The sequence below is a fragment of the Ammodytes marinus genome (assembly GCF_949987685.1).
Source record: "Ammodytes marinus genome assembly, chromosome: 23".
Lineage (NCBI taxonomy): Eukaryota > Metazoa > Chordata > Actinopteri > Uranoscopiformes > Ammodytidae > Ammodytes > Ammodytes marinus.
This window is the reverse complement of record NC_137227.1, coordinates 11,309,644-11,381,732: the sequence shown is the minus strand read 5'-3', so window position 1 is coordinate 11,381,732 and position 72,089 is coordinate 11,309,644. Positions and strand designations below refer to the sequence as shown.

The following is a 72,089-nucleotide window of genomic DNA, read 5'->3' as shown; positions in this document are numbered from 1 at the left end:
AACCAAGGAAAAAGTTGTCTATTATTTTCATAGAAAGTTTTGATTGAAAAAATTATTCCACGCTTTTGCATTAGATTGAAGTATTGGAATATGTTTATATATGTGAACAGGCATTGAAAATATATATAATTTTATAGTTTTCAGATAATATATACATTTTTTGTTTTGTTAAATAAATAAGTGCAAAGTTGAGAAGTCAAAACGCATGGAGTCCACCCGAGTGGACATGTGTAAAACTCTGAAAAATGTGTTTTTAAAAAAAATTAAGTTATATTCTTTCTTTTCATGCCTAAAGAAGTATAAAATCACTTGAGAAAAAAATCCAGACTAAGGATATCATAATTCATGCATGAAAGGGTTAAAAAGAATGAAAAGTTTTGTTAAAATGTATCGTCTAAAAAAACAGTGTCAATGTACTGTATATCTTCTTCCACGTGCCAACAGAAATAAAACATTTCACATTAACCATAAAAATGATGTAAAACACTGGCGAACAATGTCTTTCGCATTTTCAATTTGTGTACAAAAAAAAAAGGTTTGAAAGGGCTCGAAGATCCTATCGAAAAAGGTTGAATGTTTTGAATACGTGACAATGCTTTGCTGAAGTAGTAATGTGTTTATTGAAAAAAAGCAAAATTTGACCAAGTGCAGTGGAACCAGCCTTATATACCACGACGTACATGAAGCATGTTACTTAACGCTTCCACTGGGGAGACAAAAGGCATCAGATCTGTGTTAATAATAACCCTAGATTAAAAAATTTTTTTTAAGGCATGTAGCCTTCAAAGGAAGACCTCTGCTGATCAGAATTGAATAAGAATCATGTGAAACACAGAGACAGAAAAGACATTACCCTGTACCCCTGCACCACCACAGTCACTGGGAGCAAAGAAGTGGGGAATTGCAAAGGAATGCATGAAAACCCAATGCCTGGATCCACTCTTAAACTTAATCTTATTCAAATTCACCCTCGGCCTGACACAGAACTGCACCCATTCCCTTCTTATTGTTTTAATATTTTGCTCATGGAAAAAAGTTTGTAGCGGTTGTCTTTTGCAAGACACAGCATGACTACAGTAACTGGCCATAAAAAAAAATACAATACAATTGTCAGCACTGCAAGTGAAATACATACACCTCTATATTTTGTTTCAGAGCAGTCAGTCCAATGTTTGTTTTCATTCTTTTCTTGAAAAATGCCTGAGGTGAGGTATGGCATACTGGCTGAGGGCCAGCGGAAGCATTGCTCAACTGTTACCACAGGAAACATAGTCTGAGTGAGATTGCGCGCACACGCACGCACGCACGCACGTGCACACACACACACGCACGCACGTGCACACACACACACACACACACGCACACACACACGTACGCGAGCAGGCAGGCATACACAGTCCACACATTGATAAAAAGCTTAAAAGGCAAGAAAGAGGAACCAACGTCATGTGGCCTTGTTTGGGGCGGGTTTGTTACTTCCCCAAACATCCTGATTGGTCACCTTTTTTTTTTTTTTTTTTTTTCAAGATATTTTTTGGGCATTTTTATGCTTTATTGCAGAGAGACAGAGGTGAAATGGGGCAGAGAGGGGAGTGACATGCAGAGAACGACCGCGGGCGGGAATCGAACCCGGGTCTGCTGATGGGCCCGGCCCGGGAGGGGGGCGCCTTACCGACTGAGCTAAAGGCGCCCCCCTAATTGGTCACTTTTAATGTCTCAAGCAGCGAGTGGTCTCGGGACGTATTTAAAATTCTGTTAACGGATTAGGCCTACTGTCAGTGAAAAGTGTAACAATTTAACAGGGGGCCACAATAATGGCATCGGGCCCTCCCATGCTGACAGTAGGTGACAGAATACTGGTGGTGATGAACAATCAGTTTCAGAAAAGAAATCAAAAGATCATCTGTATAAAATGTTTTGTTTAATGTCCTGGACTAACAAGTTAAGAATAGTTCATGGTTATGTGCCAAATCCTTCCTGGAATAGTCTAATTGTTAATCCGTAAAGGGGTTAGTGATGTGATTATGTGTGTAGTTGTGTAATAAAGAGGTCTGGAATCAGACCAGTTGCATATTATCTACATTTACACTTAGCCTATTTAACCTTGTGTTTTCTAAGTAGAGATTAATGGGTGGCACCACACAAACATAACCTCTTTATATAAAGCTAAGGCGATGTTACTAAGTAGGCCTATTGTAAATAACGGCTTTGTAGCTAACTGAGTTGACTGACCAAATTAAAGTTAACTCGCTAATATGGTTCTTTAAGGCTGAAGAGTAAAAGAGTTACCTGTAACAAAGTGTTGTGTAGCTAATTGAGCTAACGGACATAGCTAACGTTGGCTGCTAATATATCGCCTGGTTTGAAATATAGTCAATATAGGCCTATCTCACCTCATACCAGGTAAAATGCGATTTAATAAGCTAAACTGGCTAAAGTTTGAAATACACTCCACAAAAATAAAACAACATGCCTACTACTATATCATAATAAAATATTATGCTAATAATGTTCAATGACAAAATAATGCCTAGGATAGCATAATCTGATATGTCCCTCCCATTTAATCTGCTTGGGCATTCTTTTCTGAGTCAACATGCATTCATAATTAACACAAAACAATACCTACATTTACCAAGAATCAACAGTGAGGTTTAATTTTTTTTTTCTCACTTGAACTGCAATATTTAGAAGTTATGCTAGATATATCAGTAGCTATAAGCTAACATATTATTTAGGTTTTTATAATGGTGCAACCACATTTAGTAATCACTATATTTTTCTTATTATTCTCCCAAATATCAGTGCAGGTGTTATAAAATCCATCAATTATAAAGATTTTTTATTTTAAGAATTATTCCAATTAAATTGTAAAAAAAAAAAAAGGGAAATTCTGCAAAGATGTGAAACAAATATGCAAACGCTTCTGAGGTTGTGTAAGGACACGTACAGGCACAATGTATAGAGGTAGCAGAGTAAAGTGCACCACATGCAGTTAGTTTATCTAGCTTGTGAGCTGTGACTAATAAAAGATTTACCTCGTTGACCCATGCCCTTGGATGATAACCAGCTTCCCCTCAGGCAGCATTGTGAACTTGCCATTAGGGTGAATGGCAATGTACTTACATCTTTGTGTGAAAGATTTTGCATTCACAAACAGTGGAGTGGAAATCACTCCATAGAGGCCTCTTACCACCAGCCCATCCCCCACCTCCCTGACCCCCTTCCTGCAGGGAGGAGGGAGGATTATGGGGCATCTTTTAACTGGGCCATCTGCTCCAAATTGACTCGCAATTAACACTGGGTGGCGAAGGAGAAAGCTGTGAGAGCAAAGGGCAGTGCTGCAGATTGAGATGTTGCTCTGAGGAAAATGAGAAGTCGCTGCTGGTTCATGTGACCGTGCTCGGGGCCAATGGTTTGATTTGATTTTCATCAGCGACATAAAACACAGAAACAGTTTGCCAGACAGAACTAACACTAAGAAAAGACAAAACATCATTTGTACTGACAAACTCTAGTACAGAAATGTTCTGCTTATAATTTCAAAGCTCATTGTGTCAGCGACGGCAAAAAGAATGTTTTTCAGTATGTTTATAGTTGTTTAGAAGTTTATTGAGCAGGGACAAATGCATTGTACATTGTTTCATATGAAATATAAAATAGATGCCATGCATACAGGTTTCATAGTCGAGACTAATTTGCAACCCCTGTCCCTGATTAAGCCTTTCCTAAAAAGTACACATGAATAAAAATACAGAAGACATCATATACAGGAGACATAAAGAAAAAAACAAAAGACAAGGACAATGATTAATGTGTGTATGTGCGGCGCGCGCCCATGTGCGTGCGTGTCAATGTTCACAGGGTTTATTCAGTTTCAACCATTGTTTTACTTGTGTGTTAAAAACCTTGAGCTCTGTCAATGTTTTGATTTCTGAGTGTATTCCACAGTTTAGTGCCTATTACTACAAAGGATGATTGTCCGAATGTTTTGCGCGTCGCTGTTCTACAATTTCCGCTGGTTGCACCCCTAGTTCTAATTCTACTGTCCAGTTTGTTTATCAATTGGCAGAGTATTTCTGGAGCAAGGTTGTTCACACACTTGAACATTAGTTTTAAAAATGAAAAGTTTACAAAGCTGTCAAAACCCAGTAAATTGTGTTTCTTTAAAATTTGGCAATGATGCCATCTAGTAGGTTTCTGATCCATTATTTTAAGTGCCTGTTTGTATAATGATTTTATTGGTGTCATTGTTGTTTGGTTGGCTTGACCCCAAAACGGTTATACAATATGACAAATGGGAAAATATCATGGCATGCATAAATTGTTGTGCTGCCTTAAGAGGTATACAGTATGTTGTCTTATAAGGCAAAAGCAATTTAAGTTGGTCTTGACAGTCTTGCATAGCTTCTTAACATGTCTGTTAAATTTAAGCTGAGAATCTAGAATATAATGTAATTGTACAGTAGCCTATATCAATTGTGAAAAGAAAAAAAACACACACACAACTTCCTGGTCGATCCTGTCAGGCCTGTTGCATGGGGGTCAGTTTGTGTTTGGCCCTGGGCTGCAACATGCGCTCTGGCTTCAGATAAAGATCACAACTCAATATTAGTCCGATAACTGCCCCAGAGGGACCCTGGGCATTGTAGTACAATTACAGATATTGGATTTACAACTGTCAGCTGTTAAGTACACATGCACACGCGCACAGATACGCGCACACACACACACACTGTAGCGACTGCTCTCCAATAAAGGCCGCTAAGAGGCTTAATGGGCTCCAGGCAGTTACGCGTCCAAACAAATCTCCAACTCCGGTGATGGGTATAGTTTAAAGAGTTTAATAAATGAAAGGCAGAATTACAACGGATGAATGAGAACATGTAGATGGTGTTGAAAATAAACAAATAAAATATATACTGCTGTAATTGAAGGTTATTTGACGTTGTTGACGATAAGTTGACGGTAAACAGAAAATAAAACAGGTGCGCCACTAACCCCCTTCGTATCCTAACCCTCGCCCGCCACAAGTGCCCTGGTATATAAACCACACCCACACCCACATGTGTCAATCAAAACGGAAGTATATAACTTTTCAAAATAAACAATTTTGGCCCCTACAATTCCGGCCCCTAATTATTATGTTTCAAATTCAAATAATAATTACACATTTGACATGACAATCAACACAGTAAATATATTTCCTTGATCTTCTTTCTTCATTATTTGTAATCCAAAGAAAGAGTGATTAGTCAAAGTCATGTCTCCAGGAACAAAGTCAAGAGGTCAAAAGTTTGTTTGGGTCAGTCAATGATCCTCTGCCTCCAGTAGTAGGCAGACTTTGTTGATGGGCCTGGTCAGAAATCCGGTCTTGGACTTGATCCGAAGCTGACGTACAAGTCCCTTTTTGTCCATCATGGTCTCCACAATCCTTCCAGTCAACCAGGAGTTGCGAGGTGCTGAATCATCCACAATGACGACGATGTCTCCTGGGGTGAAGTTGCGTCTTATGTTGGACCATTTCTGTCGTTCTTGTAGTTGGGGAAGATATTCCTTAATCCACCTTTTCCAAAATAAATCAGCCATATATTGAACTTGCCTCCACCTGCGGCGAGCATATAGGTCTTCCTTCTGAAACTGTCCTGGGGACAGTGATGGCACAGTTTTGAGAAGCAGAAGGTGATTTGGTGTGAGTGCTTCAAGGTCGTTGGGATCTGTAGAAGCCTTCGTGATTGGACGACTGTTGAGGATAGCTTCGGCTTCACATAAGACTGTATGAAGTACCTCCTCATCCAGACTTTGCACATTTAGTGTTGAGTTGAGAACCTTCCGCACTGATCTGATTAGTCTTTCCCACACACCTCCATGGTGTGAGCCAGCAGGGGGATTGAGTATCCAGTTTATTCCCTTTTGAAGCAGTGTGTTATGGATCTGACCTTGATTCCATCCTTCAATAGCTTCCTTCAACTCGCGCTGTGCTCCCACAAAATTGGTTCCATTATCTGATCGTAGTTCTTTTACTTGGCCTCGTCTGGCTATGAAGCGCCGAAGGGCATGGATGAAAGAGTCTGTGTCCAGCGATGAGGCCATTTCAAGGTGAATTGCTCTTGTAGCCAAACAGGTGAAAATAACACCGTATCGCTTCACAACACTTCTGCCACGCTTCACTCCAAAGGGTCCAAAGTAATCGACTCCAACGTTTGTGAATGGTGGGTCATCTGGAGAGACTCTATCCAGGGGTAGATCAGCCATCTGCTGTTGTCCAGGAGTAGCATTTATACGCCGACAGACAACACATTTAGACAGGATTTTTCTGATTAATGCTGTGGCACCAGGAATCCAATATTTCTGACGCAGTCTGGATAGCATATGGTTGCGACCACCATGTCCCACCTCTCCATGAATATGTCGTAGAATGAGGTCAGCAATGTGAAAGTCTTTGGCCAGAATTACAGGATGTTTAATTTCTTCTGGCATTGCTGCTCTGCTTAGGCGACCACCAACTCTTAACACATCTTTGTCCAGAATGGGGTTGAGTTTATGAATGTGGCTTGTCTTTTTAACATTCATTCCTTTCTTGAGATTCAAGATTTCATCTCCAAATCTCTTCTTTTGGCAGAAGCGGATTACCTCAATCTCTGCATTCTCCAGTTCACTGATTGTGAGACGGATTACCTGAGTGTCAAGATTTCCTTGCAAAGAGAGAACCCCACTTGCCTTTTTCCTCTTCCTGATTCGGTGCAGAAGCAGTCCTTTCATTCTGAGCATCCATGCTACTGCCCTTTTCAACTGATTCCAGGATGAGAAGTAATGGATGAAGTTGGTTGTTGGATCCACTACTTCAAGTGTTATTTGAGCGGCATTTACGGTTATGCTCTTGACTTCAGAGTCCTTTGGTGAAATTGCATCCAATCCATCAGGGTTCTGAGGCCACTCTTCCTGAGGACCAAGAAGAAACGGAGGTCCGTACACCCACATTTCCTTCTTTAGGAAAGCTTTGACTTTCACACCTCTGGAAGCCATATCTGCGGGATTGTCATTTGTGTTGACATACCTCCACTGATGTTCATCTGAGGCTTTGGCAATTTCAGTCACTCTGTTAGCCACGAATGTTCGAAATCGTGTGGTCCTGTTCTTTATGTACTTGAGCACAGAGGTGCTATCAGTCCAAAATGTAGAGTCTGCTAGTTCCATCTGCAGCTCTTTCCTCAATATTGTGTCCATTCTGCCTGCCATGGTAGCAGCAGTCAACTCCATGCGAGGGATAGTGACTGGCTTCAAAGGAGCCACTCTGGCCTTTCCCATCACAAATGCACAATGTGTTTGGCCATGGTTGTCATGCAGTAACAAATAACTCACAGTTCCATAACCATCCTGACATGCATCAGCAAAATGGTGTAGCTGAGCAGATGTTACCGTTCCGAAGTTTGTAGGTTTGAAGCATCTATTGACTTTAAAGTCTTCCAAGTTATGGAGTTCCTGAATCCAGCTCATCCATTCCTGCACAAAAGAGTCTGGTATCACATCATCCCAACCAGTCTTTTCCCGACACAATTCCTGTAGGATCCTTTTTGCAGTCAGGACTACTGGTGCCAACATTCCAAGGGGATCATATACAGAGCTGACAGTCGACAAAATCCCTCGTCTTGTCAGTGGTCTGTTTTTGAGGATGATTTTGAACTTGAAGACGTCAGACTGAACACACCATTGTACACCTAACATCCTCTCCACAGGTAATTTGTCATGGTCCAAATCCAGATCCTTCATTTCTTTTGCTCTTTCCGTTTCAGGTATGGCAGCCAATACGTGACGACTATTGCTTATCCACTTGGTGAGTACAAAGCCTCCCTTGGAGCAAATGGCTCTTAACTCGTGATAAAGAGCTATTGCGTCCTCTTCTGAAGCTGCTGAAGCGAGGCAGTCATCCACATAAAAGTTGTTCAAGATGGTCTTGATAGTTTGTGGGCTGAACTGGCCAGTGTTGTCTTCAGCACATTTCCTCAGGGCAAAATTTGCACAACTTGGAGATGATGTTGCTCCAAATAAATGCACCGTCATTCTGTATTCCACCATGTTCTGACTGTAATCTCCATCAGGCCACCAGACGAACCGTAGCAGGTCCCGATCTTCCTTTGGTACTTGCACTTGGAGGAACATCGCTTCGATATCCGCAGCAATGACAACAGGTTCTTTACGGAATCTAGCTATGACTCCAATCAAGGTGCTGGTGAGGTCTGGCCCCTGTAAGAGCTGAGAGTTCAGTGAAACTCCCCGATATGTAGCTCCACAGTCGAAGACTACTCGAAGTTTTTTCTTTTGTGGATGCAAAACTCCATGGTGTGGTAGATACCATTTTCTGCCATCACTACGTTCCAAGATCCCTTCTGGTACTTTCTCTGCATAACCCTTGGATATCATGTCAGACATGAAGTTGGTGTACTCCAAGTGATAGCATGGATCTCTCTGGAAACGCCTTTTTAAGTTTAGTGTCCTCTGTTCAGCGCAGTTCTTATTGTCAGGCAAGCAGATTTTCCTGTCCTTCAATGGTAAGCCAAAGCAGTAATGTCCATTTACCAGCTTTGCAGATGCTGAAACCAACTCCAAGAACTGCTGATCTTCTTTTGAAGGTTCTTGGTCATCTTTGACACACTCAGGAAAGTCAATCTTGTACTGCTGCTCCCACTGCTCATCAAGTGTAACAACTGATATCCTGTTAACACTGATGTCTGACTGCTCCTGAGCATAATCATCTTTTCCTCCCAGAGGTCCATTAACTGTCCAGCCGAGCAATGTTTTCACGGCATACGGTCCATCTCCCACACTTCTAATGACTTGAAGTGGTTCAAGAGCCTTTGGTACATCAGAGCCAATCAGCAACTCAATCTCACAGTCCAGTTCAGGTAAGTGAATATTCTTCAAATGAGACCACTGTTTGATGTCATTTTGATGTGGGATGTTTCCTTTGTGCACAGGCATTGTCTTCTGTGTGTACACACATGGGAGATCACAGAACTCAGTGCCATTCAGTCCTGTTACCTCTAGGCCTGAAACAATGCTGGTTTCCACGACCTTCCTTTGACCCATTGTTCTCAGAAGAATATTTGATTTTCTTCCCTGGAGATTGAGTTTAGTCATTAGCCCCAATGTGCAAAATGACGCAGTGCTTCCCGGGTCAAGAAATGCATATGTATGCACTGTTGTGTTCCCCTTCTTTGCCTTTACTTTCACAGGCACTATTGAGAGTTTGCAGTTGTCTTCACCGGCCCCAGTAAGACCACTTGTCTGTACCGAGGCTATGGCTCCGATGTCGGCTTCTTCTTTTGTGGGAGATTGATGTTTGTCCATTTCGTTCCTTCTTTGGTGGATATGCAGCATCCGAGGATGCTTCAAATTGCATATGTTGCAGCTGAGTCGCTTCCTGCAGTCCTTACTCATGTGTCCCTTCTGCAGACAACCAAAGCAGGCTCCATTTTCTTTTAAGAAAGTGATTTTCTCATGATGTGCTTTCTTTTCCAATAGGAAACACACCTCCAAAGCATGTCCACCTCCACAGAACATACACCTTTTTACAGCCGGCCAACTCTCCATTTTCCTAGGTCCATTTCCATGTTTCTCATGTGCAACTGTCACAGTGGTTGCAAACGTACTCCCTTTGACTCTTGGATGCTGTGGTTTTGACATAAAACTCCTTCCATCCTTGCTTGGTGTTGGAGTGTCTCTGATGTCTCCAAACACTGGATCAGTTGCAATCCTCACTTGTTTTTCCAGGTAATTAACCAGATCCCTGAAGGTAGCTCTTTGTTTGTACCTTTCCTGAAAATCACATGCCACAGATCTCCATTTATCCCTCAGTCGATATGGCAGCTTCTTTATGATAATTAGCAGATTAGCAGACATGTTGAGCTCCTGCATGTTGTTGACATCTTCCATGGCATTGCAACATCCTCTTAGAAACAGAGTGTATGCTTGTAATGTTTTTGTGTCATCTGGTTTTATTGAAGACCATGAAAGAGCCTTCTCCATGTAGGCTGTAGCGATTTTATGCTCGTTGCCAAAGTGCTCCTGCAGTAAGGACTTTGCCTTCCTGAATCCTCTTTCTGCTGTCATATGAAGGCAGCTCCTCACCATTTCTCTAGGTTGTGCTTCTGTATACTGTTCGAGATAATAAAGACAATCTGTGGGGTTTGGGTTCTTGCTTTCAATGTTGTGTTCAAAGGATTTTATGAATGTTTGAAATTGAAGTGGGTCACCATCAAAACGACCAATCTCTTTCTTGGGCATTAAAGAGAGAGACTGTTGTTGGACCATTAATGCAGTGATGTCATTTTGCTTTTCCATGATATGAATCATATTACTCTGTTCACCATTGCTTGGAGCAGGCAATGTTGTAGGTACTGTAACATGTGCATCCATAGTCAATGTATTTGACTGTACTGTCACTGGCACTGTGGGGAGAGATTGGGTTTGCGTAATGTCTCCGTCAGCAGTGGCAATCATTTGTGTTCTATTTTCATGTTGTTTCTTCACCATATATGAGTTCATACCATCTGACGCTCTTGATCTGTGGCTACGCACACCAGATCTACTTGAGGCTCTGAGAATTTTCATTTTTGCCATTGTAGCAGCAAGGCTTCCATCCAGTTCCAGTTGCTCTTTTTTCCTCCTTAGCTGCTCTTCCTGTGCTTCTATGGCATGTTTATCTTTAAGCATTTGTTGTTGCACAATAAGAGCAGCCATTTCAGCCTCAGCCTTGATGCATGCAGATGAGGTGGTGGACAATCTTGAGCATGAAGAATGTGATTTGTGACTCCGGTTTGTAATATTTGACACACTGTCACTTGGATTTATTTCATCCTGCATGTCAGATATCGCTTTATTCTGTTGGGAAGGAATGGCAGGTTGAACATCAGAGTGTGGTATATTTCCCTTTAATTCAACAGGTGCCTCCTCTTCAGTTGGAATGGGAAAGATGACTGATTGTGCAGTTAACACATCTGTAGTCACATTTCTTGCTTGCTGACAGGGTCTTTCAATCTCAGAGAGCCATGTTTTTACATCATCAGTGAAGTCTGTGTTGTGTTTTATTATGCGTCCAAACCATTCATTTTGTGTTACCTTTTCCTCTTTGGGAAGTAAAACCATCACTGACTCATGTGTTGCATTTGCATTTTCATGCAGTTGTTTGAGTTCATCCAGTTTGAATTGCACTTTCTTTGCATTTTCATCACATTTCATGAGCCCTTTCATTTCAAGTGAGAGCTCTTTCATTTTTGTCACATTAGATTGACGTTGCTTTTGAAGAGTTTCCATTTTGCAAGCCAGCGCTTTGGCTGTAAGCTTGACCGTTCTCTTCTCCGTATTTTCCATTTCATTTGCGTCACTCATTATGCGAACTTTCAATTTTCACAATTCATCAAAGCACAGAGCAACAGACACAATGCAATCCGCAATGACATTGATTCAGCCAATATGCGATTTCCACACAACAGCACAGCACAGCACAGCGGCGGCCTCAGCTCACCACGCGGTCAAATCAGCCCAAACAATTGCCGATCGCGACAACCAAGCACGCGCAACACAAGCCAAAACAAACAGTCCCCAATGGACAAAACGGCAGCCTTCCAAACTGTGTTCAACTTCAAACAAATACACAGAAGGATCAACAAACATACCGTTTCTGATGGCTGTGATGCACTGCTGTCACTCGCGCGTTACACCGCTGCTGCAGCTGTCAATTGTGTCTCTGATCCAAGGCGTCCGTGGAAAAGAGTCCAATGTTGCTTAGTTCGTTCACTCCAAAACATCGAGATCCAAGCGGTAAGAGCAACGTTGAATCCCGTCCATGCCGTGGTGTTTTTGGATTGTGTTTCTGTTTACTAATTGTAGCGACTGCTCTCCAATAAAGGCCGCTAAGAGGCTTAATGGGCTCCAGGCAGTTACGCGTCCAAACAAATCTCCAACTCCGGTGATGGGTATAGTTTAAAGAGTTTAATAAATGAAAGGCAGAATTACAACGGATGAATGAGAACATGTAGATGGTGTTGAAAATAAACAAATAAAATATATACTGCTGTAATTGAAGGTTATTTGACGTTGTTGACGATAAGTTGACGGTAAACAGAAAATAAAACAGGTGCGCCACTAACCCCCTTCGTATCCTAACCCTCGCCCGCCACAAGTGCCCTGGTATATAAACCACACCCACACCCACATGTGTCAATCAAAACGGAAGTATATAACTTTTCAAAATAAACAATTTTGGCCCCTACACACACTGTCCCCTTTTTTGTTTCATTTCTCACATAACGCCACTTAAAGCTAATTACATCTCGTAACACAGAAAGGAGGTAATGAAGCATAGCGTGGGCTGTGCGTTTCTGTGTGTATTTGTGTCTGTGTTGTGGCAGTAGTGCAAACAGATGGTGAATTATACACCTCGAAGCATCTCGTCCCAGAGGTCATGACCGCAGGGGTCAGAGGGCAGATGAAGTGTGCCACACTATATGGACCCTTATACTGTATTATGAGCACCAACACACACACACACACACACACACACACACACACACACACACACACACACACACACACACACACACACACACACACACACACACACACACACACACACCACTGGGTACTAGTAACCCAGATGCCTTGAGAGGCAGGAGAGGGTTGCCAGTTCAAGTTACAAGATCTCACTGTACAATTTTGCTCTTGAGGAGTAGTGATACTATAAATAGTACTGGCAGTTATAGCCATAGGAGCAGTTAATAGAGGTACAGTAACAGGGGTATGACAGTGGTAAATGTATTGTGTCTAGTTAAGAGCTGTCTTAGCCTCTAACTAACTGACTACTTTTTGCAGAATAATTCCAAGTTGTGTGTGTGAAAACAATTTTTTCTAGCAACAGGCTAGATCATTCAGGAGCAAAGTGAATAATATTTCCATAGAAACAGGAATCAAACCTTAAATAAAATAATATGAATTTAAATTAAATTCAGATTTTCATTAATAGAATTTAAAAAAATGTGTAATGTTGCAAGGGGGAACTATAATGGTTCTGTCTGTGCAAGAGATCTAAAAAGTTTAATGAAATGAGAAATGTTGAATGTTGAAATGTGTTTTCATTTAGCCTAATAATTTGCCTAGGTCAATTAGGTGAGTAATAAAGCACAGCTAAGCTTATATTAGGCCAGTTTTAAAATATCACCATAAAATCATGACATGAGGAATATCGAAGTGGTTTTATAGGCAGTTGCGGTTTGGTAACTTTTATATGCTATTTCACACATTACTCTGAACTTAAACTCAGAAGAGAAGATTTAACTAGCCTATTCATATAAATGTTTGTGCTAAGTTTAATAGGCTCAGTGTCATTCATCGTCTAACTTTATTAGTCCAAATTATAAGTACTAGTTGTTGGGCTTCTGATGCAATACCCGAGCGGAGGAATCAAACCTATACGAACAGGACGGCAGAGGTTTGCCTTGTTGCCTAGATACGAACGCGGAGGGTGGCGCATTCAGTAGTCCTTCACTGAATGAAACTGGCTTTTGGTGGCGGACATTGTGGCTCTAGCTGTTGAGTGTCACCTAGGACCGACCCGACTCCCGTTTGGGCCGGAATGTCGCCAGTTTCCTTGCTGCTGTAGTAGCAGCGCTGGAAGTGAAAACAGCGCCATTTCTGTCGGCGTCCATGATACGCGATGCTACCGCAGCGGATTCCAGAGCTCGAGCTCGGAACGGCAGCGGGAGAGAAATAGCCGCTCCCCTTTCGCTGCTCCTCTTTACTTCAGCCCACGGCCGGTAAGTAAACCAACGGACCGGCGAGGACTTTCCTTCTCGCTCTGTTGTGTTTGTCTGTTAAGTGTTTCGTGTTTAGTCAGCTTTTCTATTTCGCTGTATGACGATATGGCGTACATGTTTGAAGGGAAAACGTCTGACAGTCCTGGAAGCCTACCGGGGCAGCCGCTCCTCCTCCCCATCGGTCACAACAACAAGCGTACGTGAAAGCTAACGTTAGTTTCAATTTGAATCAGACTGTTGAATCTTGCCATTGACTTTTGGCCATTTTGGCTGATACGTTTCCGACAGAAAGTTTAGTCATGGCCTAACCTTCGTGTGTTGCTGTTTGGTAGCTAACTTCTTAACGGGGAACCGTCAAGGCTCTAACGTTAATGTCACCGTGTTGAAGCAGCCTCCATTCACCTGCCCCACATACAACGTTCAAGCTAATGTTTGTGTTGATAGGGACGGGGAGACATCTCGATTAAATCAATTAAACTTAAATGTACCCCTTCTCACCTGAATAATGCACGCGAGGTAAACGTTATAATAAAAATAATCTGCCGAATGATATGGGACGAGCTGCTAACTTGGCTAACTTAGCTCATTAGCTAAAGGTCGGTGGTCCAGCTAACCTTGCCAATTGACTGCGTTGACGCTAGCTAACGTTAATACCGAAAGTCAGTGCAACGTTAACGTGAGATGGCAATTCAGCTGTTACGAAATCACCGACTTTATGTGGTCCAGTAACAATGACACTTGGATATCATTCGTAGCTGCGCTATAGTTGAATTGCCGCACTTGATAGCACAGCAATTTAACGTTAAATGTCAGTTAACTCTGCACAAAAGGCATTAGTGTATTCCTTTTCATGTCAGAATTATTGTCTAAAGTAGCCTAATGTGTTGTATGATAGTTAGTGTGTGAGCAATGGAGTCATGAGCTAGCTGCCGGTGGCTACTGAATGCATACAAGAAACAGCTGGGTTGTAGACGCTGGTCAGCCATATTTAGCTATTGACGATGAAGCTAGCTAACCTTTCAGCCGTTTTCCATCTCCTATTTAATAAACGGCCACGACGTTGTTCCACGAAAGCGTTATGACTGCCGAAACGGCATGGTTGCATTGGGCAAAGCTTCTTATCTTGCCCTTTTGACGGGTAACCTATAATATGCTGCTGTTCAGTGACGGCCTGGCCAGCCAATCAAATCGGTACAGCCTCCATTTGCTCTTCACGTCGGTTCCCTAATCTACTGCTGCCAAATGAAACACATGCACTTGACAGCAAGCGTTTCCCTGGCCGTCACCCACACAGTTGTCCTCAACTGCTGGGGGCTGGTAGGTTTGTCATGGTCACTAAAACAGGACATATTTGGTTGTTTTACTCACAATTAAAACTATTTAGCTGTTAATTATTTATTTTTGATAATAATGTTGGCTGAGTAAAGTGGTGCTTCCTTTTTTTTAGTATTACAAAGCGGTGCTTCAGGTGTTTCAAGATGTTGTGGTAATAACCACTTCTCCTGGCAAACTTAGTTTTTTTGTTTTGCATCTTGTTTATAATACTCAATGACACATACAGACTTGAATTACTTGTATGTTTGAGATATATTCACATTATAGGATAGGATAGGTCACTTTAATACCATGGTTTAAGTGTGGTCAGTAACTTTGTTAACCTGTTTATCACTTGATTGTGTCTCCTGTCTGCGTTATTTAAAGAGTGTGTGCGCTCTCTCAGGAGCCTATTATCTTGCTGGTAAGCAAGGGCTATGAATATGGGCAGTGATATGTGTCAGTAGAACTTGAATTCGAATTGATCGACTTGAATATGAATTGATCAACTTGCATTTGAATTATTGATACTTGAATTCGAATTTATACACTTGAATATGAATTAATCAATTTGAATTCATTATACTTGAATCTGAATCGGTTAATATTCGAAATGACACATTCAAATAAAAGTTCTAAAATTCATGTTTTCAAATTCAAGTAGAAAAAAATTCAGATTCAAGTAGAGAAAATTCAGATCAAGTAGAGATGTGCACATCCGGTTTCTTTGAGGAAGAGCAATCGAGTGCAGATCTCTGATAGTACAGCGTCCAGCGGGTGACCGTTACGTTCCGGAAATATAAAGTCAAAAATGAGTTTGTTTAATCATCATCTGTGTTTTGGACCTCTTGTTTTATAATCGAAGTATCTTTTAGAACACTATTCACGCTTCAGTAATGAAACTGAAAGTAGGCTAGTTATAATATTGCCAGGCTATATCAATGAAAACAGACAGTCAAAGCAGCGTCCAAATGAGCTAAAATCCTAAATACAATAAACAGTAACATGGCAAACTTATTTTTAGGTAAGCTCTAATTGATTATTCATTCATTATTTCACACTTTTTTGAGGCGGAGGATTCCTCCGACGCTCTCTGTCCGGCTCATCAGACAGCACTCAGCTGTCTATCATTTGAGCTGGACGAGCATGGTGTGTGGTTCACACTCAGTTCTGATCTATCTCCACTATCAGACTGGCATCACTCATTTCACTTTGTAACTCTAATGTTGTTAGGTATTTATCTTCATCTCTTATTTATTGTAGTGTTTATGAATGACTGCACGTACAGTTATCAGATCGCGGACCCCAAACAATGCCGTTGCCTAGCAACTTGCTCGAAAATATTTCTGTACCAGACTCTCAAAATCACTCCGCTGGCTCACTGACGAGCCGGAGCTTCACTTGTGTTAACTGTGTGTGTGTGACTCAGGTTGGCTGTGCGCGAGTCTCCCCCTTTGAGAGGGCAGCGGAGCCACACACAGAGACAGCGTGCGGTAGTCACTTACACACTCACGTTACTGAAGACAGCAATAGTGTGTGGAGATAAACTCAAGCTGCTGGATAATACGAGCGGACGCGATCCGGACGCAGCATAGCTTTAGCCTAGCCTAGCTTTCCCACTTCATTGCATAACTTCCCCTGGGCAGAAATACACTCAAACTCTGGAAAATGAAGCGCAGGGGGTTGGATTGAGCAGCGGACCCTATAACCAACTAGATTAAGACCCGCCGTTCCTTTTACTTTGGTGATTTTTACGGGACATCGGGCCGCCGTGGTTAATGTTAACACTGCAGGTCAGGACTAGTTCACTCCCGTCAAGTTGTTGACACGTTGCTTAGCAACGCGCTCCGCTCCGACTGCTGTTGTCGGACTATTTGTGTTGGCGGAAGCAAATACATCCATCTTAAATGATTAAAGATCTAATTTTAAAGTTAACTTGTGAATATAAGTTGTATAACTGCTGTATAAAAGCAATATCACACTCGAGGTCGCAATGTTGTCGCTCTATATCAGCGCTGCTGTGTTTGTCCCACTGGACGCTGTACTATCAGAGATCTGCACTCGATTGCTCTTCCTCAAAGAAACCGGATGTGCACATCTCTACTTGAATCTGAATTCTCTCTACTTGAATCTGAATTTTTTCTACTTGAATTTGAAAACTTGAATTTTAGAACTTTTATTTGAATGTGTCATTTCGAATATTAACTGATTCAGATTCAAGTATAATAAATTCAAATTGATTAATACATATTCAAGTGTATACATTCGAATTCAAGTAACAATAATTCAAATGCAAGTTGATCAATTCATATTCAAGTCGATCAATTCGAATTCAAGTTCTACTGACACATATCTCTGCCCATATATGAACTGTCACTAAAACATCCTTCAGGATACAGAACTAAACTGATATGCTGAGTCACAGCATTTATACCCCGGTTGCTTGCTTTGTCTTTAGAAATAAATATAATTCAGTTTCTTAAAAGCAGGGACCTCATAAAATATAAAGAAGTATTGTTTCTTGCTATTTGGCTCTCTTGGGCGGTGGTTAATGAATAGGGTCTTTGGCTATTTCTTTTTCAAATGCTTTCATTCGATATTGACAATTTGTATTATGGCTCTGTTTCAGGTTGTGCCGGTGAAGTAAGAAGAAGCCCTAAAATGGACCCTTCTGACTAGGACGCAAACACATCTTGTGTTTTGCTCAGCAGCTGAGATCCATCAGCAGCAGAAGCCATGCCTGACGAGTAAAATCCTCTTTTTTTGCTCAAAGCAATAAAAAAGAAAAGAAAAACCATCCTACATGCCTCTCCATGTAGAGCCCCTTCAGTGTGTCCTGCTGGAGTGACTGCCCCCTCTTCCCAAGGTTCTGCCTGGTCTTCTCTCCGTACCCTTCTCCTCCAACCACCGTACAGTAACTACCCCATCACAATGCTGCTTCACCTGAGAAGGGCCAAAACCTGAGGTCCCATGCGTCCAGTGAGCACCGATTCCGACGGTCCTCCTCCTCCTCCTGAAAACCTCTCTTGCCCCTTCCCCCTCGTGGGCCCCCTGCCTGCCTCAGAGATGTCCTTGCTCCAGTCGCTGGGTCCAGTTCAAAGCTGGCTCGGCCAGGAGCTTGAGAAGTGCGGGATTGATGCCATGATTTACACCCGCTACGTCCTCAGCCTTCTCCTGCACGACAGTTACGACTACGACCTGCAGGACCAGGTAAGCGCCCATATGGAAATATTTCTAGTCAACTCAGAAAGATTGAAGGTAATCTGTTATGCAAAATAGGGCTGGGCAATATGACCAACATCTCATATCCCGATATAGATCATTTCATGTTCTGATAACGATACATTTGACGATATAGCATATTTTCTGTTAATCCATATAATAAATATTTACTATAAGTGACACATCGAAATAAGGCTTTTTTCTTATTACATTTTCAATTATAAACTGGATAATTAAAAAGTATTTACACATATTTGATTATTTTCTCCTTTTTAATTCAAACGCAAATTTTCAAGCATACAACAAAATAGAAAGTGGTGCTTAAATAGACAGGCTCTAAAAACAGAGCGTTTCAGAAAGATGCGGAAAAGAGGAGTTTTAGCAATGGCAAATATAGAGGGTTTTTTGGACATCACACCATGAAAACGGTTTGCGGTAGAAATGACAATTTTGCAACTGAAAATGAGCCCGACATATGACCTTTATTAAAAAAAATATTGTTTGTGTTGCACATAGTAAAATGAGTGCATAACGCGCCTGATTCAGTAAGGGAAGTTGGTGTGTAAAATATAACAACTTTGTTACAGGAAGACAATCAATTTGCCTGTAGAGGTTAACAATGGAGCTTATCTTTCACATCAGCCCTTGTACCACTGAATAATTCCTCCTTTTGATTTCTGTAACTTCTCATTACATTTATTGATGTGCAGTTTGCTTATGTGTTCAAATAGTTATAGTATACAAATACTGTATAGAAATCGTTAATACAAATGTAGTAGTATCTTATTTGTGTATCATAATTCTACATGTGTTCTTTTTAACAAGTGTGTCCCTTGTGACTTCTCTGGGTTTGTGTCTGAAAGGAAAATGACATCTTCTTGGGCTGGGAGAAGGGAACCGGGAAGAAATGGGGCAAGAGTAAGAAGAGAGGAGGGACCGACCTGAGTCTTGAGGAAATGAAGAAGCAAGCTGCTGTGCAATGCCTCCGCTCTGCATCTGATGAAGTAAGCATCATTATCAACCAGCCTGACTGTTGTAATCCTGTGATTCTCAAGGTGTTATGACATCAGCACTCCATTTATGTCTTTGAAAAATAAATCATTACCTTGAGTCGCTTTCGCTTTGGAGGAATGCAACCCGTTCATTACTCATGGTAAGAAGAAGGAACTTCCTCGTCCTTTATCAAACTCTTGAATGAAAAGCATTCTGTAAAAGGGCGTAATTGGTCTAATTATGTCAGGAATTCCTAACTGTAGTATTCCTTGTTGCTTGTTAAGGTGAAGTCATGCAGATATTAATTGCATAAATCACGGTGAATAGACAGCGAATACAGCTATGTCATTGTGGAAGGCTAAAGCATTGGATAAGGGAAGATTTCATTTTACATGCATCATCATCCCGTTAGTTTTCATTGGAGAGGTTATATTATGGTCAGTTTAAAGTTGTTTCAGAACATCAAACCATGCTGTCCTCGCTTAAAATGTATGCCCTTCAAAGGAATGCCAGAAGTGTGTTCATTTTATTACATTTTTTAGTGAGTGAGAAGGCTAAGTGGAGATTTGCTGACATTTGTGTCTGTGGCCAGCAGTAGTAAGAGTATGTTTGAGTTAAGAATGACACAACATGAAGCTGGAGGGAGGGTAGGGGGAAGGGTCTGCAAGGCAAGAGGAGGAGTGTAGAGCTCTTCTCTGGGGACTGGACTCTGCGGTCTATTTTTTAACCAGCACACGCTGCACAGGATTGCAGCAGTGAGCAGCAGAGTTGTCGGCTGTCAGCTGACCGGTATTAGCACAATGATGCAAGAGGAAACCCAGGGCAGGAGAGAACTTTGCTTTGCTTTTCATGAGGTGGAATGGTAAGGAATTTAACTCTCTGGAAACATGAACATGAACATGAAATAAGTGAGCAAAAGACTGAATGGGCTGGAAATGATTTCTAAAGCTATTTACTTCGACAGTGTCTGCTTAGTCTAAGCCAGTGTTTGTACACAGTTGTCTTGTTTATTTCAAACCCATGTTGTTTTGTTACATATGATATTGCTCAATATGAGGAGGCAGTAGGATATGAATGAACATTTGTAGTAAATATACAGTGTGTCAGAACATTGTGAGGCAATCACTTGTACTTTCGCTCATCCCTTTTCCTTTTTTGTCTTTTTTTTTGCACTATAGCTAATTATAGTAGTCATGGCTGAGCATACCTAATCGCTCATAGGTCAGCTGGCTTGACTTGTGTCAACCCCAACCCCATGCCTTTCACATTGCGGTCAAAGTAGCTTTTGGGAACTACATTCTTGTCTAAGTTGACTCATCACTGATGGTTGTTTTTGGAGTTTGAAATGTGTGTGTGTGTGTGTGTGTTAAAGTCAAGGATTGTTTTTATATGTTTTGTTTTAAACAACAGTATACTACAATTTCTCACTATGTAGTACAAGAAAAACTATACCATGATATCGACACTGCCATACATCACTCCTGTTATAGTAAAAGGTGGTGTTGGATTGTATTGTTGACAATGTCTTCAGATGTGCTAAATGTTTTCATTCACATTGCTGGTCATTGTATCTTGGAATATGTTTTGTATGTTGGAAGGTGCTCAGATTCTAATGATTGTTCAAGCACAACGTTTTATTTGTAAAGTCACATGTGTGCATCGTGCAATGCAATTGATATTGGCCCCTAACATTATTCAGTTCTCAAATCTAGTCCTTGTCTTTTTTGTAGAACTCTGGAATTGAGAGCCTGGTTGAAGAGCTTTGCTCTAAACTAAAGGACATCCAAAACAAACAGAAAGGTGTGTTCATCAAATTGTTATTATCATATCTAGAACCCTTTTAATAATAATACAATTGTTTAATAACTTTTCCTATAATGTCTTAATGTTTGTTGTCATTCACAGAGGAAAAACAGATTCAAAGAAAATCTGATGGAAATGGCTCTCAGTCTCCAGAGCGAGCTGAGTCCCCCTCTTCAAAGGACCAGGTGGAAATGTAAGCTATGTCATGGATATTGTGTCTCTATAACCATATGTGTATGAATGGCTATACTATGGCTGCAGAACACACCCAAAGTCATTTGTTTATTCCATCTGTCTCCTGCTATGAATGCATTCAAATCAAATCTTTCTTTCTGTCTGTGTGTTGTTGCTGTAGGTATTATGAAGCCTTCCCTTCTTTGTCAGAAAAACCTGTTTGTCTCCAAGAGATCATGACAGTGTGGAACAAGGCTAAGGCCTGCGCATACTCAAGTTCATCATCCTCTGCAGCCCCACAGACCAGCACAGACACCTCTTCCCCAAAAGATTGCAACAGTGAAGGCGAAGCTGCAAAGGACCGAAACCCTGAAGCATGTGGTACCATCACCAATGTCACCAACGAGAGAAGCCAGCAGCGACGAAGCAAGAAGGAGAAAGAAAACCGCTACCATAGCGGTGCAGCAGCAGAGGAAAAGTCTACCGTCCACTCTAAGAGACAGACGAGACACAGATCTGAGGGCAAATACAGACCCAGATCCTGGTCTTCTGGCTCTAGTGAGGCGGGCTCAAGCTCAAGTGGGAACCAGGGTGACTCTAAGTCATCAAGGAGCAAGGCGGTTAGAACAAGGCACAAATCCAGGGAGGCAGCAAAGAATAAGAGAACACGCAACAGTGGGCAGATGAAGCTACAGGTGAAGGTAATCGACAAAGAGGAGCGAAGAAATGCAGGAGGGAGCAGTAGCAGCACCGCTGGAGGTGCTGCCAAACAACCACAGCTTTACAAAAAGGGGAAGAGGCCGCTGAAGGAGATTCGTAGAGATCCAGGCTGGAAGGAAGCAAAAGAGTTTGGAGTTGAGGTCCGTAGCAAAAAAGAATACATGGAGGAGCCACTTTGGTACACTGAGCCCATCACAGAGTATTTTGTACCTTTCGGCAGCAGACAAAGCAAGCTGGAAACAAAATATCGAAGCAAAGTAGACTCTCCTGACGGCTTTGCTTTGTCAGCCGACATGGAGAGGCTGCCAGAGAGATTCCAGGGGATCTGCATTGCCAATGAGAGCTACCAGAGAGCATACCTAGCAGCAGGCTCGTTTGTGGATGGGCACTTTGTGGAAGGGCCTGTCGAAGCAGAAGATGAAACTGCTGAGCTTACTGGGACCTCAAGCTGCCCTCAGCCAGAGGACAGTGGAGATTTAGATGACAAGCATCTGTCTGAATTCACTCACTTCTATGAAGTGGATATTTATCAATCCATATTGGATACTAGTGCCTCAGACTCGATACAAGAGAGTCGGATCTTAGGCATGATTCGACAAAAAAGCAAAGAGCAAAGAGACATTGAGGCCGACTGTTGTTTAGTGTTAGATGGCTTTGAGCAGCAAGGGAAAAGTGCAATACGGGCAGACTCACAGGAAGCTTCGGGATCTGTTGGATTCTTGATGGAGGATCTTGAAACCATGGCTCAAGTGTGGGGATGTTATTCACCATCTACTTCAGAAGATATAGATGGAGGAAGTTTGGTAGGAGACTCTCCCATTCGGCTCTCCCCCCTTCTTGATAGCGTTTCATTCACCCTGAGCAAACTATCAGGACATCTGGAGGAGACGCCTAATCCTGAAGCCACCAGTGACCCATCTTGTTTGAACTCATCCTGCTTCTCTCTTTTTGAGCTGCAGTATGACAGCCCCACTTTTCCTTTTCCCTGTGACTCACTCACCGTCGGTCACGATAACAACACAGATTCTAGTAGCTGTCTCGACCCACATTCTAATAAACAGTCTCGTTTGCTAATATGGACCAAAAATAGTGCCTTTGACGAAACTGAACACTGTTCTAACCTTTCAACACGAACTTGCAGTCCTTGGTCACATTCAGAGGAGACGCGTTCAGACAATGAGCAAGGAAACGTTCCAACAGAGGAAGCTGCTCATATTGGCAATGAAGAGATTGATTGTATAATCCCTCCACTCTCTGGTACATATCTGGAGGAAGAAATCTTGGTTTTCTTGCAAGACGACTCTGGCCGCAAGTGTGAGGAGGTCAGTGTTAGTAAAGCTCCCAATCAGACCTTCACCAAAAAATCTAAATTGGAGTCCATTTGTGGCATCGCCTTGGAAGAGGATGAGAGTACACAGTACAGCACTGGCGTGTTTTCGGACAACGCAAACCAACACAGTGATGACTTAAGCTCAGGGATAATAAAGGACATTTGGACTGCAATAGGAGATGACACATCTGTAACGTCAAGTCAAGGAGTAGAGAAACAAGGCGAAGGGATTTTCTCAGATGAGTCAAGCGGTTATTGCTGCAGCTGTCTGGAGGTGCAGGCAAAAGGAGTTCCAATTCAGGGACCCCAGAAAAAAGCAGTGCAGCGGTCAGAGTATCACCTTTGGGAAGGCAAGAAAGATGAACAGGACTTAGCCAAAAACAAACTCTCCAAGGTAGATGGTGCCGGGGATTACATGACTCCGTCCAAGCCCTGGGACTTGAACTCTGACAAGGAAAATACATCATTTATCCTGGGAGGGGTGTACGGAGAGTTGAAGACACTAAGTGGTGATAAAAATTGGGCTGTTGTACCACCAAGTGACACGCAAGATAGCCTGCTACAGTGTGCCGCTGCAGCGGCATCTGCATCTAGCTCCGACATGCTGACCATCACTGGCAAAGATGTGTTCATGAACACCGGCAGCTGCTTTGCCCCTGGGCACAGGCCCCTGTGGAGGCCCCTTGTGTCCTTTGGGCAGAGTGACCAGGCCATTAAAGGAGGCGGAGATGGATTGAATAAGGGATTTTCCTTCATCTTCCATGAAGATTTGCTTGGATCTTACGGAGGCTTGCATAGTGAGGAGCAAGGCTTAGAATACCCGTTTGCATCCTTCAACATAAACAATCCCTTCTCTCAAGTCCTCCATGTTGAGTGTTCATTTGAGCCTGAGGACATGGCTTCGTTCAGCCCGGGGTTCAAGCCCAAATCTATTCTTTGCTCGGACTCTGATAATGAAGCCTTCCACCAACGAATATATGGCATCAATCGGACGCAGTATAGGGCCATTCGCATTTCCCCCAGGACTCATTTCCGACCAATATCGGCTTCAGAGTTGTCTCCTGGTGGAGTGAGTGATTCAGAGGCTGATACTGATAAAGAGGAGACGAGTTTTCCCGTCCAGGCGCCGGTGGATGTCTTTGATGATCCTCAGGCAGACCTCAAACCTCTTGAGGAAGATGCAGAATGTGAGGGCCCTTATTACGGCAAGTCAGAACTGGAATCTGGTAAATTCTTACCCAGATTAAAAAAGTCTGGCATGGAGAAGAGTGCCCAGACTTCTCTGGATTCACAGGAGGGCTCCTGTACCCTCCTGCCAATCGCTGAGCAAGAGATTTGCTTAGACTGCAGAACAGCAGCGGTGGCTTCGACTGCAGGTGAGACAGACGTCTCGGCCAGCAAGATTCAAAAGGAAGAATCTTCTGGAGAAAAACAGTCCTGCTTATGTGCACCAGCAGGCCAGATCTCCAAGTATGGGATTGCTTATGACTTTGTTGGAGATGTGCCAGAGGTGAGGGTTTATTAACATCTTTATTCATATATTGTGATTTGTTTGCTTAAGAATTTGATACAAATATTGGCCTAATCATCAGCCGAAAAAATTGCTTACGTTTTAGATGTCTCAGACATTGACTGAAACACACGATAACCACTTTTTGCTTGTCTTTTTTAGTTCCCTCTGTTAAATGTAAGCGGACAGGGAGAAACTGGCAACCAGCAAGATGACTGCTGGTGGCAGAACAAGCTCTGTTCCCCCCTTTTCCCTGGATCTCAGTGTACAGGTAATGCTTCTTCAAAAACATAGCTAATTTTAACCATTTTGTTCAGAATACCTTATTGCAACACATAGTGGCAGTTTATGTTTTTGAACTCTTAAGAGTCCCAAACAAAACTAAAAACACAATTTACTGCACATCTCTTCCAACACAGGTCAGTGGCTGAAAACTGGTGTACAAGTATGAGACTATGTATTGATCAGTTTTTAAGCAGTAGCAGTGTAGGGGCTGATCAATACATTGTTTAAGCTGAATACACCAGCAAAGAACCTATTTTTCACCTAACATTTGTAGCATAACAACAATGGGTTAAATGTCAAGGCTAAAAACAGTAAGACCTCATAGAGTAAGGCTGGTTTTGGCCACAGAAACAAAGGAGGTCAGGAAAGAAATGAGGAAACGCTACATTTCCTCTGTTAGACCCAGAGCATGGCCAGCCCCGCTGCAATGTTTACATGGTGCTTTCTCATCTTGCCTGAGGTGGACTTGTCTTACCTGTTAACTAGAATAGAGCAGCACCTCCAAAGATCTGAATTGGGCCATTTAAATGGTTTAGGACGTCAATTTAGAGGACAGTTCTAATATGACTAATGTTCTAATATAGACCAACCTAAAAAAAATACAGTGTATTTTATTTATTATCAACCTTGTCAACTTGACCAAAGAATGATACGTCAGTCACCAACTATGTGAAATCCTGTGATCTTGTATTGCAGATGGGTAGGTATACAGTTTAGTGTCAGGATATCAGACTGACCTTCTCTACGAGGAGCGTCCTTATTTAAATGTTTTAGAATATTTACATGTTCTGCAAATGTATGTTCATGTTAGCTAGCAGTACCAGTGTTGTTTTGTTTTTATTTATTTATTTGCTCCTAAATTTATGCTCTACAAATGCTTCATAGGATGTAATAGGTATACTGGCATTAAACCAAAATATGTGACCTATCCTATGAGTTGCTCATTGTAAAAAAGTGATGGATATGTATTATGTGCCAAATATTGACGAGGTGTTCATAATCCAGAGACAGACCTATGCATTACTGGCTAATAGCTTATGTGTTTATGTGAGCTATCTACACTAAATAGTACTGGTGATTTTGATTTAAAAAAAATTGTGTTGGCAAGTACCGGTAAGCAAGATTCTTAATTAGGTCACTGCAAGACAGATAATAGTCACTGAGTATCTAAATATTATGGCAACGTCACACTTAAGGTTTAACTCTAGAGCCCTATAGACTACAGGAGTAAGCAAGTACAACAGATTTAGGGGATAAAAGTAGCAACAGAACAGTCAGATGCAGCATGAATGTGTACATGTTGAACAAGCTAACCCTTTTGCCTGACTTCTCTCTCCAGGGAGCAGCAACATTTGAATACTCCAGTTTTGCAGAGGACACCTGTCGTAGAGAGGAAACCTGCCTCTCCTTTTGTGACTGGACTTCTATCAGCAAAGATTCAGGGTCATCCCAGAGCTGGAAAAGCTAATGTAGGCTAATTTTCTGAGGCACCCCTCAAACCCACACATAACCCTGCTGGTTTTCATTTACTAACTTTGAAACCTTATTTAATCAATCAGATCAAAAAGTGAGTTACAAAAAAATAGTAAAACACAAAAAATATGTTCTATCTTTGAGTGATGCCATGTGCGGACATGCATTTTAGACATTTTAGAATTTCATTTGATTCTTCTGTACACTGGTCCTCATACGAGTCTCACCGTTTAGGTAGAAGGGACAATCTTTTGTTCTATCCTCGTCAGTTTTGTTCCCACCATTTTGCTTTTGAACTAAGATACTGGTAGTTGGTGGTGTCTGAATGGTTGTGCATGTGTGTTCGTCCAACCAGTCTCACTCCTCTTTTTCTAGTTGAACCTAATGTTGTGTGAAACGACTGCAGTCGCATCCTCTACTTTCCATCTTGTGTTCAGAAAGATACTACAAGGATGTTGAGATTTTTGAGTTGTGTAAGAATTTGAGAGTTTAATTTAAATAGTTTGTTTGGACGACTTTCTGAATGTGAAGTAGAGAATGTGTGCAGCTTTCTTCTAAATATCCCTAAATTCCCCATGTGTGAAAAGTTATCATAAATGAGTCTGATTTTTGAATGGTGATAGTCTTTAAAAAGCTAGTTGTAGGCATAGAATGGTTTGTGAGGCTAAAAAATAATAATAAATCCTTTAAAAAAAAAAAAAAAAAAAAAACAGGAAATTGAAAGGAGTTTTGTTGGGAAAAAATACTGATAATCTACTTGAAATGCAATGCTGTAATTTGGGTCAAAAAAGAAGAAAAAAAAGTTTGTTTTGGGGTAAAGACCCGTCATAAAAAGACATAACTACAGCCATTTCGGCAGACACCTGTGTTGCAACTGAATGAAACTTTGTTTTATTTTTTGTAATCTCTTTGGTACACACACACTATTGGTGCTATAAATATGTTCAAAATTCTTTTGAAATTGCAGTTCCATCATATGGCTGTGATATGTAGAATGCATAGCCTAGTTGTGTTAGTTGTCCAGAAAGTCAGACTCCATGAATATCTTTTTGCAAAAATTGTGAGAAGAAAAAGGTTTGCCTGAGAGCGGTTCTTGCTTAATGTGGCTTGGTTTTTATTTTAAGGTAACATAGTTGTCAGGCCTGTAATAGCTGAAACAGAAATATCTGCAGGTATTTAAATATCACGTTACTTTTCTACACGTCTTTTCAGTTCATTGTCCCCAAGACAAATTCAGCATTGACTGATGGTTAATTGTCCATTCTGCAACTAAACAATGTAAACCAGAACAAGTGACGGGGCAATTGTAAAACCAAAAACATGGCATAATTACACTAAGGTACAAATGCTTTTTTTCCTTATGAGGTGTGTTTTTATTTTTGGTTTAAAAATATATCTTGTTGAATTGTTAAGGTGTGTGTGTGTGTGTGTGTCAGTGTTTTGCAGCAACATAACTTGTGAAGACACTGGTTCAGAATGAGTGTACTAGAACTTTATTTCAGATAAATGTGAATGTGTGCAGAGACATACATTCACGAAATGCAAATGCATTAGCTTCCCCTAAATTTGAAACGCACCCTGAACAAATTAGCTATAAAGACCTTGCGGTGTGGTTGGACTGACCCATTTTTTGGACCCTTGCTTTGAAAATTTTATCGTTGAAGCATCTGCAGATATATGCATTGTGCATTGAACACCTGCGTTTTTTTTCTTTGTCGGTTTTTCTTTTCTTTACATTTTTCAAAGAGGTTTTGAGGACAGGAGCAGGGTGACTTTGTCACTGTATGCTATGAAACTGAAGCACAGTTAATTGAAATCCTACCACAGTTAAAGGGCAATTAGAAATATGCCAGCAGTGTGAGCAGATTTGTTGTAATGCACTGTCACAGGTGTCTCTATTGCGGACAAGGCTTATGTAAAGCCCCAAGGTTTGAAAAAGGTTGAAAATGGAACCTCTAAGTAACTGAATGAAAGGTACTCCCAACTTCAAAGTCTTGTCACCTTTCTTTGACAGTCATCAGACACTCAGGAATTTTTTAATATAAGCATACAGCTTCATCTACACTAAGACCTGTGACAGTGCATTGATGCATTATTGTAAAACCTTTCTGTGATTGTAGAACAGAAATTATTGACAGGAGGTCCTTCCAAACAAACTACCGTGTGACTGTCATTAATTTTGAGATATAGTTTCTATAGGGGGTGGGGGGAAAAAAGTAAGCCATCGTGGATTGCATATGCAATGCGGAGGGGAATTCAAGAGCCCCGAGTCCTATGCAATACCTTGGCGCATGTAAACATTCAACAATATATGGAGAGGAGTCATTCAGTTCATTTTGCATGTACTTTTGAGTGAGACACCTGAGAATAAAGATAAATCATGGAGTGTCTCTAAAAAAGCAGCATGCAAACATCACACTCCATCTTTTTATGTTTGACTTAACAAAATAAAAAAAATAAATAGAAAAAAATACAAGTGAGGTTAAATCAGTGATTGAACAAATGTTATGATTGTGTGAGCACGTGTGGTTCTGTGAGTGAATGTGTGCAAGAAGCTAAGACACAAAAACATAAGCACTTACATGGGAGCTGAAAGGAACGCATCACACCTCTACATTTAATTCTTCCATTTTGATAAGCTGATTTAAAAAAAAATATACTACAGGGAAATGCATTAATTGGGGGTACATGCATTTGGAACGACAATGAAAGGGTCGCTGTGTTTCGATGCACTGTGGTCTGAAGATCATTATCCAGCACTGGAAACTCGTATTTTCATTCCCACCTAAATGCTCCTTCACCCTCCACCTTTTTCCATGTTCCTTTAGTCCCATCTGTCCCGAGTAGCTCTGTTCTAATTTCATGTACACCCTGAGTAAATTATTTTGTTTCATTGTGGATTTTTCTTAACATCTAATAAAGGAATAAACCAAACCTCAGTCTTTGAACTCCAGTGTCTTTTGATTCTTGGCTGCGTTTGCCCAGGTGGTGACTATAAAGAGAAGCCAGGAGAGGCTTTACATTACAAATCTACAACCTCATGTCGACACTAGAGGGCAGGGTACGGATGCTGTAGGATGAACAGCCAGCTCCTTCATGGGCCATATATCGCATATCAGGATAGTCATTGTATTCTGTTAAATACTTCTGGTCATTGTATGCTAAGTGATACCATCTAAGTGTAAGCTTAAAACAAATGGTCCATTAAAAATGTGATGGTTTTTAAGAAATGTCTTTACAATATTAAAACATTACATTGTGATGAAATATTTATTGAGAATATAAATATGAAACATTTTAATATATTCTGCTGACTGACAGATTAGAAATTAAATAAGTATTATACTTTCATTCAATTAGTCATTTTCTAGCTTGGACACTAGTTTGCAAAACAAATAAAATACAAGTTTATTGGACAGGTCTTATTAGCCCAGATACTATTTGTTTTGATGTGAATCCACCTGAAACCCCTTTAACCTCTCAAATGACGCTGTAGGCCTACATAGAGGCCTATTTTGACGTAGCCTAATGAGTTTTAGTGAACAGGTGATCATGACTTGGAATATGGGCTTCGGTCAATATTGGCCTAGCTGTGCAACACATTTAGGAAGACAGAATAATGTGCCTCATATAGGCAGACATCTATTTTGGAGTCTGAAATTAACCCTCGATAGCCCTTATATTAATTTTTAAAAAATAGGCTGGATGACAACATATTAACTACTTTTAAATCACATTAACTTTTCAGAGCGGCTACACAATGTGAGTGCGTAGGTCCTCAGGTTGCCAAGTCGATTGTTTATGCCTTCAGGTCCAGACAGGTGAATCCATCGACGGCGGAAAACATTCTTGACTCGATTACAAAGCACTCACGGTGCAACTTTGTTTTTTAAAATGGCGGCGGAAACGACGAGACAGGTATGAAGCTGAAGTCCCATTAGCGACAGAGGGATAAACTTGTGAAATGTGCGCTTTCGCGTGATGTTCTAAACACCGAAGTGTCTCCTATTCTGTAGTGACGCTGCGAGAGCATGAAGTAAAACAATAAAATGTCTCTCGAGTTTGAACTTAATTCGGCTGCACACTTGAGGAAGCGGTGTTGAAAGCAGTGACTTGGCCACAGAAGCAAGTGCCCGAGCGAGTTCAGCGCGACGTGGCTTTTTGTCGTTTTTTTTTTTTTTACCTGCCGGCTTTTTGTGTGTGCAAGTTTACGTGAATTTACGTTGTTTGTCCTGTCAAATGACCCCGCACTGGGGCTGCTTGTGTCCACTCAGCTGCGTTGAGGAGGCGGGGAGGTGATGGTGATACAGTAGTAGTCGCAGCATCATCATGGACCGCCCCGGCCGGCGGCTACCTGCCACCCACCTGTAGCATCCACCGTCCGGATGGCGAACACGACCCTCGGCACCGAGGACCGCACAGACAGCCGCTGTGGTAGGTTGCTGTGATGCATGTTATCCTTTGTATTTATCACTGTAAAATCTTATTTAACATTTAGGCTACTCTCTGCCCCTCTGTAGCCCATGTCCTGTTCTCCCTTGTAACATTTCAGGTCAAGCTAAACTGCATTTAAAAAATATTAAAGTTTAAAAGAGACCTCCAATAGTGTAACTTTACGCGGCTATTAAACCATGACGTTACATTATGTGGATCATTTAAAAGTGGTCTTTAATTCGGCTTACAATTTAATGTACAAATTGGCTCTTGAATGGACAAAATGTTAACTTTTATCTACAAGGACTTGTTCATTGCCCCACCACCGTCCTGCTAGGGCTATTTGTAAGACTGTCTAGGAAGTGGTTCTGATGTCATGAAATTGTAATGGTTGATGTGTGGAAAATAAATTAAGTTGAACTGGAAATAGATTCAAGAACAAAATAGAGGCTCACAAAAGTTTAATGACCAGAGAACCACGGACTTCAAACACATTTAAGCTAATGTCATGTGCCCTGTATTATGCTACACACCATACATTCCAATGTATGGGATGATGAAGGTGCTCCTTACAATTGATATGGTAGCCCTATCTAAACATAAACAGACAACTACCTCAGTAAAAAATTGGCGCCCATTTCTGAAGTGGTTATGAAATTCTTTTACCTATTGTAATTTTGTATTTCTTCATGGTGCCTCTTGATATAGTAGAATACTCATAGAACCAGATTAGCATGTTAACTCTAATGGGTGGTGCAGTTGAGCAGACAAAAACAGTGTTCCTCCTGATTTAAGAAAACTAGAACATGCATGTGTCTCTGTATGTTGGTGTGGCTGTGAAGTTCACTGCTAACATGTGAATGCATGCCTATTCATCAAAACCTGATGAGTGACATTGCATTTTTATTTAAACACAATGCATTTGAAACAGGCAGGGCTGCTGCTAGTTTTTCCAGCAGTGCGTGGGCATACTATATATATATAACATTGAGTTTGTACAGATACTTCTGACATTTATTGATACCCGCTGCTTGTAGATTATTGCCACAATGGCACAGGAACAACCTGTTGCTGTGTTTTGGGACAAAGTCTACCAGGGCTCACATGACAGCCTGTAGGTCAGGGTTTAGAGCTTGGGTAAGAATCTGGCTTTGTGTGTCAGCCCTTTGGAAAACATTAGGCTCTGTGTTAGGGGTTGCCCTTGAGTATATTTATTTTACCTACCTATTATGTAACATTATTTACCCACCTCTATAAATGGCAAGTGTGTGTTTTTCGGCTCCCTTATGGTCCCTTCCACACAGCTACAACAACCTTATAGTCATATATGTATGCTGTCAAATGTAACCACAGCAACAAGGATTTATTAAATTCTGAACGTGTAACAGAAGGGGTGCGATGGCCTCTGTCCGTGAGAGTCAGGAGCATTAGCTAAAATGTCACCTGAAGGCTAGGACACACTAGCTTTAGCTTAGCTTCCCAGCTGGTGTCCAAGAGTGATGTGTGGGCCCTGTTCACATTACACTGTGGACTCCAGTTACAGACTGGTTACTGCTGGATTAGTTTTCTAAGATGCACTGGTCCATTGAAATAAAGCCTCAGTAAGGTTCTGTACATCTATCTATCTATCTATCTATCTATCTATCTATCTATCTATCTATCTATCTATCTATCTATCTATCTATCTATCTATCTATCTATCTATCTATCTATCTATCTATCTATCTATCTATCTATCTATCTATCTATCTATCTTTTTATGGGGTGGTTTTATTACATTTTCATATTTTTTAATTTCTTGGGTGAAATAATTAGATTGTTTCATTGTTTACATATGTATTGTCTTAATTTTCTTTACTTGTTATTATTTAATAATATTATCTTATTATATATTTGTCAAAATCAGTCAATTTCTCCTCACAATCCGCTACCTATTCATGCTGTGTATGGGCTGAAAAGAAAATTCCCAATTGTTTACATACCCTTTGTTTACATACCTGTTTACAGAGCCTAGGCTGTGTATTATCACCAGATTTTGTTTTCAGTGCGCACACAGTACGGACAGGGAGCGGATCGTGAGATATTCACTGATTTTGACAAAGGGATTTTGATCACAAGCGTCCTCCAGAATCGATGACTCAACATTTTAAAGAAATACTGGTTGGTAGAAAACAAATGTTGATATTTAATGTATAAAAAATTAAACTGAATATCTCACATTGTTTTCTAGATGTGTCTGGAGGAGGAGCCATAGTGGAGAACGGCTGCGTCATGAAGGACCCTACTTCCTCAGACCTCCATGTTAATACCACCAACAACCACCACCACGACCCCAGCATGACCCTGCACTGTGATCCCATAGTCCTGCCTGGCTACAGCCCGTCCTGCTCCTCCACGCCCATCTACTACAGCAGCCCCCAGAAGAGCTGCTCCGACCTGAACCAGGACTGCCACAGCTTGTCTTCCCAGGACTCCGGGATCCCGACCCTGGAGATCAACCCTCCGCAGCCCAGCCTCCACAACCAGCAGCCCTCCAGTAACGACTCTCCTGCCACTCTGCCCTTATACAACGATCCCTCCCAACACAACGCCATCCGCAAATCCTCCACTTTCCCCCGCAGTGGCTACGACTCCGTCCGCCTATTTAGCCCTGCCCCTAAAGCGCCCGCCACCATGGTAACCAGCGTCGGGGGCGCGGCTTTGAACCGCAGCGACGACATATCGGTGTGCAGCGTGTCCAGCATGAGCACGGAGCTCTCCGTCTCCAACGAGGACATCTTGAACTTCACCGTCACCTCCAGCTCCAGCGCCATCGTCACCTTGGAGACGGACAACAGCGGCAGCGCTCACTTCTCAGACGTGACCCTGTCGTCGTCGCCGGGAGACCCCGCGCCCCTATGGAGTCCAGACAGACAAGAGGACGGCAGGCAGAAGAGACTGGGACCTCTGGCCAGCTTTTTCAACAAGTAAGTTCTCCAAATGGTTCACGATATCCGTCTTAAAGGTGGAGTCAGTGATCGTCGAGATACTTGAATTCCTCCTCACGATTGGCTACCTGTCCGTAATGTGAGATGAAAAAATATCTGGTGTTGATACACATACTTTAAAATGCTGCTCTGTCCATTACACACATGTGACTGTATAATGAGGAAGGAACAACACACTCCCAATCAAACACACAGAATTAGGAAGTGACACTTGCAACAGTACAACCGAATCCTCTTTGCAAGTATGGACCAATCAGTAACGTCTTAGCAAAATCGGTGGTTTGTTTGAAAGCATAAATTACCTTGGTAGTATCGTGAAATGGGCTGGAAAGAGGTGTTGGTTTCGGTTATCAATCTTCCTGTCATTGCTTTTGAGGCAAGACTTATTTAAAGCGAGAGCCGGTTTACATAGGGTATGCTGAAGTGAGTCTAGAGCTTTGAAAGTAAAGTTTACTCATGTTGTGCCATGTTAGTCAGAGGACGGGGTCAAATTCTGGGTGAGCTGTAATATGCAAGAATGGTGGGTGGGGTGAGATGGATAGGTTGGCTAAGCAAGGTTTTTAAAGCAACTAGCTACTTCTGCTAAGAAGTAGAGAAAGGAGAATTATCTTACTGAAGTTGCATTAAATACTTTACATTTAATTTTATTTGTCTCAAAATCAAACCAAGTTAACGGTGTTACTTGTTTACATATTATAATGTATAACATATTATCCATGTTATATTAAATCACATGCAGTTAAATAAATTGCCAGGACATTTTCTACAGATATTCATGGTTCCCTGTGGGTGAAGACTTTTATGATCCCCCGGCCTCTCTTTAGCGCCACCAGCAGGTCAACGTTTTAACCTTGTCCAATGTTTTAGTTTATGACACTATACCTACCCTTAAGACCTATGACATTCACATCCTCCCCCCCTGTACTATTGTAATGCAAATTGGCAAATGTGAGCATGCTAAAATGCTAAACTAAGATTTAGACTATGGTAAATGTTTGAGCTGCTAGAAGTTAGCATGTTGATATTGTAATTGGGAGCAGGTTGCTTTTATTGTACAATCAACTAGTTGTCTCACTGTTTTTCAATAACTGTCACATGATCCGACACTCCGATCACTCTTGATTTCATCTGCTTTTAATTGTATTTGCATCACAGTAGTACACAGCAGATTTGTTTGACCATGAAATTGATGCATACCCTCTCTGCTCTGATTGGTTTTCCTCAGATTTGTCATCCTCTCTCACTAAACATGATTAAAAAAATGTCCAAATGCCAGGAAAGGTCTTTGACACGGACACACTGTTATTGCTTTTGTAGATTAGATGAATAAATTAGATTTAGTGTGACCATATCATGTGTTACATTGCAGTACAACCCCCCTTACTAATCTGTAAAGTTATCTCTGTGTTATCCCTCCTCCTTCACACAGGGAAGTTACTCATTCCCTCAGCAGTGTCCTTCAGACTCCTTCTGCTCTCAGCCATTCCTTCCATTGCTCCCCTCCCATTTGTGAAGCCAGGCCTCCTACTTGCCTTGTTCCTTCATTCTCACTGTACTTCAACATAGTGGCAGTGTGTCACTTTTTCCTTGCCTCTCTGCAACTTTTAACTATGGACACCGTTGGCCTGAATATCCTTGACTGAAGGAGAGTTTTGAGTTGTTTTTGCCATACTCAATTTACTCTCAACTTACTCCTTTTTCGCCTGTTTCTCTGTTTTCTTGGGAGCAGCATTTTAATTCAGTATTTTTTTGTGTGGTCAAAAAGCAGAATGGCAGCCCCATCACTTCTATTGTACATTGACAGGTAAGATAACGCAACCCAGCAAATGACGTAAAAAGTTTGTTTTATAGTTAACTTGTTCGGCCTGAAGTTGTTTTATTTCTGTGTTGTATGCTATCAACCAACAGCTTTGTTCATTCATATGGGTTCTTTCTGTGTTAGACACACATTGGACTAAATGCACATAGGTGTGTATGCATTTATCATGTGTTCTGTTTATCTTGGAGCCACTCAACGCCTTGTTACTATATGTCTTTTATGATGGGGGAAAAAAACTCAATGTACTCTCTGCTTGTCCTCTTCTTGTGCTAGCTTGTTTGGTATTTCCGTGCCAGGTGTCCTCGTAGCCTCCCAAGCATAGGAACCCACCGGTACACCTTAACACGTTATTTTGCTCACACACACAAAAGACCGAAACTCAAGCGTTGTTGTGAAATCCTTCTGTTTTTGAGACACTCTGCCACAAACCAGTGCATTGCCAAGCCCTCAAAGCTTCAACTCAACGTACAAACAAGCTCCTCTGCCAGCCCCCCCTTTTAGATTTTCCAACCGTTCCACTTGAGCACCAGACCATAGCCACAGCCATTCAGCTGTCACGTTGAGGCACATTCTGCCCCGGACCGAATGCAAATCACGCCCATGTTCCTGCTTTGTTTGTGAGGAATACAAGAAAGCTTTAAAAAAAAAAAGTCATGTTCTGATGAAGTGTACGGAAATAGTTGGCACTCAGCTGGCCTCTGCACCTTGACCTGTGCAGCATTGTTCACAGGGTTACTCTGGTTCACCACTACCCACAGTTCAAAGCAAGGTTACAGCTTATTTTTCCTTCCTCAGTTTAGCCTTGCTATGGCTATACAGCTATAGTGCGTAACTTCTGTCACCCCCATGAGGGATTCTGAGTAATTACAACAACACTGTCGGCGCATCTACATGAGGTAAGCCTTCGGTGATCGCGCATGGATTTTATACCTTCTGCTATACGTCCAGTTTAGCAGTAGAATAAACTGAAATATTTCTTGGGATTTCTCTGAGCTCCTATGCCAATGTCAGGGGGCGACACCAGTTTGTAAACGCTGCCATACTGAGAAATACAGAGAGAGTTTTGTGGCACTGATAGGCTTACCGGTAATCAACATTGAGTAAACTCATTTGGCGATGACTTGAATGTAACTTGCATTCAAAGGCAATGGACGCACTATACCTTTAACAAACGAGTACATTGTTACTATGAAGACCATGAATAATTCAACGGTTGAACTTGAAAGCTGGTTATTGACCTTTTGAAATAGTAGTTTGAGTTTATATGGTTTTTTCCAGAGTTTTTAACTGCCTCTAATGGCTGTCTCCAGCAGATACTGTAGTTTAAAGGGGGAGATGACTCAGCTATCATCACATGGCCTAAGCAAACTTCGATGGGTTGAGAATGTGTCTAAAACAGAGGAGGGCCGTGAGAAGTGGAGTCAAACATGCAGATAAAAGTGGACCTTGAGTTTGGAATTTGTTTTTTCAATACAATATGGTTGCTATCAAATGTTTTCTATTGTAACCTTCGCCTCTCCCACACTGCGTCTTTGTGACTGAAAGCTGATTGTTTCCTTTTTTGAATTTTCTCTCTGTGTGGAGTTGGGTTACGTTGTGTCAGCAGATATTCCCGTACTCAAATGACATCTCCCCTTAGCAGAGCCATGCACTAGTGTAAAATGTTGCTCTGCAAGTGTCGGGACGCATCATATCTAACAGAAGAGATACAAATGATATAGTAGTTACAAAGCTGCGGGTTGCTTTGTTTCCCCTTGTGCAGTTATGAAGGTATCTGAATAAGATAAGCCTAAATGTCACGGGTAGAACACTGCATGGTACACTGTGCTCACAATCAGTTAGAACATATCTTGCACTTGTTGGCCCTCTAATATCTGTTGTAATTCAACTTATTCGTTACCCAGAGAATACCTTGTTGTCTCTCTGTGTTCTACGGTGAAAGTAAGCAGAGTGGAAAATATGCAGGACTGATATGAAACGTCTTTAGGTACTTTTTTTTGTGTGCAAATAAGCACAAAAACGTGCCGCTGTGAGGCATGACAAATGGCCACAAAGGGTGGCTCTCTGCGAACATGCATACCTTTTTGGTGCTTTCCACCTATCACCTATCCGGGGTCTACCTGTTTAAAGACAGGATTATTCACGTTAAATATATTTAATATAACCTATTGATCAATAAGTAGGACTGGGTATCTAAGTTTGATACTTTTTTGGCACTGAGCGAAATGCTTCCTTTACCATCAAGTATCAAAAAATTTCTTGTCGTTCAATGCCAAATTTGAATACCTAATACCTAATCCAATCAACGTCAGTGAGCCAATAACCATGCATCATGTTTAATGTGCCAAGATCTAAAAGGGCTGGTGATTGGCTGTCAAGGCTTCCAGTAAAAACACATTAGTTAAAAATAAAAATTAAATTATTTAGTTACAACATGGGTTATGCAGTATGCATCAGTACGTCTTACATACTGACTTGCACCTTTTTTTATTTTGTATCAAAGTCTAATGATCTGTTATCAAATCAATAACCCAGCCAGCCCTATCAATGCGTTGGTCATTAAGATAAGGCAGTTGCCATGTGAACTGCCTCTGGATGAGATGTAGCCAAGGCAAACGGCAGGATGTGTTCTCTTTGATGTGTCACAGAAGAGGCTTTTTATCTGACTGGTTTATTCATGTCTATTCACAGCTAGCCTTTGTTCATAGCCCCTCGCTAACAGCTCTGTGACAGCCCAGCATTGATGGATTAATCAAAGGATAGCTGGTGAAATGGCACAGAGCATGTGGGACTCAAACACACTTTGCATGTGGTCATTTTTAAGTGAAAAGAACATATTCTTCAATGGAATCAGCACGGGTGCCTTTTCCCCTCAGTGAAGATGGTTTATTATTGCTGCCTGTTGCATGCTGCTGTGTACAGGGTTCTGTGACTGTGACTAGCATGCCTGCTCACATGGTTTAAATGCCCCAGTGTGTGGCCTGTAGGCTTTTGTACTTCAGTTAAAAGATTCTTGTTGAGAGCTTATCTCAGGAGTTAGGACACACACACACACACACACACCTGTACTCCTATCTTTGTGAGGCCACTCATTGACATAATGCATTCCCTAGCCCTTACCGTAACCCTAACCATCAGAACTAAATGCCTAATCCCAACCCTTACACTAAACCTAACATAAACCTAATTCATACCTGAACCTTAAAACCTACTGTAGTCTTAACCCTGAATAAGGCCTTTAAAGAAGTGAGGACCAGGCAAAATGTCCTCACTTCCCAAACATTTTCTCACTTTGATAGTAAAAGTTTAAACTGGTGGTCACAAAGATGCTTGCACAAGCGCGTGTGTACACACACACACACACACACACACACACACACACACACACACACACACACACACACACACACATATATTCTCTTACTTTCACAATCTCTCACTCACTATAAATGTAGCTCTGGAGACCCCAAGAGCAACCCAGTAAAGATTGCAATCATAGCTTGTGTTCCACTTCTGGCTCTGTGGCATAATGACCTCATTTATTTACAATCCAATCTAATCTCCCCATTCTCTCTCTCCTCTCCTCTCCCAGGAGCCTGTTTGCCAGGAGGGTGAAGGACAGTCAGCCAGTGGAGCAGAGGGATGCAGGCTGGAAGCTGTTTGGGAAAGTCCCACCGCGGGAAGTCCCCGCCAAGGACCCCAAGAGGATACAAAAGGTAGATGCTTCATTTTTGGTTATGGCAGCATCATAAGTTGATACATGAAGTACACATGCAATAACACACACACAAGCCACCAGTGTATTGCTCAGGTTTACAAACGCTTCAGTGATGGGATTCTTCTGACTTCATAGATGGTTAGTTATCACATTTTGCCCGAAGTCAAATGTACTGTTGTCTAAACACTGTTTAATTCATTTAAATGTAGAATGAATTCTTTTCAGGTGATATATTCAGCCTCTGACTGAGCTCTAAAGAAGAAGCTCCCTTTATTTCCCTCTTAATTATCTCCTCTTTCCTTTCGTCTCTTTTGTGCCTTTTCATGAAGCAAATTCAATAAGCTCCAGGATCAACACCAATCTTTCACTCATGGTTGAAGCAAATTTGCATCTAATTGGGTCTTTCCATTGATTTTGCTCGCAATCATGCCACTTTTAAATTCATTGTGTGTTCTGTCTTAACAGAGTAAAGCCGCGTTGATCTCATCCACAATTTGCATAACTTTCCTCGCATTTGCCACAGGAATAAGATGTTTTAATAAGGGCCATTGAGATTTAGAATGTAAGTCTGTTAATTGATGTAGTTAAGTTGTGGTTTGTGAAATGAGTTTGTCATTAAGGCGGTAAAATATTCACTGACACCTTTCTAATCAAACAGTCATTATACTGTGTCCAGTGGTTGACATAGCAGCATCACAGGCGTATTGTGTTCTATCCAGGATGATATATTAGTCACATGAACAAACATTACACTTCTTAATTTCACAGGCCATTTGTTTGGCTTCCTGTGTATTCAATTTGAGCCCATCGCACACACCATTGCCTGCCTGGCTTTAATTGGACAGGGGAGTTCCCACAGTATTTTATATCACTTTCATTAACTTCCACTTTGAGAAAAAGCACTTTAAAATTTCCGACCAATGATATTTTAATAAAGCCAGTTCTGATTTACCATTCCCAAACTGCACGCCAGCCATCCCCGCAAAACAAGCCCCTCCATGTGCATTATAGGAGTTTGGTTTATGTGGCCTCGGCATAGCCTTGTCAGCTGTGGTTTATGTCGCTGCACTGGGTACTAGGTCATGCAAAGCGTATAGCTGTCAGACGCACATTTATACCACATGCACTATGTCAAGAGTGATGGACAGAATCGTTGACATTAGGGCATGCGACGGATATAAAAGCAAGAGGCAAGATCAAGGCGCAATGTTATGATGAAATAAGAGAGTAAAGTATATCCCAATAGTATGCCTACTGCATCCTAACTAGATTATTTTTATCGTTGGATGTAGTATGTAGAATAGAAAAAAGAAAGAGTATGCGATTCGGAACGCAACCTAAGTATCTGGCTTTCCAAAACCTCCCCTTCTTAATGTATTGGATGAATATTGTGTTAATTGTATTGATTTCATATCTAGTTGACTTTAAAATGACTTTTAGAACTCCAGTGTTGTTCTAAGGTCTAACGGATGTGAAACCGTCCTGTGATGCAATAAAGCCTTTTATCAGAGCTTATCACTGCTCCATTGAACCATTAAGACCAATAAGTACAGCAACATCCTAAGTCTGACTCTATACAGATAACAGAACGACCAAAGACTAACACTCTGTTATGTGATGATGTAATGTCTATGGATCAGGACCTTTTTAAAGAGTACCAATAGAAGATACTGTAGCCGAGAACAACCTCAGCTGTGTTCTTTAATACCAGGAGCACAAAGCCCAGAGCACTCCCCATCTCTGACATTTACAATCTTTAGCTATTTTTAGAAGGGCACAGCAAACAGCTACTGCGCCTTTTTTTCCCCTTGCACTTATTAGTAAAATAATTGAAGGTTGACTATTGATAACATTTTGAATGAAAATATCCCTGTAGATGCATGGCACTAGCTAAAATAGATAACCAGCCTCTTTATGATTAATATTATCATTATTTATTTGTTCTCGTATTGCTCATCAAGCTGAATTTCAAAATGTCAAGGTCTTTGAGAGCACTTTGTTGGAAAGCCAGCCGTTGACTTAACGTGCTTCTAATTTTGCCTCTGTCAGGCTGTCAGGATAGTCTCTCAGGCCTAATTGAAGAGCACCACAGCTCTCAAATGGTAAAATAAAGCAAAGAGCAAGATGGCAGCTTGTAATTAGTGGCCTGTGGAAACCTGTCATTGTGCTTCCATGTATCCTGTGTCTGACACTCTCCTCTGTGCTCTTTGTGTATTTGAAGCCTGTCTGACAGACTTGTTAAAGGGCAGTTCCTACAGTTTACACGTCAGCTCCTTCAACAAGGCACACTTTGGCTTTGAATAGCTTTTTATGTCGACTATCTGGTTGTGTGGGTTAGAAACTGGACCCCTAACATAGTCTCTCACATAAGTGCAGGTGCACACACAAACAGTCATGTACACACACCCGCATGTCTTTATCTGAAGTCCACCTCATCCTTGGTTGTAACCTTATATTGGACCTCAGGAATCAGTTAATCAGTTCAGAAGGCTCGGGTTTCAAGCTTTTGTCTTGCCACTGATGCTGCTGTTCAGAGGCAGGGTTAGCAAACCGTGTGTGTGTGTGTGTGTGTGTGTGTGTGTGTGTGTGTGTGTGTGTGTGTGTGTGTGTGTGTGTGTGTGTGTGTGTGTGTGTGTGTGTGTGTGTGTGTGTGTGTGTGTGTGTGTGTGTGTGTGTGTGTGTGTGTGTGTGTGTGTGTGTGTGTGTGTGTGTGTGTGTGTGTGTGTGTGTGTGTGTGTGTGTGTGTGTGTGTCCGTGTGTGTGTGTCCGTGTGTGTGTGTCCGTGTGTGTGTGTCCGTGTGTGTGTCCTCCGTACAATGTCTGCTCACAGTGAATGGCTGCCTGCTGAAGAAAGTAATTGTTCTGTAACCCGCTGAGCCTCTAAATCACATTGTGGAGCAGCCCAGACACGTCTGAGTTACTGGGACGTGGTAGGGAAGTTAAATACAAATTTTAGCAATTTTGTCAGTAGGATCATCATCTTGACTTGAATAATTAAGGGCTTTTGAAAGTCAATAAAGATAGATATGCATAAATGAGGCAGAAGCTTTTGATAGCTAATGTTTAGTGATATGTTTTTTTACCCGGCCTTAAACCTATTACGTGTGAATTAAACAGTCTAACTTTTCCTCTCTTGATCATGAATGACATGGAACAGCAAACTAGACCATCCGCGAAAAAAACAATGCTATTTTTATATAGTTATTATTAATCCATTTGCACAGGTACAATTTTTCTTGGCAAAGATTTATGGTAGGCAGACCGAAACAGCTTCCCGAACGGTTCCAATTCAACATTGTAAGATTAATAATGGTAATATCACGATGGTGAAGCAGATACAAAGTCACATGTAAATGCATTACCTCATTGCAATGCATCTGCGGTCTCTCCTCACGGCTATCATTCTGAAAGCTTGGTTCCTATTAGTTCTATAAGCAGCACACCCTTCACCAGACTCACCCAATTATTGACTACATTACATCATACTGATATCATGCAACCCTCTTTGGTTTCTCATCCCGAGCTAGAAAAACTCACAAAGCTTTTCCTCTTATGTTTACATGTCTCTAGTTGTTCAACACTGGACAGTATCCCATCAAAGAAAATATACTCTTATATTGACAATACGTATGTAGTGATATAAAATGTTCTGTAAAATCTAACCAGGATTAAAGAGCCAGACAGAATTATTTTGAAATTAAGTTTGTTCATCATAAGAATTTTAAACCACTGCGCCTGAGTGAGAATCATCCAAATGAGTGTGCAACAAGTGTAATTAACCCGGAACACAAGGTTTTGTATTTCCTATCTGCACATTGTCTGCAGACACTTGTTCTGTCCTGACTCCTGACTGCATTAAAGGGAGCAGGAAACCTGATCCGTTACTCTTGGCTTGATTAGAACGTCTGCCAGGGCACAGCCGAGCACAGAGCTCCTTTCAGTGCAGCGATGGTGACTAATAACACACGGCGGTGCTGATTTGCTGACACTAACACACGCACCCGCACGCACGAACACGCACGCACGCACACTCACACACACACACACACGCAGCAGTAGACCTGATGCAGAGCTGCTCCGTGTAGCGTCACTGCTCAGAGAGAGAGAGGGAGAGAGAGAGGGAGGGAGAGAGAGATAGAGGGGTTGGAGGGGATAGAGGGGGTGTCATGCTGCTGCTGCATCCTTTCCAATGCGGGGTGTGTCCCTCCGTCGGCAGCTCCACTGTCCCTCTGCCCTCCTTTCTCCACCTCCGTCTCGTCTCCTCCTCCTCCTCCTCCTCTCTCCTGAGTTGACTCTTGTTGTCAGGAGCGAGCCAGCCCCTCGGGAGCTAGCGACGATGCTAGGATACTAAGGCTAGGGTTTTTGGAAACAAACTCCCCCACTCTCCCCCACTCCTCCCCACCGGACCACTGGCTGACTGTAAGGAAACGGCAGCGTTCATGGTGAGTGAAGCCCGCCGCGGTGTCTCTCTCCTTGTCTGGCAGAATCAGAGGGCATTGGCAGGCAGAGCGTGAGAGAGATGGAGAGAAAGAGAGATGGAGAGAAAGAGAGAGAGAGAGAGGAAGAGGGACAGTTCGGGTTTCACATAATAGTCCTCTTTCAGCTTGTGGTGGCTCTGTGCTCCGTGATGCGCAGACATCCGTGATAGTCAGGATGTCTGTAGCTACAAAGATTTTTAAAAAAATGCTTGTTTTCCTCCACTCAGGAGTTGATTGCATGTAATTGGACCTAATAGCTGATGTCAACTCAGTGAAACAGACGCATGTGCAGCAGTGTAACAACAGCACAGTCTCTTCTTTGAAGTCTTTTTGAAGCATGTAGAGGAATGTCCTACTATTGTTAAAGAGACACACAGCTCATTCAAAGGATTGTTTCAGTGAGACTTATTCTCGCTTTCAACGTGAACGTGCTTATATAAAACAGCACTGACTTATATCTTGAGTGTCGTGCCAGTGCTTCCATCTGTCTGTCTGGTTTTTGTTCATCATCTTCTCGTCTGCCAGATCATTCCAGTCTTCCAGTCTCTTCTTTTCAGTTCGCTTTCAAACTTCAAACCGTGTTTCAGGGATCAAATTTTGCCGTGAGAATTTTTTTTTTATTCAGATATTTGAATATACCTTACCAAATGTTCACTTCTTTGACAAACCCATAGTTACATGGTGCACCTTTAACAGACCCTGTGCTCCTCCTCAGCTCCCATGTGCTGACAGTAACTAAGTGAAAGAAACATGTAGAAGTATCTAGAAAAATGTGGTCGTAGATGTCAGTATATAACACAAAAACAAAATAAGTCACATTCAGAACCTTTTTAAAGGTTGCTCTACTTGAGATTGCTGGTAATTTAGTAACGTCTTTATGTACTTATCTGTAAAGGAATTGTAATTTTAATTTTAATTTAAGCAACAGTTCTGATTGGGTGATCCCGTTACCTGTCTTGTGGTAGCGGCCAAACAAACACACCTACCTTCCCCCTTCCGACCACACTGAAACCATCTCACTCATGCGCACTTTGTTCTTGGGCCCGATTGGCTTTTGTAAAATACTTTTGAAGACAGTGCCTCAAGCGCTTTCCAGTTAAAAGCTGGGAGTTGGCATGTGGTGAAACAAGGCTAGGCACCCTGCCGTGAACTTTCATCTTGCAGCTTACATTAGAGCTGGTAGTGCAGGATACGATGCAGCAGCTAGAACTGTAATATAACCGTGACTCTTTTAGGGCCCCATGGTTTAATATAGCTAAAAGACAGGTTTAAAATCCCCAAATTGTCTAGTTTTCGAGCCCTATAAGCCATAAGCAGCCAGTCTGTTCAGCCAGGCACCCGCAGAGCTCTTGCACCAGTAGCAGGAAATTGGAGAACTTTACTGAACGCCAGTGGGACAAAGCTGGTTGCCCTGGCAGCGGGTTATCATGGGATACAGTTGCTATTCCAGCATCTTAAAGCTAATGCCTACTACTACCCCATAAGCCCAGAGTCAGCTTCCACCATAGACATGAGAAGCTATAGGGGGAGTTTTAAGCCTTGGTAGATAGCATATTTCTAGCGAAAAGCAAAGGAAAGCATGCTGTGTGTCACTATTGCCATTGAGAATAGGGAGAGAGAGAGCTACACTGAAATGTGGAACAAGTGCATGGTGGTAAATATCTATTGCGAAATTCTAGGAATCCAGGATTCTCCCAAATTGTGTTGGCGAAGGATCTGTACATCAGTCTCTTAAGTGACATTTTAACTCGTTTTCCCAAAATGATGGGGTTTGAACATCAGGACCTTTTCAAATACCCAAAGTAGCAAAAGTTATTGTCACTATAAACCAGTTTGAAAAACTCCTACCCAGCGACTATACACGAAAAGATCTGCTCTGTTCTATGTCTGCTAGATTAAAGGAGGCTTCCACAGTTTACATGTCTTTGGGGGGAGTTGGACTTCATATGTGATTAAAAAAGCCTTCCAGAGAGAGAGATGTGTAAAGTCTGATAGAGTGCCTTGAGGGAGTCTGTTGCAATACAAAAGGTTAAGAGAGATCTATGAGGAAGGGTCAGTAAAGCGATAAGATGTTATCCGTTTACCTCTCTGCTCCCTCCTTGTCAGTTTGAAGTGCTGACTCTCCAGTAGGACCAGTTGTTGAGTAGCACAGGAATCAGTTTAGTCCTTTTTAACCCTCACATTCCTCTTTTTGCTTGTATACAACTTATTTCACTACACACACACACACACACACACACACACACACACACACACACACACACACACACACACACACACACACACACACACACACACACACACCCTGTCTTGTGTTTCACCTTGTAGGTAGCACCTGCATTGATGCTAGGTCCCCCACCTCCCCCAGTCTCTCTGTCTCTTTCTCTCTCTCTCTCCCCATCTCTCTCTATCTCTGCAGTATCCATTCATTGTCAGTGTGCGAAGCTGTGGCTCACCTTTTTTATCGACCGACAGCTGCTCCCTCAGGTACACACTGTCCATGAACCAAACAGCGGTGCATGCGTGTTACCTGTTCATTGAAGCAAACGCAGCTATTCAATATACTAATAACAGACAAACCATTCACATGAAAGAGAATAACTCACTAGTATGGGGCCTATTGTGATTGTAGTGTAGTGTTGTGTTTTGAGCTTTGATGAAACCGAGAGCCATAAAAAATTTTTTTCCAAATGTTTAGCTCTCCTCAAGCGGAGAGTACAACGCTCTAAACAAAAGAGCCGCAGTTCAAAGTGAGAAGTCCCGACAGACAGGCGCACGACTGGACTGTGCAAATAAACCATAAAAGTCTGGTTTCGCGAACAAACAAAAAAAGTCAGTTTTTATTGACCCAAGCGCTGTTGTTGCTGCACAGTGTCGGTGCTGGTGTAATTGGAAAAATTCACATCCGTAAAAAAAGGCTTCAAGCTCTGACGTCCCCCCCCCCCCCCCCCTATGCTCCAGCCCGGGGGGTGATTGTGAGTGAGTGTGACCAGACCTGCAGTCACAGAAGGGTCAAGAGAGAGGGCTGCACTGACGGACACAGAGCAGATGCAACTCCAGTCTTATCCAGTGACTCATCTCCATTAGCAACCTTAAAGGTGCAGTCGGCTATTCCGGACTATGGCCGTTGTCAACATCACCTTTTTCTTCAAAAATCAGTGAATACATCTCCTCATGATCCGTTACCTATCCGCATATTTGTTTGTGCTTAAAAAAAACCATCTGGTGTTACAATAAAACACAGCCTAGGCTCTGTAAACGGCCATGTTTCACGCTACGGTGGGTCCTTTTGTTTACATAAACTTTGTTGACATACCCATTCTCCAGAATCACGGACTCCGCCTTTAACTGTCTTTTTTCATTTGGTCGTCCTCCGCCTCGACTTCACTTCTTTAATGTACAATCATCCTCAAGGGACCTTTTAGGCATTCTACTCATCATCATCTGTCTCCTCCTCTCACCTCTTATTTCTTTTTCTTTTCATCCATTTGCACATAACCATCTATCCCGCTATGTTCACTGAAGATAATACCCCTGCTATAACTTTGAAATATGGTTTAGAGAGCTGCAGAGGTTACACTTGAAGTCTTGTTTGTACCTTTGGACAGAGCTAGACTAGCTGTGTCCCCCCAGCTTCCAGACTGTGTAAAAATGTGTAAAAATGTCTGACCTATGAATAATGTTTTGGCTATTATCATTCATTCACGGTGGCTTTACGTGTTTTTATGTCTCTCCTCTGACTGTTTGTATGCAATGTCCTGCCTTTGTCCTCCAGCCAAAATTCAATCTGATTGAATTACCTTTTTATTTTCCCCTGTGGGCCAATGAAGAGGCGGCTGTGGTACACACACAGGTTATTAAGACTCATGCGTGCGCTCGCACACACCCTTACAGCTGGAATAGATTTTCCCGTCTGTATTATGGCCTGTGCTGATCAATGTGAATGTCACCGTGGCAGCGCTGTATTAAGCCTGCAGTCCTCGGTCTGCATTATTCACCAGCTGCGTGCGTGTGTGCGTGTGTGTGTGTGTGTGTGTGTGTGTGTGTGTGTGTGTGTGTGTGTGTGTGTGTGTGTGTGTGTGTGTGTGTGTGTGTGTGTGTGTGTGTGTGTGTGTGTGTGTGTGTGTGTGTGTGTGTGTGTGTGTGTGTGTGTGTGTGTGTGTGTGTGTGTGTGTGTGTGTGTGTGTGTAACATGCGAGCTCAAATTACACGTGCCCTATTTACAGCGGCGCCCTAATGAACTAGTTAGACAATGTGGTATCTTCTAATGGTTTCCTCCAGAGGTCTTCCTTGAACTGTCGTCTCCCTAAAACACACACACGCGCGCGTATATATATACAGCCTGCAAGTCAGCTGATAGTTATCCTTTTGTTAAACTGCTCTGAGGCCTTAGCTGTAACACACTGGAGGTCACATGGCCTCCTCCTCTTTTCTATCACGCTACCAGTGGTGGAGCACACTCATTAGACACCAGCTGACAAATGCTTAAAGGTCATAAGAGCATTGTCACAAGGTGGTCAGGAGGACATTTCTCTGTGTTTCTATGTACACACACACATAGATCCCTTATCCCCAGTATATTCTCTGTGTGTATGCAAATCATGTTGCCAGCAGCAGCAAAGTGAAAGTAAATAAAGCCCAAATGAAACTGCCCCCAATATCAAGCGGATCTCCCTGTAGCATCCCGTTGTAATTGAAACTCCACGGGTAGTTCCTGTGTCTAAAATGTAGCTCTTTTTCTTTCTGTCTGACAGGAATATGAAACGAAGAGTGGCAGAGCTGGACCTGGCAACCCGACGTCTCCCAGGCGCAGTGTGAGGAAAAACCTGGACTTTGAGCCGCTGTCCACCACCGCACTTATACTGGAGGACCGGCCTGCGTATGTAAACACACACACACACACACACACACACACACACACACACACACACACACACTCTCTCTACCATATTTTTGTTGTTTGGCCCGTTCCCCCCTCACTGCCAGTGGAGTTTTTCTTATCAGACAGTAAAAACCTTTTCTGTTTTTCTTCTCTATCTCCGTCTTCCTCCCCTCTTTCCTTCCTGTGCCGCGTCATTAGACTCCACTCGGCATTGTTCCAGCGCTGAAAGAGAAGTGCTGCTGAAAATTTAATGGCCCTCTCCCTTGGCCCGGCTCCATTACCCTGTTTTTTGTATTTATTTAATTTTTTTCTAACATTTAGTTAACTTGCAGACAGACAAATACAAACTGCGCCCTTTACTCTCATCCAGTGGTGAGATAATCAGCAATAACAACAATAGTGTGATTTGGTCAGATTTCCTGTGTCAACACGAGGAAGTTCTTTCCCCCACCATGACTGGCAAAACTGTGAGTGCAGCTGCTACTCAGGTCTACTGCGTCATGCAACCTCCCATGTCTCTCCTTTCATCACTGCCTCCCCCTACTGGTCAATGTAGAAATGGTTCACAGGTTTCAGTGTTATTGGCTTAGTAAAATGAGATTTTCAGGCAAGGGCTCCTTCCCATTTCCTGCCTCCTAAGCAGTTTTGCTCTCTCTCTCTCTCTCTCTATACCACTCAAGCTCGCTCAACATGAATAATGCAAGTGCAGCTCAGGGAAGCTAACCGTCGCTAACCCATTCCTCTGCATTGACGTTCCAGTAATCTGCCCGCCAAGCCAGCCGAGGAGGCGCAGAAACACCGACAGCAGTATGAAGAGATGGTGGCCCAGGCCAAGAAGAGAGGTGAGGCCGTGTGACAAAGGCATCGATCTTCCCTTACTATCTGCTCCCAGGGTAACATGGAAGTCTTAAAAGCATTTGATTTAATATTCTTAAAATAAGGCTTTAAAACTATTACATTTCGATTAAAAGTATTGAACTTCTTTTGCAAATGTCTTCAATTTTGATTGCCACTTGGAGAGGAGTCGTTATGTGACACATAAGCACCTTTTGGATTTTGTTATTAAGAGTATACACACACTTCAGATAATTTCCATAATATCATTCCTAATTTTGCCAGTATGGCCTGCCATTGAAATGTCATTCTAAGTGGCATTACAAAGTTATTAAAAAGTCTCCACAACAACCACTAACAAGAACTCCCTTGGGTCTTTAAAGCTGGATAGCTGACATATTTGCACTTTATATTTTCCTCCACCTTGCTCAAAGGCTAAGCCCTATACTACACTGAGCCTGTTTCCCTGTACATCTAACACCTGTCTCCACTCTGTAGAGTTGAAGGATGCTCAGAAGAGAAGGAAGCAGCTGGAGGATCGCTGTAAGCTGGAGGAGAGCATCGGTACGGCCGCCCAGACCTGGAACCAGGAGATCTTACCTAACTGGAGTACCATGTGAGTGCATGCAAAAACTAAGAGTTAAAGCTGGGGTATATGATTTCTGATTGGTCAAAGTTAACATGAGCTATACACTTACCCTATACACTTACACTATACCAATCAGAGCGAGGCTCCGATTCTCTGTTCTTATCGTCTGTTGGGACTGTCCATTCACTTTGGCAAGACTTTGTTGGTGTAGACTAGAGCGTGACAGGGAGGGACCATAGGGGAGGGACCAAAGAGAACAAGTGTAGCGGTTGAGGTATTTGAATTTGAATCTCTATCCCAACTGCCATTTTCTCCCCAAATCCTCCACCCCAGCTTTAATACTGATGTACCAAGTTTTTTTTTTGTAAATGTAACTTCTTTGTACAGAGCATGAATTTCCCAACTCAAACACTGGTCAGACCTTTGGACAGTGACATTATTCAAACAACAAGTATATGATTTTATAGGGGAAGTCTCTTTTTAAACTGGCAGTTCTGTTATCGTCCTCATTGTAGTGTGAACCAGGGCCAGCTTCCTTTGGGAGGCTCCTCGTTTCAGATTAGATACAGTCAGTTGGCCTCACTGAGTCAGCACTATTATCAGAAATCCATTGTAAATCACAGGAGAAAGTATTGTTTTAAATATTTAATTCCTTTCCCATTACGTCATGTTTGCTAAGTCACACCTCTGTTTTCGTTGCATATAAGAGGCTCACCAGGGACCATACCACATTCAAATAAAAATCCATATCACATAAAATCTTCATTATCTCAATTACCCATTGCAAAACATCTGATGCTTGCCATTATGCTTGCATTTATGCTGTTGAATTTATGACCAGCACTATAAAATCTGGATGTTATCACCCTGATGGCACTATTTTATGTGACTATGCAATGGGCATAAAATATGTTATACCATCAGTATACATCTCAGTCATCCATTAAGTTGTATGTGTACAATGCTTACCGCAACCTACACGAGGGAACACTAATTGTTGCATTTATTGTGACCTGATAGTAAGCACCATATTAATACAAGCCGATACTGAGCAATAGTGTAGATCAGCACTGCAGGGAGAAAATACAAACGGCTCTCATGCAGACATAATTACTCAATTATTGGATCAACAAAACACAACCTGTTTTACAGGCAGAACTATCACACAATCATTCCAGTGTGTGGATTTGAATTGATGTCAATGGCAGTGCCTCTGTTGTAGCAGCACACAGTCATACTTCTTTAGAATGATGTAATATTCCAAAGTTTGGCCACTCCTACAGGTGTGACAACTGAGACTAAGATAAGTACTAGTTTCACATATGGGGAGAAATTGGGTGGTGTTGCATTGATTGCCACAGCATTGTGAAAATAAAGCAAACATAAGCAGGGAGTTTAAGATGCTAGTTAAACTTGAAAGGAAATTTTCCTGCACTTAATGTAGAGTCTGTCCCAGTGTTCCAAATCACATACTCTTTTCTTTTTACATTTCTACATACTGCAGCTGTCAATAAATAGTATGTATTTTGCATGCAGTATGCATACAATCGGGAGACCAATTCAGGGGTGTCCCTCATTTGCAATGGCGTCGAGTATATATGGATATATGGATTGTATAAATATAAAAAAATATATATATATATAAAAAATTATTATAAAGTTATTGAGCTGTGGAAAAGGGGTAGGATTAAATAAGTTTATACTTCTTCCTACTCCTTTTCAGGCATATCAATTCAATGTTATGTTTATTTTTTGTTTATTTTGTTTATTTTTATTTGTGAAATCATTTGAACATATTCTTTGTGTTGTGTTTTCATGCTTTTAGTTTTTCTTTTTTTTTTGATATGTCTGAAATAAAGTTTAATCAATCAATCAATCAACAATTGGGACATACTTATACTTGCATATTTCATCGTAACATTGCACCTTGATTTTGATTGGTATGTTTGTCACATTGCTGGTTGTTCTCTCACGGTGGCTCGGTCGACGCTACATCACTTTCACTGGGCAAAGGATAGTGTGTTAGAACAGCCAAAAAGCATGCTGGTTCCAACACTAATTAAAACAATCAATGTTTTCAATCAAACAATTACTGTAAAAATACGACCAGATGCAGACATCAACTAGGACATGTACTTTTTTAGCATACTAAATTTGACATCATGAATTGGGACACCCTAAATCTTTTCTCTGCCATACTAAATACTAAGGAAGTATTTGGCATTGGAATCTGATTGGAATGCGGGGAGAGCGTGTAGCAGTTGAAGACATGACTGCCATCTTGTGGCTTGGATCGATAAGTCATATTTTTCCTCCATTGAAACATAATTCTGAAGCATCTTGTGTTGTGTTCAACTTCCATTCTGCATGCATCCCTCTTGCAGGTGTACATCTAGACGGGTGAGAGACCTATGGTGGCAGGGCATCCCGCCCAGTGTCAGAGGCAAAGTGTGGAGCCTGGCTGTGGGCAATGACCTCAACATCACACATGGTACGCACCAGTGAGCAGGGATTTGTGTGTGTGTGTGTGTGTGTGTGTGTGTGTGTGTGTGTGTGTGTGTGTGTGTGTGTGTGTGTGTGTGTGTGTGTGTGTGTGTGTGTGTGTGTGTGTGTGTGTGTGTGTGTGTGTGTGTGTGTGTGTGTGTGTGTGTGTGTGTGTGTGTGTGTGTGTGTGTGTGTGTGTGTGTGTGTGTGTGTTTTTTAAAACTGTTACTTAGGCAACATTCATTGCAATAACTATACTCAACCTGGTTTACAATGTTACCTGGCTGATGCTGTTCATAGTCAAGTAGTATGGCCTTTTGGTGCATTAAACAGTATAGTACAGTCTACATACACACTTACTGTTAACACACACTCACTCACACATGTGCGTAGCGATTTGCCTCAGTGTTTTTGTAATTGAATAAGTGGCAGTGAGATAGATAAAGGAATGAAGAGAGTGTCCATTAAGGAGCACGCGCCAGTGATTCCGCCAGTATTAACAGGGAACGAGTGGCATTTCAATTAGTTCTCCAGTCTGTATACAGATTACTTTACACACACACACACACACACAGCAAATTCATTCTCCACTTGCTAAGGGACTGGGAGTAACAACTTCAAATGGCCCAGCACCCTCAGGGCTACTTACAGATAAGCATGACTGCTGAGCCGACCCACTCTGCTTTGTATTACTCAGGCTTTAAGCCGAAGCACAGTCCTGTGTGTTATCTCTTTCTTTCACACACACGCACACGTGCACACACCGAACACACAGACAAAGCTGAGTATCCTTTCAAAGCTTTCTGTCCTTTCATAGGTAGTAGCTCAGTGACAGTGTTCCTTCATTTAATACAAATAGTTTTTATTTCTTTTGCTAATGCTTCTTGTATTTAGACCATTGCTATATCTGCTAATTCTGGTTGTCCTGAGGTTTCTAATTGTGTGCTGCATTACTGCCATTACCACTTCCACTACTACTAATACTACTGCTAATGAGAGGTGGTCATTCTTGATTAGGACTCTTTTTGCTACTTTCAGGGACAGATGTACAATAAAAGGAGTAAACATCACTTGGAATGCCACCATTCAATTTGATTCCAATATTCTAAGAATATTTCAGAGTCAATTTCAATTCACAACTGATTTTTTGATTTAGCAAATAGAAAGGCACACTTTATAGACTCTTCATCCAGCGCACGTCTTGCCAAACCACTGACTTGTGTCCTTTCATAGTGTCAATGTGAAACAGAACTGGTGTGAGACAAATAATTGGAAATGTACGGCAGTTTCAAAACTTAAAGCATGATTATCCTATAAATAGAATAATGAATGGAAAATCAAAATAATAATAAAGGAAAATAACTATGAAAATCTATTTGAACCCCCCTGATTCCCTCAATATGACCTAATGAAGGTCCTACTGAATCCCAATGTCGGGCCATAAGAAAAAGCCTGAAAAGCTATTAATAATCATTATATATACAGTGCACGTTAAGCTATCTATAGGAATTCTCTGTTATCCCTACAGTGCACCTCCACATTAGACTGCAGTTCTCAACTCACTGTGTCCTGGCCTGTAGTAGTAGTTAATCTGCTGGTGTTGGTTACTGTACCACATCAGGAATCCATGTCACGTCTCAGAAAGCTCATCCTGTCAATCCAGCATCTCATCAGTAGGGGGCAGACACAGGTCACTGCAGCCTGAAGATACAGGGAGGTCTGTTTCCTACAATCACCTTTAGTATTTAGCCAGAGCCGCATCCTTTTTCATCACCTGACCGGATTTTCTCCATTCTGTGCCTCTGTCTCCCTGCCCTTCTCTCGTATTAACTGTGCTTTTATGCTGTTGTGTATTGACCGTGTGCTGTGGTGCTGTTATGTGTCCCTGCAGAGCTGTATAACATCTGTCTGTCCCGAGCCAAAGAGAAGTGGAGGAGCACGGCAACACCTTCCCCAGAGGTCGAGATTGAAGGTAGAGAGACACCAGGAGAAAGTTACTATAATGTTGTCGATTCGCTACACAAATAAAGTACCGGGAGGTCTGAATGGAAGCTAGACTGTGTATGTATTTAGTTAGTACTTTAATGTTTTGCCATGTCTTTTAGATGCCGGTTCGTCAGATCGAGAGTCGAGTCTGGAGCTGATCAAGCTGGACATCTCAAGAACCTTCCCACACTTGTGCATCTTCCAGCAGGTCAGTGAGAGAATCCATGTGTTTGTTTCAAACTGTACAAACAGGTTTTGAGTCCCTCTGGTATTTCTGTGTCTAAGTTAATCCAAGACTTGAACTTCTGGTGTATCCTTGGCCTGTTTGTTCCGTTGTCTTGAGACATTTCTTTGTTCGTCAACAGGGCGGGCCGTATCACGATGTGCTGCACAGCATTCTGGGAGCGTACACTTGTTACCGGCCAGACGTCGGCTATGTAAGTCACACACACACATACACACCAAACAAAGCATTACATCCTGTTGTTATACTTCAGCACATTTATTCTTTATTACCCACAGTCTCCTGCCTCACATGTTTTTCCAGTTGAACGCAGGTCATTAGGTATCAGCACTTAGTATTTCTTTATGTGCATGCATGTGTGACGTCTGTCTCTTTACATGTGGTATGTTCACACAAAACATAAAGTATGGCTCATTAGTAAACAGGATTAAGTGTCTTACAGTAGAGTACAGGACTGTTGTATATGAGTAGAACACAACTTACATAAAGGTTTAAAGGCTTTATAAAGGTTCAAAATGACAGGGCACAGGTTGGATCTCCCACATAGTCTATAATGATCTTAAATAACCAAAGTTTACTGGCTGACGGAAAGACAGATTTAACTGCATACTAGGCATCGGCATCGGCATCGTTTTAAACGATAAACGTTATAAAGTGCATTACGGACAATATCAATATTATTATTTGGTTCTATAATATTGTCTCTTGTCAGATTACATAAATGTTCATTAGAAGAAATGCAAAATACAAAAAAAAAAGTTAAGCCATCAGTAATTATTAACTATTACTTCCTTAAAGCAGAGGTTAAAATTTGAGCTAATTCTAAAGACTGTCTAAAAACTGAGCTAGGCACGATGCCAACAACTTTGACTAACACACATACACAAACAGGGATTTTTTTACTAGTGTGAATGTCTCTATCTCCACTGCAGCACATGTCATAACATTCCCTCAAACCTGCGCCCACTGGTTTTGGGCAGGGCATGTCTGCAGTGTGTAGGTGTAACTTCCCAGTCAGCAAACCACAACACCTTTTCCCTCTGCCCAGCCTGCTATTGGCTCCAATAAGATTGACTAAATATATACTGTATGTGACATTGAAACTGTTTGCTGCTGTTGTTAGCATCCTGCTGTGTTCTTACATTGAACTCATGTTTGCACTTCTGTAACACATCAGAACCACATGGTGCAAAGTAGATGCTGTGGTTTGCTTTGCTGCTCCTCACCGCAGCCCTTTGGTAGAAATGACTGCTACATCCTGCACTGACCCCAACCCATTGGCGCGCGCACACAACACACACACACACACACACACACACACACACACACACACACACACACACAGACACACAATACATTTACCTCTGTGTGCAGGTTTTTTTTATAGTTTGGTTCTTCGCATCATGTCTGAGTCAGCATCTCATTTCTTTCCAGATGAAATATCCAGCCTGAAGCCTGAGCTATTTAGATTACAGTTTGAAATTGGATTAAATAAAGCGCTTAGAATCAGCAAGCGTGTCAGTTCACCCTCAGCAGATGTTAACTGTCCGCTTCTGTCTTCCTCAGCACTCACTTTCAGACACCAAAGTAAAGTATTCATGTGTGTGTGTGTGTTCAGGTGCAGGGGATGTCGTTCATCGCAGCAGTGCTGATTCTGAACATGGACACAGCCGACGCCTTCATAGCTTTCGCCAACCTGCTCAACAAGCCCTGTCAGATGGCCTTCTTCAGAGTCGACCACAGCCTTGTCAGTACACAGTGTACACACACACTCTCACACACACACACACACACACACACACACACACACACACACACACACACACACACATACACTTATATTGGACTGAATTAAGGCAAGGTTTCTACCCTACTGGATCTCAGTCAATTGTGAACAAAATATATTTCCATCTTTTCATCCAAACCAAGCATACATCAACCCTTACAGTATGATACAATATGACCCTTCAGAGAAATCATTAGAACATCTAAATGGTACACAAAGGGTTTCATTCTATTATTGCACATTATTAAGAGGCTAAGGGGATGTTTTCCAGTGTCTTGTTTTGTTCAACCATCACTCCATACGCCAAAGACACTTAGTTTAAAATGGTAGCAGACTCAGGAAACTGTGGATCAACAAACGGTAACAGCTGTATTTTGTATTTCTCTGAAATGTTGACGCTGCTGAAATCCCTGGTCCATTTCTGACTCACTGGCCCTGCTGATTAAAACACTGGTTTGGTTTCTCTCTGTGTGTGTGTGTGTGTGTGTGTGTGTACGCTCCTCTATAAGAAAGACCACCTTCTCCTCTCTCCACAGATGTTGACTTACTTCTCAGCATTTGAAGTGTTCTTCGAGGAAAACCTACCAAAGCTCTTTGCACATTTCAAGCAAAACAACTTGACCCCCGATATTTATTTAATCGACTGGTGAGTGTCTGCCTTTTTTGTTTTGTTCTGTGTTGTTTCTTTCTCCAAAAACCTTACATGTAATTCCCTTTGTTTTATATTACTTACTTATTTTAAACTACCATGTTAATACACCTAAATAACTCCCACTACTGCCTCTACAGGAACTATGTATGAAGTCAAAATAGTACACTTTGTTTTCCACCTGTTTAGGAACGTGTTGTATGTCGTAATGTCACACACCACGCTTTGGGCCTGTCACACTTTCAGTATCTAGTGTGTTTTTCTGAGAAAACAGGACGTGCTCTTAGTGTGGGCAAGGGTCTGTGTCAGTGGTCCACATTTCTGTTTATCACCTACACCCAGCGTACAGGTGTCAGTAGTATAACTTTCTATCATTTAGGGGTGAGTGGGTATTGTAAATAATGACACAACCGTTCCACTTAAATATGATATCACATTAACTTAGACAACTTGATAGGATTGACCATGTTGCTGTAAATATACTGTAGATCTTAAAGAGGCTTTTTCCAATTGTATTTCCATCTACTGTACACATAAAACCCAAATAAAGGCTTATGTTGCTCTGTTACTGCTGGGTGAACAATCAGAAATGCATGTGCTTTGATTTGTGAATCCAGGGTCCCCGCGGATTCTTAAAAGTCTTACTAAGCTTTGAATTTACTCATCTAAAAACTTAAGGCCATAGTTGGTATTCAAATGTATCGAATCAATTATTTGAAAGGCTTTCATTCCGAATGGCGTAAACAAAAACAACTCAGTTGTTTTAAGTGGAATTCCTGTACCATTCTAAATTCCCGTATTTATCCCCTCCCTCCCCCAGGATCTTCACTCTGTACAGTAAGTCTCTGCCGTTGGACCTGGCGTGTCGCGTGTGGGACGTCTTCTGCCGGGACAGCGAGGAGTTCCTGTTCCGCACGGCGCTGGGTCTGCTGCGGCTCTACCAGGGCGTGCTGACCTGCATGGACTTCATCCACATGGCCCAGTTCCTCACGCGGCTGCCCGAGGACCTGCCCCCCGAGCAGCTCTTCCAACACATCGCCGCCACGCACATGAACAGCCGCAACGGGAAGTGGCCGCAGGTAGGGGCCCACGAGCAGATTTCTACCTGTTAAAAAAAAAAAAAAATCCGAACAATTTGTTTATGCAGTTTTCCATTTTTGACAAATGAAGAAAAAACAACAGACATAAAAAATAATATAATGTATGCATACCGACACAATACCTAACGATTTTTGGTTTAGTGCTAGGAATGAGCTTGATTAATTGACAATTGATAGACAATTGGTTGTTAAAGGTGCACTATGTCACTTTGAGTGTGTCGGAGAAGTGAACATTTTCTAAAGTATATTCTCATAACTGATTAAACAACAGGAAACAGTTTGAAGTTAGTTAATGTTTCGCCATTTTTGTTTACAGAAGCAGGGCCCACAGTTTTGTTAATAACAAACATATTTTAGTCTTACGTTTGGTTCCAGGTGCCTCCAGAATAAGGCACCGGGAACATTGTAGCTGCTTGTCATAGTAACATTAGCGGCTAACGTTAACGCCTATGCGTCTTCATCGGGGTGATTATTTGGGATGAAGTAACGTCCTTTACCAGGTTTAATATACTACAAAAAAAAAATTAAATAGTTTATTTTTTATTTTCTAGATGATCGATCAAGGACCTTTTTTCAAATGCCCATCTAAAGTTGGCTCTCTTTCTTAAAAAAAATATATTCTTTTCCCCTCTCTGTCCTCAGGTGCTGCAGACGTTACAGAAAGACCCAGAGCGAGGCAGCCCGGTGCTGAAGCGCTGATCTGAGATCAGAGGAACACCGATGTATTGACTCCAGGCTTAGCAGGCCGGAAGGACCTCAGAAAAGACATTAGTCTCCAGACCTCCTGAACTCTTATCTAGACCCGTGTCACTCTACTCAGGTCCTTTGAGAGGGCTCTGACTGTCAGTGACCAGGGAGGGCTGAGGAAAAGGAACTCCGAGGCCTTATTTATCTCCCACCATCCCAGCAGTGGACTGGAAAGTGTTGCTGGCGAACGCTGAAGAATGTAACACACACACACACACACACACACACACACACACACACACACACACACACACACACACACACACAAAGGTCTCCACCGACTAGAGAAAACCACAGAGACGCCAGTTACTGCTAACCCTCCACTCACATTAGAATTCTCTGCTGTCGACACTCTTTCTAGCTACAGTTCCACCCGTCTTTTTTTCTTTAAATGTGGCTCTTTTGATGATGCAATCAAAAGTGTACGGTATGAAGGGAAAGTCAACTTTAAGATGACATATCCAGAAGTGGAACCTCGGCTCGTCTCTCTCCATCTGTCTCCATTTGTTTTCTGCTTCTCAAACTTCTGTCATTCCGTCATGTCGGTGTGCTTTTTTTTAAGTTCTAATGTTTTGCACTCTGCACAGATGAATTTCCCAACGCATTCCATGACATCATCTCTCGGGCACTGAAGAGAGTTCAGTTCGGTGCACATAACCTTCACACTGTCTGTCTCCAAACACCTGAAGACAAATATATAGTGTCTCTCTGAGAGCACCTCATTGTTACATTTGATGAAATGTTATCACCCTCTAAAAAAGAGAGGCTATAAGCTGCCTGTAAAATGCGTTTTGCAGTATATTTATGTGGATGAAATTGAGTAAATCATGAGGTAATGTGTTGCTGTTGGACACGAATGGACTTCCCCTCGCCCTCGATATGATTTGAGGTTCATTTCAGCTCTGTGTTGTTTTGCCTCCCGATGTCTTGATGTGAGTGTGACGTCTTAATAATTTTATATTTATTTATTTATTATCAAACTTGTCGGAGCACATGCATACTTGATTTTAAACAACACGCAAGCGTAGATTTGAGGTTGTGACTAGAGTGAGGATACCTGACGGGTAATGATGTTTGTCCAATAGGAGGCGGGTCACATCTGATTTTGTACGACATCGACAAAGCTACACACGACACCTCAACGATGCTAGGCTTCTTCCTATGTTGTCAATGTGGAGTTCATTTTTTGCGACTTGCTACCTAGAAGTGTGCTGAACTAACTGTTGGCAGAAACCTCAACGTTTGAAACCCTCAGCTCTGATACTGCTTTCCTTCTTCTGTGATAGTAAGTACTGATAGTTGGTGAAGGCTGGTCAAACAAAACAAGCAATTATTTGAGGACATTGTCTGGTTGTTATTCGCAGACCCTAATCCAACACAAACCAATCAAAACCTGTAGGGAAACCAGAAAATGTCAGCTGGTATGTTTTCATTTATCATTCCAAAGTGATATAGGGTTACGGATCACTTTCTGTCACCTTCTAGGCCTTTGCTCCTGAGGTTGTCGGTTTTGACACGCTGCATTCACACTGTGGTTAATGTGTCGCTTGGCCCTGACCTGGAGTGCACGTCACCGCTGTTACGACGAGTTAACTTCGTCTGCATTTCTTGATAATCATAATGGACACAAGTGAAGCACCATCTTACTGTCTGATACAAGAATGCAACCTTTTAAATGTGTTTTTTTTTTGCCCGTTTTGCACAGACCCTGTTCGTCAACTGAAAGAGCAGTTGAGAAATCTCATTGGCCGTTGATGTCTCTGCCAGTAACTGTCCTGTTATTGGTTGTGAAGCTGCTTCGGCCACTCGTGGTATTGCTACTGATTTTGCGTGTGTGATGGAAGTTGAATTCCTTTTGTGCCCTGCAATATAAGCGTCCCCACGAAATATAGGTGTACCCGGACCATAGCTGAAGTATAAGACATGTTCTGGGTGTTAAAAAACAGGAAGCACCTTTTCATTTCTAAATCGTCACCTCGGCCGCTTCGTGGCTGTATTTTTTTGCACTCCCTCCCCCAGTGTGGTGACACACCGCAGGACTGCAATAAAGCTTTTTGCACGTTCATGTAAGCCTTCTCTGAGTTGTGCCTCGCATCATCACTTTAGGTCCTCACACGGGTTGTCTGTTTTCCATCCTTTTATTTGTAGGTTGTTCTTTCTTTGTGTTATGTAGTCACCAGCTGAAAATACCAGCTGCTGTGTGTTTGTTTTGTGTGTGTGTGTGTGTGTGTGTGTGTGGTTATGTGGCATTTCCAGAATGAGATTTGTTGACTACCATTCAACTCTGGTCTGGTTATGAATTGACCCTACCGGCTCCAACAACACTACCTGCTTGCAGCCCCTGCAGTTGCAAAACTCATACTATAGAATCCACAGTGGTGACTCAAACTAAATTGGATTTAAAAAGTTTCATATATTGCTTAATGATGTGTTTGATTTGCTGGATATCTGTCATGTTTTTGGTTCTGTTCGGTTAGTTTTTTTTTTTTTTTTCTTCCAGAGACCCGTGTACTGTAGTGGACTGATAGACATACATGGAGACAGCAGGGGGTTACCATGCAGCTGTATCTCACTTGAAATGTATATAAACAATGGTTTTATTAAAATAAAGACCTGTACATATACAACCAGGACCAGTTCACTTTGTCTTTGTCTTTTACATTTATGTAAATAACATGGAACAGATTATATTTATAGTCCCCATGCCATGTGCATATGTGTGCTGTGCTAAATTTATTGTGATATTTCTTTTCAGGAAATCTATCTATATTGTAAAAAGAAAAGAAAAAAGAAACCTAAAAAACGTTTTAAGCAGGTTGTGAACTATAACCTCTGCAATGGAAGATGACACAGTACCGGTAGTTGCCTCCAATTGCCATCTTTGAATTTGAACTTGTGTTTTGAATGAAATAGTTTTGACTCAATTTGTCTGCTGATGTATCAATAAAATGCAATGCAAAAAGACCACAGATCTGTTGTTACATTTTCAGTGAATTATGTGGAGTATTGCATTATGCATTTTATCGCAAAGTATCGTGATATATCATACCGTGAACCATGTATCGTGATTTGTGATGCATATGACTGCCTATTTTTCACATACTGTCTATTGATAACATTTTCTGTCAATTCATTTACCTAAATAATCCTTGATCAATGTTAGCATAAAAGCTAAATTCAAGGTTCTGTGTTGTTCAACTCCACAAACTTGACTACTAATTTGGCCCAGGTAGCGTCCACCGTGAAAAACCGAACGACAATGGACCCCCAATGCATAAAAGCATTTACCAATACCTCTTTTGAGTGTAATTTTCTTCTTTAACGACTTCAAAGTGTTGGGCTTTAGAAATTGGTTTAAGTTGTATTTCCCCCTGTCATCCTTTGAGATGCATCTCACGTCTGACCACAACTGCATTTCCTCTGCAACCTACAGGCCCTACCGCTCAACCTTTAAAAAAAAAAAAAAAAAAAACCCAGAGTGGAAAGTTTCCGTCACAGGCAACTTCAGTCCCCCTCCAAGACCACAGCCGCCCTCCCTCTTCCACTCATGTGACACCTTTTTTTTCTTTTTCCTTTAAATTTTTTTTGTTCTTGATAAGCATAGCACCGCACCACCTTTTTGCTTTAGAGTCTCTTTACTGCAGGTGAAGAACTGTCTTTGATATCAATCTCCATCATCAACCCAACCCAGGAGAATATCCAGTCGTCATGGGGACCGGTCACATCCTTCTGCTGTGCTTGCTGGGAGCTGCACTGTTCTCCTCAGTCATCTGCACCAGTAAGATAACTTTTACCTTCTGTGGTACGGAACTAACGGCTCTTTTTTGAAGGGCATTAAGACTCTGATTAAGAACAGTGATATATTGCTTTTTCTATATTTGGCCTTTTTTCTTCAGACGCCATTGGTCCTGACAAGTGCTGCTTCAAATACTACCCGAGAAGACTGAACAAAAACCTTGTCAGCTCATATGTGGTGACTGATGAGCGGTGCCAGAAGCCTGCAGTCATGTAAGTGCTTTACAATAACTTAAATAAGCATAACAAGTATGTGTTAATCAAATAGAGTACATGGATATTATTATTTATTTATTTTTAAATACAATTTTTTGGAAAATTATAATATCATTTTCATGTTCCCTCCTTTCAGTCTGATCACTAAAAAGGGTCGTGACATCTGTGCCGACCCCAATCTGTCCTGGGTTGAGAACATCATGAAAAGTGTGGACGAGAACACCCTTTAGATCAGCTGCCTGCTCGTCCTTTTACCAAGCGGCGTCTTTTGCCTTATCAGCTCACACACTGTGAATGGCATGTTCCTATGTGCCTCTGGTTTTGATATTAACGTGCAACTCTATTTTAAGTAATTCAAGATTTTTCCTTTTAAATTGATTAATTTTTAAGTCTGCATCAGGGTATTGATAAGCTTGTTTTTTTTCTTCTTTTTGTCATTAATTTTGGATGCTTTGTAGTGCACAATATTTGACAGTATTAAGCTCATACAAATACAAAATTGCCATGTTTCCTAGAAAACAATTAAGTCTTAATGTTTCTTGTTTGGTCTTCGATAACAAGACTATGTTGTTACATAAAAATAAAAAAAATTAATAGAAACCACTGTATGGTCCTTAATTCTTTAATAAGTATCCCTCAAGAACTATAAAATGTGGGTTTAATGATGGGGATGATTTCTTCTAAAGGAAAGCTTAATTTGGACAATTTAAATGATTTAAAAAAAAAATTCTACTTTTCCTTGTTTTTTAGCAAATGACAAAGTTATTTCCAGACAACTTACATTTGTTGACATTATTTGAAACTAAAAGATCCCTAAAATAAAGAGTTATCCAGATGTTTGTACATCTTGAACCGGAATATTTGTGTGAGGAAATTAACTGTATGGAATGCTACAAACATTGTATAAAAATAAGCCTACATATTTTTAGACATTGAAGATGATACAATCTGGTTAAGCGTGGGTGTTCTCCATGACATCAACTGACATCTGCGAGCTGCCCTTGTTCCCCAGGCTCAGTGTTCCCTGGGGTTGATATGCCCCCGGCTACACTTCTGACAAGAGGATGTCTGTATGCTACAGTACCAATATTAACTTTCTGAAAACCTGTGTTCAAAAACCGTGGCTTCTCCCCTTATGACGTCATAAGGTGAGTAGCCACGCCCCCCCATTATCGACCTAACCTATAGCACTACCTCCACCTGTGATAAGCACACCCCCAGCTACCACTGAATCTAACTGCCACTTAAGCTGCATTCCATTAGTAGTTGCACTTCCCCTCGTTCATTTACCCTCAGCCCTTGGTATGACGTACCAGCATACGTTGCACGGAGGGAACATGGAGCGCGGAGGGAGAGTGGGCGGGGGAGGAGCGGGGGATTTAAATGGAACCCACTTGCCCTTGTACTCGCAATGGACCGTCAGTTACATAGGTAGTTCTGAATGCAAATAATACAGAATTATAACATTCTGCTAAGGTAGCCCATATTGCAGAAAGCCATTTCCATAGCATAACAAACATTGAATTTCAACATGTTAACTCAAGATATTATCAAGATATTGTTACTTACACATGTAAAATATTTGCTCCGACGTATTTTCTTATTTCTGTTAGTTTCAACCAAAAACATTTGTTTTAAATAGTCCTATAATTGGCAGCCATCGGTGTTATAGCAGCAATGTGTAAACTGCGATACATTCACTGGATTGTTACTATGGAAATAGGATAGGCTAATTGAGCCGTTTTGAAACATATTTATATATATATTTGTCCTGTGGGTGGCCGTGATGCACACAAGCATACAGTCTACCGGAAAATAAAAGGAGAAGAAGAAGAAGACGAACTGCAATGCACTGTGGGTGATATCCACCTCGGAGTGACCATGGATGTTCACTCGATCACTCAGCCCTCCGAGGGTCTATCTCACCAAGTTCACTTCAGTTTCCAGACAATTGGAACGACACTTATGATGGCGGCGGTTATTCCCCCGAGGGCAAGTGCCTAGGGAAAGTGAACGAGGGCATTTTGAACGGGTATTGGAACGCGGGTTAGTTTTCAAAATGGCAGCTAAATTTCTGGGCCAATCAAAGCAGACTGGGCTTTTTGGAAGGCGGGGACATTAAAGAGACAGGTTCTTAAACAGGCCGTTTCAGACAGAGGCTGAAAAGACGAGATTTAGCAGTGGAACTGAAGCACTGTTAAAATATAAAGCTGTTTTTGGACACTACACTGATACCTACATTTCCATTGTTTAAAGTAAAGTTTTATTTTTTTAAATAATTAAATGTATAAATAGATAAATGTTGCTACTTTGCTCCATATATGAGCAAATAGTAGATGGTTAATTACTTGTGTGAGAGAGTTGACCCATCTCCATGCCAACCATTGCATCATGGTGTGCATACTTGTAGTTTTGGTCTGGCTTTGCGAGACTATGGTGTGCATGATCCTTATTCCCATTGACCCCAATGGTTTGACACATCTATGGTCAATTTGAATGCAAAACATAAACAAAGATTGCAATTTTTGTGATTTTTTTTTGCATTTTAAGTGTTTGGTTAACTGAAACTATGAAAGCCTTCCAGAAATTCACCTCACCTCAGAAAATAAGCCAGAACAAAAACAAATTGTGTATATGAAATGGAGCAAAGTAGCAACACTGTAAGCCCCCTTGTTGAAAAAGATAAAGTGTAAATGTGTACAAATTAAGCTGTTAATGTGTGGGAATTAAATGCGTGCCATGTCTGTGTGAGTGTCAATCACACATTCTGTACACGATGTCCTGTTTGGCTTTCGTGGTCAAATGGTAATTTGCACAACCCCGCTACACACAAACACGCAGATATAAAGCTATTCTGAAATCTTTAAGAGAAGCAGCACATACACTTATGCCACACAGACAAACAGTGTGTCAGCAGATAGAAACATGCAGTGGACTGTGAAGGTCACTGTGGCTCTCCTCAACGTTGCATGGATCGCCTTCTTCTTACATCCAGATCCCTTCTCAGGTGAGAGGCTGAATCACCTGGATAACCTGTTTTTCAATCATGATTTTCAGCTTTTTTTTTTTGTTTGTCCGTGTCACTTTGTAAACCATAAATTCTTAATTAAAAATGTCTACAGTGTCCGTACAGAGAAGAAGCTCTGGTGAGGAGATGCTGTTTGGAGAGTTTTGTATTCATTCTCCATCTAAAGTGAACTGGACATCGGCTCCACCTTCAGTCAACATCAGCTCCAATAAAACCAACGAAAGCAACACAACAGCTGAAGGTGGGTGAGGTCTATGCCGTCCTGTCGGTTCAAATCTAACTGCATTTATGTACAGTATTTCGATTTGAAACCTTTCCCAATTAAAAAAAAAGTTTTTTTTTCATAAAGGTAAGTATGCATCTCATTACTCTAGTGTGACTAGAAAGAAAGATATAGTAAAAAGTATGTTCAAAGGGTGTCATTTCATTTTGAGATTATGCTCCATTAAATATTGGCACGCCTGGCAGAGTGGCGCTTTCTATGGTAGTAAAGAGATGTGGTACATTGACAAAAGACACAATCTTTCTCCGAAGTATTTTTTTCTGGCAATTTTACAACTTTAGTCTCAGAAACTGTGTTTTCTCTGAATATAACCCCTCTTTCCAAGCTGTTTTTTATCTTCCTTTTTTCTTTTACTTACTTAAAATGTCCCTATTATGCCACGGTACTTTCCAAAGGTACTGACAGCAATGCAAGCGACCAGAATTCTGATTCAAGTTAATATATTTTAGAATATTTGAAGCACAAATGGTGGATTAAAAAGCTTATACTGGACTTTCTTTTCTTCTATATTGTACAGGGCGCAAGGAAAGCAACTTCACATTGTATGATGTTCAATCTGTCAACAAGACCGGGCTCCAGCATGACTGTCACTGCAACATAACAAATATGCAACAAATTCCTGATACCTTATCCCAGTTGGTAGATATTAAAATCAAACCACCAGGATGTGAAAACAAGATAATGTAAGTCAGTGCTTAAGGCTCGTGCTTTGAATTGCAAAATGTTCAATTGTCGGGAGTGTAGTGAATAAAGTGGTGGTGATCACTCTAATAGTTCATTGTTTAATTGCAACAAGTGGCAGTTTTGTTAACATCTACAGATGCAGTAACAGATAACATTTTCTTCTGTTTGCTCTCGTCTGGATTGGACTAGCATGGTGTTCCCCACAAAGGAGCTGTGCATTGATGAGGAAACCTTCTACTCTTTCTTTGCTCCATCTGCCGTGTAAGTTCTAGATCTTTGGGTGTTTTGGGATGTTTGGAAAAGGCCATGTACAATACATAGTTATAAAATATTAAAACGGACAGTAACTCTCAGCCCCAAGAATTTGAATTACTTTTGGAAGTGTGTTTAAAAAAGCAGCACAGCAGCAGAGTGGTACAGTCTGTTGAAATATTGCATTACAGCTAAAGTACGTAACTTTTCCATATTAATGAAATTCGAGCCATGGTCAAATGAGTTGACACAAAATGTATTAAACCTATCAGCACCACAAAACTCTCTTAATGTCTTTCTTTTGACAGTGTCCCGGCGTCAACAGGAAGCACACCTCTGAACAAGTGAGTCAATGTCAGTTATAGTAGCATCAAAGTAACAGCTTATAGTTTCTTTTCCAACAGAGATGTGTGTATTAATGTGAAAAAATGCATTGATAATGAAAAGACGACTTTATATCACAATATCTGTATCTGAAGTCTGTATTGTTTATTTATGCACTGTTGGACAGGTTAGAGACTCCAACCATTGCGTAACTTTTTCATATTAGTGAAATTCGAGCCATCGCCAAATGAGTTGACAAAACATTTATTAAACCTATCAGCTCCTCAAAACTCTCTCTGAATTTCTTTCTTTTCTCAGTGTGCCGGAGTCAACAGGAAGCACACCTCTGAACAAGTGAGTCAATTAAGCAATATCACATGAGAGGGAGCATGTTGTCGCTCTATATCAGCGCTGCTGTGATTCGGTCGTAGGTACGAGGCCGCAGGCCGAGTGCCGAAGAGAAATTCATGAGAGGCACCTGTTATTAGTAAGCCAGGCAGTTTTTCAGGTTAGAGGCCAGTCTAAAGGCAGCATCGCCATCACCCATTGGCAGTACGATGATTGGATATTCAATAAGTGTGGAGCTCATGTGCATATTCAAATTCATTTAAAAAGAAACTTGTAATACAAAATGTTTTACTTTTCAAGTATACTTTTACTATGTAAAGTTTTATTGTGGTAGGAGTAAAGGAAAAAATTAAGCCTATTTGGGTTTATTTTGGGCATGTACGATTAGTTATACACTCATTTGCATATTAAAATTCATTTTCAAAGAAACTTGTAATACAAAACATTTAAATCTTCATGGATACTTTCATTGTGTAAAGTTTCATTTTGATAGGACTAAAGGAAAAAAATAGCCCTATTGGGATTTATTTGTGTCTCGCCTTATTGGCACACATCTCGGATTGATGAGAATTAAACATATTTCCTCAACTAGGATTTCTTAGGACTTTTAGTATGTTGTTCTGGACACCTCATAGAAATTATCTGAGCTGAAAAAAATTATTTTACAATTTATTTTATGAAAAACGCTATTTTGCCTGGACTATCTAGGCACCAAAACAACACATATAGTTTCACGCACCTTTTGGTCTTCCATAAACGAAATGGCTTCTTCTGGAACCCCTCGAACCCGCAAGAAGTCGCTAATGGAAGCCATTTTAGCACAAGTAGGCTAGGGCTACTGGCTCCTCTCATGGACGGCTACTCTGCATGTGGTTTCCTCCTACTGCATAAAGCCCATGTCTCTCCCACAGAGGTTGGTCCTTACAAGTACCCGTAGTTCTGACTTTAAAGTAAGAATTCCGACTTTTTTTTTTTCATGAACAAAAAAAAAAGTCAGAATTTCATGAACAAAAAAAAAAGTCAGAATTTCATGAAAAAAAAGTCAGAATTTCATGAGCAAAAAAAAAGTCAGAATTTCATGAAAAAAAGTCAGAATTCTGAGAATAAAGTCAGAACTTTTTTTTTTTTTTTCATGTGTGGCCCTAATCCTCTTCCGTAGGTTAGAGACTCCAACCATTGCGTAACTTTTTCATATTAGTGAAATTCGAGCCATCGCCAAATGAGTTGACAAAACATTTATTAAACCTATCAGCTCCTCAAAACTCTCTCTGAATGTCTTTCTTTTCTCAGTGTGCCGGAGTCAACAGGAAGCACACCTCTGAACAAGTGAGTCAATGTCAGTTATAGTAGCATCAAAGTAACAGCTTATAGTTTCTTTTCCAACAGAGATGTGTGTATTAATGTGAAAAAATGCATTGATAATGAAAAGACGACTTTATATCACAATATCTGTATCTGAAGTCTGTATTGTTTATTTATGCACTGTTGGACAGGTTAGAGACTCCAACCATTGCGTAACTTTTTCATATTAGTGAAATTCGAGCCATCGCCAAATGAGTTGACAAAACATTTATTAAACCTATCAGCTCCTCAAAACTCTCTCTGAATTTCTTTCTTTTCTCAGTGTGCCGGAGTCAACAGGAAGCACACCTCTGAACAAGTGAGTCAATTAAGCAATATCACATGAGAGGGAGCATGTTGTCGCTCTATATCAGCGCTGCTGTGATTCGGTCGTAGGTACGAGGCCGCAGGCCGAGTGCCGAAGAGAAATTCATGAGAGGCACCTGTTATAAGTAAGCCAGGCAGTTTTTCAGGTTAGAGGCCAGTCTAAAAGCAGCATCGCCATCACCCTTTGGCAGTACGATGATTGGATATTCAATAAGTGTGGAGCTCATGTGCATATTCAAATTCATTTAAAAAGAAACTTGTAATACAAAATGTTTTACTTTTCAAGTATACTTTTACTATGTAAAGTTTTATTGTGGTAGGAGTAAAGGAAAAAATTAAGCCTATTTGGGTTTATTTTGGGCATGTACGATTAGTTATAGGGGAAGGTGGGGTGATTTGTGCATTTTGGAAGTTGCAAAACCCCTTGTTTCTAGAAAACCGTGGAAGAAATTGGAAATGTGACCACATATTTAAGAAGAGCCATCCATTTGACTCATCCTGTAAAGAAGGGAGACACAAGGAATAAGATATAAGCACATTTAAGCTCAAAAAACTGTGTTTTGCCTTTCAAAGTAAAATTTCCATGATCAAGGTTTTTTGATTATTGTGTCTGAACAATTATAGACACGTTTGAAAACATTTGACACATGTTTTAGTGCTTTGGTATGCTACACTTTGAGTCTATATAGTTAGCACAATGTCAACCCTAAATTGCTGCATCATGCCTATTATCCAAAATTCTGGGGATGGGGTGATTTGTGCGCAAGGGCCTGGGTGAGTTATAAGTAAGTAAGTAAGTAAAATGTATTTATAAAAGCACATTTATGACAGTTTGCACTGTCCAAAGTGCTGTACATAGTGCATTCAGTAGGTAAACAATGAAGGTAAAATAACAATAACCAAAATAAAAGACGTAAAGCCCATACATCCACATAAACACAGATAGTAGTGCAGAGGTAAGTAAGTAGTGCAGAGGTTAATGGGGAGGAAACACCAGGGTGTACATATGGGTTTTGAGCCTTGATTTAAAGGCAGAAATGTAGGGGGAATCACATTTGTCAGGTGGCAGTTGGTTCCACAAGCACGGAGCAACTAGTGCAAAGTACATTTCTGAGAGTTGTGCCAGTGGCATGGCTGTATACGCTGGTCACCAAAAGAAAGTGATAGTCTACAGTAGCTCAGGAGAGAGTGACATCTCAATTCCACTTAACGACACCACTGATGAGAGTTCAGATGGCCAGAAAGATGATGATGGTGACTTTGTCATTGTGACACAATGACGCACAAATCACCCCACTACGTGGGGTGATTTGTGCGACAAGACAACTTTTTTTCCGAAAGCTATATTTCTTAAACAGTTTATTCCAGATCCAAAGTTTTTATTGCCAGGGATGCACAACATCCTGAAATATATGTACATATTTGAGTTGGAGACATAACTGTCAAGGCCTCACTTTAAAATCACTTTGAGTAAAAAGTTGCACAAATCACCCCACCTTCCCCTACACTCATTTGCATATTAAAATTCATTTTCAAAGAAACTTGTAATACAAAACATTTAAATTTTCATGGGTACTTTCATTGTGTAAAGTTTCATTTTGATAGGACTAAAGGAAAAAAATAGCCCTATTGGGATTTATTGGTGTCTCGCCTTATTGGCACACATCTCGGATTGATGAGAATTAAACATATTTCCTCAACTAGGATTTCTTAGGACTTTTAGTATGTTGTTCTGGACACCTCATAGAAATTATCTGAGCTGAAAAAAATTATTTTACAATTTATTTTATGAAAAACGCTATTTTGCCTGGACTATCTAGGCACCAAAACAACACATATAGTTTCACGCACCTTTTGGTCTTCCATAAACGAAATGGCTTCTTCTGGAACCCCTCGAACCCGCAAGAAGTCGCTAATGGAAGCCACTTTAGCACAAGTAGGCTAGGGCTACTGGCTCCTCTCATGGACGGCTACTCTGCATGTGGTTTCCTCCTACTGCATAAAGCCCATGTCTCTCCCACAGAGGTTGGTCCTTACAAGTACCCGTAGTTCTGACTTTAAAGTCAGAATTCTGACTTTTTTTTTTTCATGAACAAAAAAAAAAGTCAGAATTTCATGA

At 41.3% G+C, this 72,089-nt stretch overlaps 3 protein-coding genes across 5 annotated transcripts; all 3 read left to right on the top strand.

Moving 5' to 3' along the window:
* The first annotated feature begins 13,671 nt into the window (after positions 1-13,671).
* Positions 13,672-29,583, top strand: kiaa0232 (KIAA0232). Its single transcript, XM_080052032.1, has 8 exons — positions 13,672-13,811; positions 17,755-18,335; positions 19,211-19,351; positions 21,071-21,140; positions 21,246-21,336; positions 21,499-24,877; positions 25,040-25,148; positions 26,502-29,583. Exons 2-8 carry the CDS (start codon positions 18,096-18,098, stop codon positions 26,516-26,518), a joined length of 4,047 nt encoding a protein of 1,348 aa, XP_079908158.1. The 5' UTR covers positions 13,672-13,811; positions 17,755-18,095; the 3' UTR covers positions 26,519-29,583.
* Positions 29,584-30,572: 989 nt separating this feature from the next.
* tbc1d14 (TBC1 domain family, member 14) lies at positions 30,573-62,234 on the top strand. 3 transcript variants are annotated; one of them, XM_080051902.1, is made up of 14 exons: positions 30,573-31,069; positions 33,300-34,035; positions 39,468-39,591; positions 48,826-48,950; positions 49,713-49,795; positions 50,286-50,403; positions 52,761-52,867; positions 54,752-54,832; positions 54,966-55,054; positions 55,212-55,283; positions 56,709-56,837; positions 57,413-57,522; positions 58,346-58,604; positions 59,268-62,234. In XM_080051902.1, the coding sequence occupies exons 1-14, from the start codon at positions 31,021-31,023 to the stop codon at positions 59,322-59,324; spliced, it is 2,139 nt and encodes a 712-aa protein (XP_079908028.1). In that variant the 5' UTR covers positions 30,573-31,020; the 3' UTR covers positions 59,325-62,234. The 3 variants fall into 3 exon arrangements, with proteins under 3 accessions (XP_079908028.1, XP_079908029.1, XP_079908030.1); XM_080051903.1 differs by lacking the exons at positions 30,573-31,069; positions 33,300-34,035 and adding an exon at positions 35,640-35,860; XM_080051904.1 differs by lacking the exons at positions 30,573-31,069; positions 33,300-34,035; positions 39,468-39,591 and adding an exon at positions 43,905-44,035.
* Positions 62,235-62,996: 762 nt separating this feature from the next.
* ccl36.1 (chemokine (C-C motif) ligand 36, duplicate 1) lies at positions 62,997-63,973 on the top strand. The gene is made up of 3 exons (XM_080051977.1): positions 62,997-63,150; positions 63,269-63,380; positions 63,520-63,973. The coding sequence occupies exons 1-3, from the start codon at positions 63,081-63,083 to the stop codon at positions 63,611-63,613; spliced, it is 276 nt and encodes a 91-aa protein (XP_079908103.1). The 5' UTR covers positions 62,997-63,080; the 3' UTR covers positions 63,614-63,973.
* Positions 63,974-72,089: the final 8,116 nt, after the last annotated feature.

Bases quoted from the DNA above. Each gene is read 5' to 3' on its own strand.
- kiaa0232 (XM_080052032.1), top strand. From the start codon at position 18,096: ATGCGTCCAGTGAGCACCGATTCCGACGGTCCTCCTCCTCCTCCTGAA. The intron at 18,336-19,210 runs GTAAGCGCCCAT...TGTGTCTGAAAG, and splicing joins ACTACGACCTGCAGGACCAG to GAAAATGACATCTTCTTGGG. The intron at 24,878-25,039 runs GTGAGGGTTTAT...TGTCTTTTTTAG, and splicing joins TTGTTGGAGATGTGCCAGAG to TTCCCTCTGTTAAATGTAAG.
- tbc1d14 (XM_080051902.1), top strand. From the start codon at position 31,021: ATGGCGAACACGACCCTCGGCACCGAGGACCGCACAGACAGCCGCTGT. The intron at 31,070-33,299 runs GTAGGTTGCTGT...ATTGTTTTCTAG, and splicing joins CCGCACAGACAGCCGCTGTG to ATGTGTCTGGAGGAGGAGCC. The intron at 39,592-48,825 runs GTAGATGCTTCA...TCTGTCTGACAG, and splicing joins ACCCCAAGAGGATACAAAAG to GAATATGAAACGAAGAGTGG.
- ccl36.1 (XM_080051977.1), top strand. From the start codon at position 63,081: ATGGGGACCGGTCACATCCTTCTGCTGTGCTTGCTGGGAGCTGCACTG. The intron at 63,151-63,268 runs GTAAGATAACTT...TTTTTTCTTCAG, and splicing joins CTCCTCAGTCATCTGCACCA to ACGCCATTGGTCCTGACAAG. The intron at 63,381-63,519 runs GTAAGTGCTTTA...CCCTCCTTTCAG, and splicing joins TGCCAGAAGCCTGCAGTCAT to TCTGATCACTAAAAAGGGTC.